Here is a 72089-nt window from a genome sequence, read left to right as displayed (position 1 = left end):
AGTCCACAATCATCTCCTTTGTCTTGGTCACGTTGAGGGAGAGGTTGTTGTCCTGGCACCACACGGCCAGGTCTCTGACCTCCTCCCTATAGGCTGTCTCATCGTTGTCGGTGATCAGGCCTACCACTGTTGTGTCGTCGGCAAACTTAATGATGGTGTTGGAGTCGTGCCTGGCCATGCAGTCATGGGTGAACAGGGAGTACAGGAGGGGACTGAGCACGCACCCCTGAGGGGCCCCCGTGTTGAGGATCAGTGTGGCAGATGTGTTGTTACCTACCCCTACCACCTGGGGGCGGCCCGTCAGGAAGTCCAGGATCCAGTTGCAGAGGGAGGTGTTTAGTCCCAGGATCCTTAGCTTAGTGATGAGCTTAGAGGGCACTATGGTGTTGAATGCTGAGCTGTATTCAATGAATAGCATTCTCACGTAGGTGTTCCTCTTGTCCAGGTGGGAAAGGGCAGTGTGGAGTGCAATAGAGATTGCATCATCTGTGGATCTGTTGGGGCGGAATGCAAATTGGAGTGGGTCTAGGGTTTCTGGGATTATGCTGTTGATGTGAGCCATGACCAGTCTTTCAAAGCACTTCATGGCTACAGACGTCAGTGCTACGGGTCGGTAGTCATTTAGGCAGGTTATCTTAGAGTCCTTGGGCACGGGGACTATGGTGGTCTGCTTGAAACATGTTGGTTTTACAGACTCAGTCAGGGACATGTTGAAAATGTCAGTGAAGACACTTGCCAGTTGGTCAGCACATGCTCGAAGTACACGTCCTAGTAATCCGTCTGGCCCTGCGGCCTTGTGAATGTTGACCTGCTTAAAAGTCTTACTCACATCGGCTACGGAGAGCGTGATCACATAGTCATCCGGAACAGCTGGTGCTCTCATGCATGCTTCAGTGTTGCTGGCCTCGAAGCGAGCATAGAAGTGGTTTAGCTCGTCTGGTAGGCTTGTGTCACTGGGCAGCTCGCGGCTGTGCTCCCCTTTGTAGTCTGTAATAGTTTTCAAGCCCTGCCACATCCGACGAGCGTCAGAGCCAGTGTAGTACGATTCAATCTTAGTCCTGTATTGACTCTTTGCCTGTTTGATGGTTCGTCGGAGGGCATAGCGGGATTTCTTATAAGCATCCGGGTTAGAGTCCCGCTCCTTGAAAGCGGCAGCTCTACCCTTTAGCTCAGTGCAGATGTTTCCTGTAATCCATGACTTCTGGTTGGGGTATGTACGTACAGTCACTGTGGGGACGACATCATCGATGCACTTATTGATGAAGCCAGTGACTGATGTGGTGTACTCCTCAATGCTATCTGAAGAATCCCGGAACATGTTCCAGTCTGTGCTAGCAAAACAGTCCTGTAGCTTAGCATCTGCGTCATCTGACCACTTTTTTATTAACCGAGTCACTGGTGCTTCCTGCTTTAGTTTTTGGTTATAAGCAGGAATCAGGAGGATAGAGTTATGGTCAGATTTGCCAAATGGAGGGCGAGGGAGAGCTTTGTATGCGTCTCTGTGTGTGGAGTAAAGGTGGTCTAGAGTTTTTTTTCCTCTGGTTGCACATTTAACATGCTGGTAGAAATTAGGTAGAACGGATTTAAGTTTCCTTGCATTAAAGTCCCCGGCCACTAGGAGCGCTGCATCTGGATGAGCGTTTTCCTGTTGATTTATGGCCTTATACAGCTCATTCAGTGCAATCTTAATGCCAGCATTGGTTTGTGGTGGTAAATAGACAGCTATGAAAAATATAGATGAAAACTCTCTTGGTAAATAGTGTGGTCTACAGCTTACCATAAGATACTCTACCTCAGGCGAGCAAAACCTCGAGACTTCCTTAGTATTTGATTTTGTGCACCAGCTGTTGTTTACAAATATACACAGACCGCCACCCCTTGTCTTACCGGAGTCAGCCGTTCTATCCTGCCGATGTAGCGTATAGCCCGCTAGCTGTATGTTATCTATGTCGTCGTTCAGCCACGACTCGGTGAAACATAAGATATTACCGTTTTTAATGTCCCGTTGGTAGGATAACCGTAATCTTAGGTCATCCAATTTGTTCTCCAATGATTGAAGATTGGCTAATAGGATTGATGGGAGCGGCAGTTTACTCGCTCGCCGTCGGATCCTTACAAGGCACCCCGACCTACGTCCACGATATCTCCGTCTCTTCCTCATGCGAATGACGGGGATTTGGGCCTTGTCGGGTGTCTGTATGATATCCTTCGCGGCCGCCTCGTTGAATACATTTTTTTCGTCCAATACGAGGTGAGTAATCGCTGTCCTGATATCCAGAAGCTCTTTTTGGTTATAAGAGACGATGGCAGAAACATTATGTACAAAATAAATTACAAATAACGCGGAAAAACACACATAATAGTACAATTGGTTAGAGGGCTGTAAAACGGCAGCCATCTTCTCCGGCGCTGTTCTATGGACAACAATATACAAAAATATATTTTGGGGATTGGAAATTATGCTCAAAATTACACTGACAGAAGCCACAATCTATCTGCAGTATTAAATCTAACCTCAAAAAAATGTCTTACAAAAATAAAAATAAATAATGTATTGGCTAATGTTTTTGACAGTCTTAAATGTCACAGTGACTTCATATAACCCTGATGGTGTAGGCCTGCTGGTAGAATACTACTACATGATGACTCAAGATAAACACCTTTGCTAAGAGTATTATTATATTATTGATCGATTGACTATGACTGTTCATATCACCCAGCAGTGCTATTTGCAGAGTTAGTTCCAAGTAAATGTTGCAATTTTTCAGCCATTCCTGAACCTGCGACCAAAAACAAGCTCCATATGGGCAGTTCCAAAACCCTGTATATAGCTTACTTCTCTTATTTATATTTCTCGTGTTTTTGTTCTACCTTATGTTATTTTTAGTACTCCATTCATATTGATTACTGCATTGTTGGGTTTAGAGCTTGCAAGAAAGGCATTTCACTGTACTTGTGCACATGACATTAAAACTTGAAACTTAAAACTAAGGCGTGCAAACGCTCACTTTTGACAAATAATGTCAAGTTTTTTTCCTCTTCTCAAGTACACAACCCAGTCATCCACCTCCACCAAGAGAATAATTGGAGGAGAAGACTAGATATTGCATTTTTAATTGCAGTGTCCCAAACGTCGAGTTACAGTGCATGTTTAAGTGTGCCATTCAGACTCATTTCAGCCCCTATTTGGAAATATGCTGTTGACTCGTTAGAAGTTGATTAATTGCTCAATAACCCATTAGTCAGTCAGCAGAGGAGTGCAGAGGGCAAGACGAGAGTATCGAGATTCGTGAATGTTGCAAACATATGGAAATAATGGAGTTTCGATGTTGCACAATGTAGACAAAGTCGCTGACAATATGTCTGACAAATACTTGTAACAAGGAATGGCAAGGGTGTGGCGCAAAAGCCTACATCCAGGAGGAGGGTAGACCACCCCTGTGTTATGGAAAGAAGGATACCATTGAATGCTATTCCCCATTTCCACAAATGTTACAGGTTGCATGCATACCAAACGTACAACACATGTGGTGTAGTACTATCTGACAAACCTCTCAGAGCACCAGTGAGAAGACCCTACCACTCACAAACATGTTGCCTCTCATTTTCCCTCTCACACAATTAAAACATAAAAAAAAATTTGTTTATCTTCCCTGCCTCTTAATACAAATCTCCTGCCACCTTTTGAAGTAGGTACTTACATTTAGAAGGCCCGGTCGCTCTTTCTCCAACTTAATGAATGGATCACCTTGTAAAATATGGGAGGCACACTATTGATGAAATGGCAATGGGAATGCTGACCCAGCAAGCATCACTCAACTCCAAGATTAATTACCAATGTGAGCCCCCATGTCCCCCTTATCAGTCTTTCCTTGACAATAACTCAAAGGAATAATGAATGTTCATGAAAGGACTTTTTATTTGACTCTTAATCACACAGAATTATCACTGACAACAGTTTGTTCTTTCTCACCAGTGAAGAGTATTGGAGATGTGGTTGTGGGTGGAAAATAACTGAATCTTCACAACAATGTGCTGCGAAGTACATGGTGAAATTCTTTACAACTTTTAATGGACTGAGTTATAACACCATGCATCTAAACTATGAAATACCTTCAAAAGATCAATATATTTATAGGATGAATATATTTATCAAGACATCACGCAGCAGTGGGATATTTTATATTATAGATAAAAAGTATAGATACAGTGCCTTCAGAAAGTATTCACACAGCTTGACTTTGTCCACATTTTGTTGTGTTACAAAGTGGGATTCAAATTTAATTAACTGTCATTTTTTTTCAACGATCTACACAAAATACTCTAATGTCAAAGTGGAAGAAAAATGCTAACATTTATAAAAAAGAAAACACTAATATGTCTTGATTAGATAAGCATTGTCAGGTCTCCTCCCGTTGCTCCCCTCCGGTGCTCTGATTCGCCGGTCTACTGCGCCACCGGTCTGAGCGCACCACCTCGGTAACACCGGAATGGAAACCCAATGCACCCTAATCACCTCCAGTGCACCTGCACCTCATCATCTCATCACCACCCCTATTTAGCCATGGACTGTTCTGGATGATGTTGTGTGTGATTGTTTAGCTTCGTGTCATTTACTTTATCTTTGTTATTTCTCTTTGTCATTGTTAAGTGCACAATGTTTTGGGGGGAATTACCGCTTTTACCTTTCTCTGCCATTATTATTATTTTTTAGATTGGCCTTGGCATTGCAAGCATATGATCTTTAATAACATTTTAAAATGTATTGATTTTACAATAAAATGATAGTGGAACATTTAATGCATGTATGACCTCAAAGCAAATTAGATCACGTGCCCCCCCTGTGAACTCTGGCGCGGACCCCAGGTTGGAAACCACTGCTTTAGGTTATTGTCCTGCTGAAATGTGAATTAATCTCCCAGAGTCTGGGGAAAAGCAGACTGAACCAGTTTTTCCTCTAGGATTTTGCCTGTGCTTTGCTCCATTCCATTTATTTTTTATCCTGAAAAACTCCCCAGTCCTTAACGATTAAAAGCATACCCATAACATGATGCAGCCACCACTATGCTTGACAATATGGAGAGTGTTACTCAGTAATGTGTTGTATTGGATTTGCCTGAAACATACAACTTTGTATTCAGGACAAAAAGAGAATTGCTTTAACACATTTTTTACAGTATTACTTTAGTGCCTTGTTGCAAACAGGATTCATGTTTTGGATTTTTTTTTTCTGTACAGGCTTCCTTCTTTTCACTCTGTCAATTAGGTTAGTATTGTGGAGTAACTACAATGCTGTTGATCCATCATCAAGTGGCGCAGTGGTCTAAGGCACTGCATCGCAGTGCTAGCTGTGCCACTAGAGATCCTGGTTTGAATCCAGGCTCTGTCGTAGCCGGCCGCGACCGGGAGACCCATGGGGCGGCGCACAATTTGTCCAGGGTAGGGGAGGGAATGGCCGGCAGGGATGTAGCTCAGTAGAGCATGGCGTTTGCAATGCCAGGGTTGTGGGTTTGATTCCCACGGGGGGCCAGTATAAAAAATAATGTATGCACTCACTAACTTTAAGTCGCTCTGGATAAGAGCGTCCGCTAAATGACTTAAATGTAAAAAAATATGTTTTGTTTTTTTATGTTAATCAGTTTTCTCCTACCATAGCCATTATACTCTGTAACTATTTCAAAGTCACAGTTGGCCTCATGGATGTCTGTATCTTTATAGTGACTAGGTGTATTGATAGACCATCCAAAGTGTAATTAATAACTTCACCATGCTCAAAAGGATATTCAATGTGTGCTTTTTATTTTTCCCCATCTACCAATAGGTGCCCTTCTTTGCGAGGCTTTTGAAAACATCCCCGGTCTTTGTGGTTGAATCTGTGTTTGAAATTCACTGCTCGACTGAGGGACCTTACATACTGTATAATTCTATATGTGGAGTATAGAGATGAGGTAGTCATTAAAAAATAATTTTAAACACTAGTATTGCATGCAACTTTTTATGACTTGTTAAGCAAAGTTTTACACCTGAACTTGCCATAACAAATTTGTTGACTCAAGACATTTCAGCTTTTCATTTGTAATTAATATGTAAAAAGAAAAAATCTATTTTTATTTAATCAATTGTATATTCAGGCTGTAACACAAGGGGTCTGTCGTAGCCGGCCGTGACTGGGAGACCCATGGGGCGGCGCACAATTAGCCCAGCGTCGTCCAGGGTAGGGGAGGGAATGGCTGGCAGGGATGTAGCTCAGTTGGTAGAGCATGGCATTTGCAACGCCAGGGTTGTGGGTTCGATTCCAGTATAGAAATGTATGCACTCACTAACTGTAAGTCGCTCTGGATAAGAGCGTCTGCTAAATGACGTAAATGTAATGTAATGGGTCTGAATACTTTCTGATGGTACTTTACATATCTGAATACATTGGTTTAGTAATTCACAAAATATGATGTTAATAACTCAATAGTACAAACATTTTGTCACGATCGTTTATAGACGGGACGGACCAAGGCGCAGCGTGGTATGCATACATGTTTATTTATATTGAATAAACACCACGACAAAACAACAAATGAAACGAAACGTGAAGTCCAAGGTAGACAAACAACATACCTCACACGGAACAAGATCCCACAACCCACTAGTGCCAATAGGCTGCCTAAGTATGGTCCCCAATCAGAGACAACGAGCGACAGCTGCCTCTGATTGGGAACCACACCGGCCAACATAGATCTAGAACATACTAGATCCAAACATAGAAAATGCAACATAGAAAATCACACAGAAAATATACAACCTGACTCAACAAATACGAGTCCCCAGAGTCAGGGCGTGACACATTTGTTTGATAGTAGTTCAATAAAATCAATAGTGACTTCACAAAATTGACAGAGGTCAGTCAATAAACTCTCAAATGTCCACAAATATGCCCAACTGTATGAATCCGCAAGTTACTGTGTTACTTTCACGAGGCTATTGACAGAAATACTTGACAGGTGATAACGATGGCACATAAAAGTAGAAGGAAAAAAACAGTAGGTCTCTGCGGAGTTATTATTCATACACAGATGACAAGCAGAAGCAAATGAGCTGTGAACGAGGGCAGCTGTCCCTGCTGTTGCATGGAGAACTCTGGACTTGGAGGATACAAGAGGCAGTATTAGTACACTTTAGACTAATGCTAAACTATTAAATACTTCTCACTGGAGGATTGTGTGTCGAGGTACAGGAGGGTGAAGTGGCGGTGAGAGGGACTCATTATTTTTTCTCTGATTTGACAGATGCCGTCCTGGAAATAGCTCCACTTGTTTAGCTAAGGCGTATCCATTCCAGAGATTCTGATTGAGCCTGACAATGGTTGAGGAGTGAAGATAGATTTGTTTTGTTCTTATAGATATTCATATGATTGTGAACAGTGGAGTGCCCTATAATACTGTAGCAGCTAAACAAACAGAACACGCTTTCATTTGATCTTATATCATGAATGTAGTTCTGAGCCAGGCGGTCGGTAATTCAGGCTATTCATGTTCAGGCACTTTCACAGAAACTCTGAAAATTTAACTGTGAGACTGTGGCCAATTAAATATTGAGCTCTTTTCCTATCCTTCTTTAAAATATGTAATGAATTCCCTGATGTCTGACATTATGCACTGCCAGTTTGAATCTGGTGAATGTAGCGGCCCACTTCGGCCTTTTATACCAGAACCGATGATGCTCCTTGGTTCTGTCAAAAAGCTCTTAAAATGTCCACTCACAGCTATACACAAAGGGAGTGCTCTTAGACTGTTTTTAGGTAACAGGGATGACTAGATAACAGGAATGACTTTAAGTAGCAAAGTAACCGAAAGACCCCTTTCACATAGTTGACCAGAATTTTGGGGGGTATTAGAGAGCTGTCAGCTCAGCAAGGCCATACTCAATGGAACTGTTTAATAAGTACTGTAAATATCCCAAACCCCAGTGTCTGAGTGAACACTTAGTTCAATTAGGCTTCAACTCAGCCACTTCATCCATTCAAGAAATTGACCATTTACATTACTCATGAATACCTCTGCATTTAAGCAGCATTGACTTTAATTCCAGTTGTCGCCATTCCGAGGTGAAATATACATTAACAAAACCAACCTTGAGACTTCTGAAAGAGTATAATCATCACTGACTCACACCATTCGTCTGTCCAATATAGTAGTATTTTATCCAATGATCTCCAAGTGCCCCTAAGTGGCCAGAGTTTTATAGTCAGTTTCTGGTCAATCAATCCCAGAAACAGTTCCATCTGTGAACCCTTTTTTGTAATTAATTCAGCTGCCTCAGTAAGCTCCCATGAGACACCGTTTTGTGCCGAGCCAGAGAGGAAATCAAAGTGAATTGACCTTTAAACTGATATTTGAACCTTGCGGGGTAAGCTTTTAAGCTGTCCTAGCCTCGTCCTGTTGTTTTGTGTCAATTTACTTAAAGACAGAAATAATCAGGGGAAGAACGTTGAAAACACTGTCCACCCTCTCAACACACACATTCATGTACGTGCTCACACACCGTTACCAGGGGCGCAACTTTCACTGGGGACGGGGGGGACATGTCGTGTCCCGTCCCCCCCCACATTCTGAAATTGTATTTCTGTCCCCTCCCAGTTTTATCATTGGAATGTGATACAAAACAAGGCAAATGTGTGCTTTAGGACCATGTCGGGTAGGCTGTTTGGTGTGTTTATCCGCCTGGATTAAAAAAATAACAATAATAATAATTATGTCCCCCCCACTTCTAAAACCAAAGTTGCGCCCCTGACCGTTACACACAGCTATACCTGCATTAAAGACCCCCTGTGTGCTGGTGTCTGTCATTGCTGTGATGAAACAAATGCCACCACATCTCCCCACTTGACACATGCTCTGTGAAATGCAAAGTGTGTCTTAAACGCTCAGTTTCCAATGTGCAGGGTCTAGTTTAACCTATAGCCCAGCGAGCTTCCATTTTAGTCAATCTCATCCCCTACTTCAAACATTTAATAAACGTTTCAGAGAAACTCATAGAAAATTATGAGTTTTCCAACCCCTTACCCCCTATTGGTAACCCTCCCACGGCATTCACCTTGGTTTTTGGGGGGTTTTTTTACAAGGCGCTAAGCATCAAGGACAAAAATCCATTCCACTAGGGAGGGAGGGAGGGAGGGAGGGAGGGAGGGAGGGAGGGAGGGAGGGAGGGAGGGAGGGAGGGAGGGAGGAGGGAATACACCAGGTTGTCTTCTTATTTGATGATTCCAGATGCTTCATTAGGACTTGATGTCTTTCATCATTATACTTTCATGTTATTCTGTAGCGCAATAACAGTGAGATCATATTCCTCTTTTCCCATCCATTGTTGATGGAAAAGTAATAAGTATAAAATCATGTTTTTTCATAGAGATCAGAGCCACATGAAGATGACAACATCTTGAGACCATGTGGCGTTCAGTTGAGAGACTCTACTCAGCCCCCCAAGTACACAGGTGTGTTTGACAGATGACTTCAGGAAGTGAGACCTGAAAAAGCCACACTCATTGCTATGCCAACTGACCCCATTCAACACATTCTGACATACAAAGCATCTTGAATGTGTAGCTAACCATGTGCAAAGCACAACCCTGCTGGGAATATTATATCAAAACAGGGACATGTTGAAAATGTCAGTGAAGACACTTGCCAGTTGGTCAGCGCATTCTCGGAGTACACGTCCTGGTAATCCGTGTGGCCCTGCCGCCTTGTGAATGTTGACCTACTTAAAAGTCTTACTCACATTGGCTACGGAGAGCGTAATCGCATAGTATCCGCAACAGCTGATGCTCTTATGCATGCTTCAGTGTTGCTTGCCTCGAAGCGAGCATAGAAGTGATTTAGCTCGTCTGGTAGGCTTGTGTCAATGGGCAGCTCGCAGCTGTGCTTCCCTTTGTAGTCTGTAATAGTTTTCAAGCCTTGCCACATCCAACGAGTGTCGGAGCCGGTGTAGTACGATTCAATCGTAGTCCTGTATTGACTCTTTGCCTGTTTGATGGTTTGTCGGAGGGCATAGCGGGATTTTTTTATAGGCGTTAGAGTCCAGCTCCTTGAAAGCGGCAGCTCTACCCTTTAGCTCAGTGCGGATGTTGCCTGTAATCCATGGCTTCTGGTTGGGGTATGTACGTACGGTCACTGTGGGGACGACATCATCGATGCACTTATTGATGATGCCAGTGACTGATGTGGTGTACTCCTCAATGCTATCGGAAGAATCTCGGAACATATTCCAGTCTGTGCAAGCAAAACTGTCCTGTCGCTTAGCATCTGCGTCATCTGACCACTTCCTTATTAACAGAGTCACTGGTGCTTCCTGCTTTAGTTTTTGCTTATAAGCAGGAATCAGGAGGATAGAGTTATGGTCAGATTTGCCAAATGGAGGGCGAGGGAGAGCTTTGTACGCGTCTCTGTGTGTGGAGTAAAGGTTTTTTTCTTCTGGTTGCACATTTCACATGCTGGTAGAAATGAGGTAGAATGGATTTAAGTTTCCCTGCATTAAAGTCCCCGGCCACTAGGAGCGCTGTCTCTGGATGAGCGTTTTCCTGTTTACTTATGGCCTTATAAAGCTCATTGAGTGCAATCTTAGTGCCAGCATCGGTTTGTGGTGGTAAATAGACAGCTACGAAAAATATAGATGAAAACTCTCTTGGTAAATAGTGTGGTCTACAGCTTATCATGAGATACTATAAATCAGGCGAGCAAAACCTAGAGACTTCCTTATTATTAGATTTTATGCACCAGCTGTTGTTTACAAATATACACAGACTGCCTCCCCTTGTCTTACCGGAGTCAGCTGTTCTATCCTGCTGATGTAGTGTATATCCCCCCAGCTGTATGTTATCCATGTCGTCGTTCAGCCACGACTTGGTGAAACATTAGATATTACAGTTTTTAATGCCCCGTTGGTAGGATAACCTTAATCTTAGGTTGTCCAATTTATTTTCAAATGATTGAACATTGGCTAATGGGATTGATGGAAGAGGCAGTTTACTCGCTCGCCGTCGGATCCTTACAAGGCACCCCGACCTTCGTCCACGAAATCTCTGTCTCTTTCTCATGCGAATGACGTGGATTTGGGCCTTGTTAGGTGTCTGTAGAATATCCTTTGCGTCCATTTCGTTGAAGAAAAAATCTTTGTCCAATACGAGGTGAGTAATCGCTGTCCTGATATCCAGAAGCTCTTTTTGGTCATAAGAGACGGTGGCAGAAACATTATGTACAAAATAAATTACAAATAACGCAAAAAAACACACATAATAGTACAATTGGTTAGAGGGCTGTAAAACGGCAGCCATCTTCTCCGGCGCCATTACAGTGGATGGGTCTGGCACAGACCTGTTATAGACCCATCCACTGTTATAGACCCATCCACTCTTATAGAACCATCCACTGTTATATACAGTGGATAATCCTAGAGTCACCTCTGCAATGTCATTATACATCTCAAACCTGAATCTCAAATCTTCATCACGATTTCCATAAGAACAGGAGGTATAGCTTTTCATTTGGTTGAAGCAAAAGCTCATGTGATATTAATTTGTATTTTCGTCTGGCATTACTTGGGTTTTGTCTAGACTAAGTGGCGTTCAGTTGAGAGACTATTCAGCCCCCCAAGTACACAGGTGAGCTACGACTTTGTTGGTAAATATACTTTAAGGCAAGTCATTGGGCTGGATTCAATCTGTATCGCCGAAGTATTGTGGAAGATTTGCGTAAAAACGTTAAGGAAATTACCGATTCAGCATACATAAGCAGCGTTTAGGCCTAACGTGAATTCAGTCTGAGCGATTGCGGGAACATCGCCTTTAACTGTCAATCGTGCTATAAAGATTGTCTTCAGCACTACGGATCGAATAGAGACCTTTGAGTGTATATCTTCAATGGCACAGGTGGATGGGTTTATAATGTATTTAACATACAGGTAATTTCCAAAATAATGGATAAAAAGTACAGTATATTGAAAGCAGGTACTTCCACACAGGTGTGGATCCTGACTTAATTAAGCAATCATGCTTAGGGTCAAGTATAAAAATGCTGGGCAGGCCATTATTTTGACCATTATTTTGGCAACCATGGCTATGCCCCCATAGGATGACATTTCCCACATCCACAGGACACGAGTGGTCACTGAGTGGTTTGAGAAGCACGAAAACAATGTAAACCTTATGCCATGGCCGTCTCAGTCACCAGATTTCAACCCAATTGAACACCTATGGTAAAATTCTGGAGAGGCGCCTGAGATAGCGTTTTCTACTACCAACAAAACACCAAATGATGGAATTTCTCGTGGAAGAATGGTGTCGTATCCCTCCAACAGAGTTCCAGACGCTTTGTAGAATCTATGCAAATGTGCATTGAAGCTGTTCTGGCTCATTGTGACCCAACACCCTAATAATACACTTTATGTTGGTGTTTCTTTTATTTTGTCAGTTACCTGTATATTCCTCCACTAAAATTGCCTCCACTCCTGAGACTGACAGTTACAAAGCAAAAACAAAAGCTCAAGTGATATTCATTTGTATTTATGAGCTTCGCTGAATTGGGTTGTGTCTGGCACACTGAGAAGGTGCCATGCTAAAACTCAGAGGTGAAACCTTGCAGCATTGTGTAAGGAGCTCGATGATCTGAATACACAATAGCCTCAGACACAATAGCTTTAGACACATTCCGTATGGTCCTTTGATGGCGGCGAAATTGAAAATGAAAGCACAGATGCTGTCTTAATATGTTTGGGGATCACACTTCATCAAAGAGTTTTTAAAAGTGTCATGAAATACCAATACCATTGAGTGTATGTTTCTCAGTGCAGGCGCGGGCTGACAACCCCCTTTACATAAGGTATCAGTTACGTTTTCTCTAAGGTGAGTCGAATCATATCATTGAGGGAAAGCAGTAGAAAACAGGGTATATTATCTTGTCTCCACAGACCAATGTTAGACAGTGATTTGTTCTTGAACTAGCGCTGAACCAACTATCTAGCTCAATAATGAAAAGTCGCTATTCCATATACTGTTAAAGCACCATGTTCTCTCTGGCTGAATCCTAAATCACCTCCTTCCCCTCGACCTTCAGCCCTCCATTTGCACATTTACGCGCCCCTCTGCCATTTGCGCAAGTGTCCCAAAGCTCAGTGAGAGAGGGTGTACGGGCTAATTAGACCCTCAGCTAGCCACTTTGACCGAGCCAGCAATGCTGCAGGCTTCAGAGCAAAGTTTAATCCCGACACGCACTGCGATATGTTTGGAGTTTGCACAATGTCATACATAATAATGGAGAGGTGTGCCTAATTATATGTCACGTGCATTTGTTTATGTCTGATTTCGAGACTTGAGAGGTTATATCTTGTAAAAAGACAGGGGGCTTTGTCAATTAGAATTTCATGCTTGTTTTATTATTTAAAAGTGGAACATGATTTGCATAATTCAAGTCAGGAGTGTGTCCCGATTTTGATGGGTTTATATATCCCGTCGCCACTCTCTGGAAGTCACCCTCGAAGTTTTGTCAGCAACACGTGACAATGTAGGGCCCTCCGAGTGAGTTGGTAGGGGCGAGGGGGTGGTTCTCTCTCTCTCTCGCTCTCTCTCTCTCTCTCTTTCTCTCTCTCTCTCTCTCTCTCTACCTATCTGTCTCTCTACCTATCTGTCTCTCACTCTCAAAGACACATATAAACTCCATAAATAACAGAATAATACAAATTTAACAAGTTTCCCTCCTTTTCCTTATTCTTAAATTATCAAATTAAGTATATGCCTCGATATACTTACGTACATACGCTTATCTTTTAATGGGTGTTGCTAATCCAAATATCTACATTACGATCAATATTATCATATTGACAATAAGCTCAATATCTCCCTAACGGAGCCTCCATATCTCCCTTATTTATCTATTTATCTAAATCTCTGCAATGATACTGGACCTTCTGTTCACCCATGCTCCTCTATGACCCTGTTATCATGAGGTCATAGAGTTGATATCAGGCTTAGCCAATTATATTACCTTCATAAATTGAAGTTAGATAGTGTTTTTCCTTTTTGCTTTAGATGGAGCCCATGTCCAAATGTGTTAGTGCAGATAATTTTTCATACCATCATAACATGATTCAGTCCAAGTATTGACAGATTTGTTTTGTTTTGGCCAATTTTAATTGCTGTTACAACACAGGAGAAGTCATGCTTTAGATAGTACCAAGAAGAAACATGCCGGAATGATGAGTAGAGTTATTGTGATATATAGTGGTTTCCCAAACGTATCCCCTTGGGTGACAAAACGCCTCACCAGTACGGACGATGACAGATTTTTTCCCTAACGTTTACCTAAATATGGGTACAATGAAACATATTCAGCCTTTGAATTACAACAAATAGCCTCCGGTGTTATCTGACAATTCCATTTTGACAAGAGGTAGAGAATGCATATTTATAATATAATCTGCTCAGCGTGTGAAATCATCAATAAATAAATTAGTTATTCGCTTGTTTTTAAAAGAGGGACAATAGTCATGTTTCATAACTCATCTTATGTGATTTTGTGAATTTATTTATGCTAAACTGGGAGAGATATTGTTCAAATATTGTGGACAGCATTACATCTCCTCAGATACTTCAGTCTGTAGTAGGACCCTAGAAGGAATACTAAATATATTGTTGTTATAGCCTAGCACTCACTTCACTTTTTAATTTTTTATGTATAAGATTACTCCCACTTGCAGAGTCAAAAAGTTTCAGAGCTCATTTAAGGGGATTTGATTTCAAACAGATTATCTTATGTTGGTCCACAGAGGTTGCTGTCCGTCCCCTCTCTTCAGGATAAGTGTTTGCCGAACTCTTGAGTCAGTGGAAGGGCTTTTCATCGAGCTAAGTACCTTTGTTTATGTAATAGGCTTCTTTGGGAAAGTGATTTTGTGGTATATTTAATAAAATGATTATTATTATTACAATATGCATAAGCCACCCCGGTAATGGCTTCCTGTCCTCTTCCGGTCCCTGTGGGATGTAAGACAATGGAAAGCTGTCCTCTAGTCTGCCTGCTGTTAGCAGAGGAAAATAACTCCAAGTCAGAGGCAATTACAGATGCTTATGGAGGTTGTTTTCCTCAAAAATCAATTTTTACCATGTCTATGTTATGCTCAATGGGAGACACAAGATGATGACTTTGCAGTTTTCAAGCAAGACCACATCATTGCACATCACATGATCTCACTGTTTGTGCAATACCACAGTGGGCCTATAGTAATACGTATTTTGATGAAGTCAATGTTTGAGTGAAAACACTGAAACTCAAGTAATTTTTACGTGGGAGATGTGGAGTAATCATAAAATCATTTACTACAGAACACTAGCTGTTAAAATTTTCACTATGTTTACTCACAATCAACTACCCTAACACCATAAACATAGTCTCAGGCCCTGGGCGGTCTTGACAAAATGTACATCCTTATGGTCAAACCACCTCTTTACAGGAGTGCCATCCTAACCAATATCAGTGTTATCCTACGTGTGGGAGCTCTGCTTATGTGTGGGAGCCCAGCTCACATTGAAACAATGTGTAAATACACGCCTAGCTCCAAGTTTCTATTACCCAACCCATAGGTCAATCAGCAACCCAAGGGTTGGAGTATGTGTTTGTGGTTCTAAGGCTGTGTTTACACAGGCAGCCCAATTCTGATATTTTTTCCCACTAATTGGTCTTTTGACCAATCACATCAGATCTTTTCACATCAGATCTCTTTTTAGAGCTGTTCTGATTGGTCAAAAGAACAATTAGTGGGGGAAATATCAGAATTGGGCTGCCTGTGTAAACGCAGCCTAAGAGACCTTTAATACATTGTGATGGGGTCCTAAGGTGAAAGGGAGAGACAGGCCACAATATTAATCTAACCCTAGGTATAATGAGGCTGCTCCAAAGGCTTTCCCCTGGCGAATCAAGACAAATGGCCCTTGTTTATGCCAGGCTTTGCCGTCCATCGGTATCCAAATCGGCCCATCTGCCAACTACGCCATAAAACTGTGAAAGTGAAATAAACTGTAATCGAAGGAGAGCCTTTATTCGCCATTAAGTGACAGAGTACTTTTATAGTCTGGTGAAAGCCCAATCCCTTGAGGGGATGGTGAGTTCGCAGATGACAATGCTGCCATCTTTCATGACGAGTATTTTATCAAGCGCATATATTCTGCCTCCAATCAATTCTTCACTACTTCGTCCGCTCTTACCGGCAACAGGCGTCTCAAGGATAAAAAAAAACACAAAAAAACATGGCCACTTAGATGCCGCTCATTGTTGATGTTCGAGTGGTAGTGGGTGTCACACGGTGCGGACGTCAAATTAGAGACATTTTACCTGTCAGTGTCCAAAGAATGGTGAGGGACAGATCAGAAGGGGCGGTGGCATCCCATAATACAGTGATGTCATGCTGTTGCCATGGTGATAATTAAACCAGTGCCTCATAGGAATACCTCTCACCTGTTTGGGTTCAGAAAGGAGACACGCAGCGACTTCACTACCAGACATGAAGTGTCGAATATATTCTAAAGAAATATAACATCTCTACAATAGCAAGATACAGTATAGTATCCACAATAACAGGATACAGTATAGTATCTACAATAACAAGAGACATTATAGTATCTACAATAACATCATACAGTATAGTGTCTACAATAACAAGATACAGTATAGTATCTACAATAACAAGATACAGTATAGTATCTACAATAACAGCGTACAGTATAGTATCTACAATAACAAGAGACATTATAGTATCTACAATAACAGCATACAGTATAGTGTCTACAATAACAAGATACAGAATAGTATCTACAATAACAGCATACAGTATAGTATCTACAATAACAAGATACAGTATTGTATCTACAATAACAAGATACAGTATAGTATCTACAATAACAGCATACAGTATAGTATCTACAATAACAAGAGACATTATAGTATCTACAATAACAGCATACAGTATAGTATCTACAATAACAGCATACAGTATAGTATCTACAGTAACAAGATACAGTAGCTCTAACAGGAACTTACCGTATAACATGACTGCATTATCGGAAGATTAACCTGTAATACACAAAACTGACTTTATCATTTGTGAACAAGTATAGGTGACAGCAATTCACAAACTATCACATTAATCACATTGACAATATTCATGCCCAACCTTTGTATTGCAGCCTTTGCATTTACCATAAGTATTTTACAACCACTGTTGTAGCTGCACACACACACACACGTATCCCCCTAATAACTTTAGATCATGCATTCTCCACACAGTAACATCGTGACAGACAGGAATATAGCAGTACATTGTTTTTCCACGTCCCACAGCAGTGCACTGTCTAGATGCCAGCAGCAGTGTAAGTAAGTGAAGGCTGATTCTGATTTGCAGTGTTGGTGCTAGGGAGAGCATTGTGTAGACTTTCGCTCCTGGCTGTAGCTTGCAGAGCTGGCTTGAGCAGTTGTAATGTATCAAGGTTTGTTTAGTCACGACAAGCTATCAGACGGTCCATCGTGACGTGGTTTGCTGGCTCCTTATCGACTTCAGTGGTGATGAATTAGGAGAAACTGGAGTTAGACTTTGAGTAAAGGTATGTGCTGAAGTTGGGCTTTTTAAACACTTTTTCCCCAACACTGTTGACACAGTTTTTTTTCAACACTGGTTTTCCCAAAACTGTATTTTTCTCTACAGTTTTAACACTGTAACAATTGGACAACTGTAATGAAGAAGGAATGACCTGCATAACATCATTTTAACACGCATCAATCAATCAATCACATTTATTTTATAAAGCCCATTAAACACCAGCAGTTGTCACAATCTGCTAATACAGATAGCCAGCCTAAAACCCCCAAAGAGCAAACAATGCAGATGTGGAAGGACAGTGGCTAGGAAAAACTCCCTAGAAAGGCAGGAACCTAGGAAGGAACCTAGAGAGGAACAAGGCTCTGAGGGGTGGCTCCTCTTCTGACTGTGCCGGTTGGAGATCATAAGAGTACATGGCCATTAAGGCTAGATCATTCGTCAAGATGTTCAAACATTCATAGATGACCAGCAGGGTCAAATAATATTCACAGTGGTTATAGACGTTGCAACCGGTCAGCGCTTTAGGATTAAATGTCAGTTGGCTTTTCATAGCCGAGCGTTGAGAGAGAGAGAGAGAGAGAGAGAGAGAGAGAGGGAGAGAGAGAGAGAGAGAGAGGACCTTAACACACATGCAGACACACACACACTAACACACACAGTAATATGGGATATAGCAATAAGAATGTCAGTTTAATATGCAGTGCAGATCACCTCCTATTACCCTTCTCAGAGTTTGAATAATTCCATTACACAGAGAGAAATGCTTTGATGTAGAAAAATACATTTATTTGAAACAATATCAAAATGACAGTTTCTTTACAGTAGAAATATTGAAATAAAGATGAAAAAGAACCGTACTGATGACGCATGCATTTTTAGGATTTGTGCAATGAAGAGTATTACAATGGTCTGCCCTTAGAATTAGAATAAATGTGTTAAAGAGGTCAATGAAACACAGACTTTGGGGATTGGCGCACATTCAACAAATCTGATCTAACAAAGTAGGTAGATGTCAAATCCATCACGATTTATGTATTGTAACAGGCCCACAAAGTGGTTACTAAAGTGTGATTTGCATATATTTAGCTGTTTTCGCTGCATAACATTTAGAAGTTGTCCCTTTTCAGGTTTAAAGAGGTGACTGCTAAATGCTAACTCCTGTTCGTATAAGCTGGTAGCATAGCTAGCATACAGAAATCAATGGTGGTAGTCAAAGTCGTTTTTAACTGTAATGCAGCTGATGGGTCACGATGACATCCATACAAGCAATATACTCCGATTTTTTTTCCTCAACGTAGTGTGAAATACACATATAAACAATTGCATACATATAGGCACATTTTGCTGGGGGGCAATGAGGAGATTCAGGAAGTTTCCTCCATGGCATCTTTCCCCCACGTGTTTCCAAGTCATTTTCATTGTTTTGGTCGAGTTCCATTGACCTCTTTACCGCATCTTAGTAAGCTAAGATTTCCAATTTTACAACCTTGATTCCCTTTCAGATTTCATATATAGTATTATAATAGGTGTTCAACATTTGTACGAAAAAGTAATCAAACCAGCTCAATAGAATTTGATGTAAAGCAATGAACACAAGAGAAAACTATTCAAACAAACATTGCGGAGCAAAATATCTACACCATTAAATAAGCACACAAACTGTAACAAATATAACAAAACCAAATACTTTCCCTACAAACCTGCAGCTGTACAAGAAAATGTATTTTCAGAGTCAGTGTTGCCTCTGAAGGATGTCTGAAGATCTTATCACTTTTGAATGATCGACGACCAAGGCTAAAATGCCAACGCATGTTTCCTGCTCATAAGGCGAAAGGAGCTTCGAGGCTCATGGGATGAATGGTTGTACTCCACCGATATAATGGTCTTACATGCCGAAGGAATGTCTTTCCGAAGAAATTCAGGAGAAATAAAAGGAATTATACATGTGGATGAACTCTCAGTGACCTAGGTCAGCTAGTTCAGCTTTGTCTACCAGTGGAGGCAGTGGAGGCAGTGGAGGAGTCGCCTTAGGAACTGGTGGTGGCAGAGATGACACAAAGAAGAAACACTTCCATGTTCCCGTTATCTGTAACTCTGTTAATCTTTCTTTTTAATAAGTATTTGAACAAAGCAGGGGTGACATTGAGAACATCAAAATGAGTTGTCAACAACAAACCAAATAGTGAGGATGATGCAATTATCGTTCAACAAAACAAAGTGTTGCTTTGCTAGGTCGTGTCATTGAAGAATGGAACCGGAGCGGAAAAAACTGCCTCTGTGGATGGAGTTTCATGCATCATAACAACGTTAGATGTCGCTACAGCAACGGCTTGCAATGACAACTGCTATAACACTCTTATTAGAATGTAACACCACTCTTGTTACAATGTAACAAGGGAATACAGATACAGAAGCTCCACCTCTTTCCTTTACTACTGAACACACACTTATGTACACTATCATGGGAAACACTTTCCTGTCATACACTTGTGCAACATTCTCTAAACATCCCTGTCCTTCTGTCCTCTCACTCTCCTGTGTGTCATTACGTGCCGACTCCAGGAACGGCATTCTGGGATAGCTCGGCATGGTGCATTCAGTGCTTAACCATCCACCCATCTCTGTTTACAGCCAGACTGGCTACACCTGCTGCCAGGGGAAATGTGCGTGCCTTCAAGCTGCTGACTGGCTGACTGGTGCTCCTGCTTCTACTCCTGCTGATGACAGCTTTCGGAGGACTGCATTGCACAGCAGTGTAGTGGAGGAAACTAGCTACTAGCTAGCATGCACACTGTTGTGTGTACAGTATTTCACTACGTTAGGGAATTCAAGTGGTGGAACTTGACTTAACAGTTGGTTTCTAACTTCTAAATGAAGCTGATGAAATGTGTTGAATTGACATGTACAACAATATGTGATCATCTTGATGAATCAGACACAAATTATATCCACAGATCATAAATGGCTGATTCCATTTCTCGTTACATTCAAAGGGCAAACAATAGAAATAATCCCATGATGCTTATGGAAAGTGTCGTCTGTTACAAAGAGTTTAACCAATGATGCATGTAGAAATTACCACCAATTCTGTGTTTTATTTCATTTCAAGCAGGGGTGGCGTTGTGTAAACCTGGTTTAATATTTAAAAATGATTCCCATCTTAACAGTTAAACCCTTTGTACAAGACAGATGTATTGTATAGCCATAAATTAACAAAATGATGGATATGCAAGTCTGTATATATACTGTATGTAAAAATTAGTGAGCTCTTCTGATGAATAGAAAATAACTATTTACAACACTTGCTTATCTACAACATATACATAGTGTCCTTAATAATACCATGCATGAGTCAAGGACCTCATTAAAAACAAATGAAGTTGGACTCTTTCTATAAATAACATCTTGCTTTTTTAACACATTTTCAAGAACTGATAACACGCCATGACTAGATCTCCTGTGTTCGGCATTGTACTTTTACTACAAGCATGTGGAAAGTAAATATACAAATAGTTTATACAGAGCGATAACAGATATCTAAAGATAATATGGTACATTTTCAATAATATTCCCTGTTAGATCGGAGACCTAGACATGTTGGCCCATACAGACAAAACTCTTATACCTCATGAAAAGTAAAACCTTAACAAATGTACATACCTCTCTTCGTAGGTTTTGATAAAGGCTTTGATAAATGTCCATTAAATAAGACAATTATGGACTGAAAATTAACACTTTTTTTGTAATCCAAATTGTGTAACAGTAGGCCTAAGTATCTCATACTTGTAATTAAAACTTGTCTAATTGAGTGGATTTCAAATTTGCCGCATAGATGCTATCAAACAAGACACCCATGCACATCAGAATAAATGAGGTCCTTAGAAAACTGTTAACATTGGGGTTGTGTTTGAGAAATTACAAAATAAACCAAAAAAGAGAAAACCCTCAAAATGGCAATACTTTAAGTCTGTATACATTTGTTGCATTCCTTCCTCGGCTTTACACGCTAGTACAGTTAGGAATCTCCCTTGTGCTCTCGCAGGCATTTCCAATTCGCCCTGGGGAAGAGAGAAAAAAAACACAACATAAGAACAATGTGGGTTAGTCCACTGTTAGTAGAGGCTTTGATGCCTGTGAAACAAATAACTACTTGGACATTGATACAGCCTGTTAATTACTGGGGTTTGATTACATTGTCTTATCAAAAGCTCTTAAGCTGTTGTTTCATGAGTGGGACATTAGTGGCTGACCCATTCGTTAGTTTGTTTCCTTGTTTTCTTCTGAAGATACAGTACTCCTCCTTTTTCCTACCAGTTAATTCCATGTAAAGAAACAATGTAGACTTTCTAAACACTATGTAGTGTATACACTGCAGCTCAAAAGTCAACATTGTTATACACGGAGATATGACCCATATGTGTTCTAGTCCAATATAATTAGTTTGGACAATGTATGTGTAAAATTGGTGGATCTTTCTCAACAAGGAAGTTCAAAGTCACCAAATCAGTAACTTGCTAATAACAGAGTAAACAACGATTTGTCAGACTATGTATCTTACGTTTAACCCTGGCGTCCATCTCCTTCTCACTGAGGGTGATTTAGGCGTGCTGTCATTCTGGCTGACCGAACCGATCATCTCCTGCTCTTTCTCCTGGTTCACCTCTGCGTACAGTGAGCTAAAAAAGTATTTGATCCCCTGCTGATTTTGTACGTTTGCCCACTGACAAAGACATGATCAGTCTATAATTTTAATGGTAGGTTTATTTGAACAGTGAGAGACAGATTAACAACAACAACAAAAATCCAGAAAAAAGCATGTCAACAATTATATTAATTGATTTGCATTTTAATGAGTGAAATAAGTATTTGATAAGTATTTGACCCCTCTGCAAAACAATCACAGAGGTCAGACGTTTCTTGTAGTTGGCCACCAGGTTTGCACACATCTCAGGAAGGATTTTGTTCCACTCCTCTTTGCAGATCTTCTCCAAGTTATTAAGGTTTCGAGGCTGACGTTTGGCAACTCGAACCTTCAGCTCCCTCCACAGATTGTCTATGGAATTAAGGTCTGGAGACTGGCTAGGCCACTCCAGGACCTTAATGGGCTTCTTCTTGAGCCACTCCTTTGTTGCCTTGGCCGTGTGTTTTGGGTCATTGTCATGCTGGAATACCCATCCACGACCCATTTTCAATGCCCTGGCTGAGGGAAGGAGGTTCTGTCATGAACCCTGCATCCTGAGTCGGTTCATGCTTGTGTTGCCATTTTTCTGTTCGGAATCTCCAGTTTCCTGAGGGTTCGTGAACGCTCCCGGCCTGGTTGCCGGGCGACGTTGCTAGGCGGGAGTTCTCCCGATTAACCGCACCTGCATCTCATCAGCGGTCTGCACACCTGGTCCTGATCATCACCCTTCTTAAGCCCTGACCTGACATCCATTCCCTGCCGGATCGTTAGCCATGAACAGTATGTTTGTCAGTGTATCAGCCTTGGAGTTTCTAGCGTTAGTTTTGTTGTTTTGCACCTTGTTGGCTTGCCGTGTACTTAACTCCGTTTTGTTTCAATCTGCAGTCAATCTCCCGGAACCTTCACCCAACCCCTGCCTGGTTGTCGGCGGCTGCCGAGACATTCTTGGATCTACCACTGCACCTCCACCAACTCATCTCCGCCGTCCGCTTTGTCCCCTGGATTATTCTACATCGTTTTTTGAATCTGTTAAATAAATACTCACCTTCGTTTCAACTCACCTTGTCCTGGTCTGCTTCTGGGTTCTGGCTTAGTAAACCGTGACAGAACGATCCGGCCAGAAATGAACCCAGCGGACCTGGACTGTGTTCGCCATGCCATTACCCATCAGGAGAAGATGTTGGGACAACATAGCACGGCGCTACAGGAGATAGCTTTGTCCGTTCGGAACTTTTCTACCAGTCTGACGAAGATCCAGGCTCAGCTCAGTTTGCCGGTGGAGAATCCACGACCGGTTTCACCCATCTCGCCTGCCACTTCTGGAGCTGTGCCCTACCGTGAGCCCAAGGTTCCGACGCCTGATAAATATGAGGGGGAGTTGGGAAGATGCCGTTCTTTCCTTATGCAGTGTGGATTAGTGTTCGATCTACAGCCCCACTCTTATGCCACAGACAAGGCTAGGATAGCCTTTGTCATTGAGTTGCTGCGTGGTCGAGCTCTGGAGTGGGCTTCAGCCGTTTGGGAACAACAGGACACCTGCATGGCCTCATACCAGGAGTTCACGGCCGAGATGAGGAAGCTATTTGACCATCCCGTCCGAGGTATGGACGCAGCTAGGCGCCTGTTTTCGCCGCCAAGGAACTCGCAGCGTTGCCGACTTCGTGATCGAGTTCAGGACTTTGGCTGTGGAGAGTGGGTGGAATGAGGAGTCTCTGCAAGCGGCCTTTTACCAGGGGCTGTCGGAGCAGCTCAAGGATGAGTTGATCTCCTATCCGGAGCCTAGTGACCTGGACAGCTTGGTAGCCTTGTCTATTCGGGTGGAAAACCGAGTTCGAGAGAGAAGGAGGGAGAAGCAATGGGGACCGTCCACTTGTTCCCGGCGGTCGTCAAACTGCTCGGCTCGCTAAAGTTGGGAGGACTTTTAGCGAGCCAGTTTCAACCTCTCAATACCTCTGTCAGACCCCGTTTCCCGGCGACCCTCATGAACAGGAATCAGAGTCTAGCGATTAACGCTTTCGTCGATTCAGGTGCCGATGGAAGCTTTATTGATGCCGAAGTGGTGGAACAGCTGGGGCTTTCCAAGGAGCGATTACCGGAAGCCATTGAAGCTACCACTCTGAACGGCAGTAGTCTGGCACGTATCACGATGAGGACTGAACCGGTTAAGATGCTGTTGTCAGGGAATCATTCTGAGGTGATCTCATTCTTCATTCTGCCTTCTTCCCATGTTCCTCTGGTCCTTGGATACCCCTGGCTGAAAGAACACAATCCCACGTTCGATTGGGTGACTGGCAAGGTAACTAGTTGGAGCCTTGAGTGTCATGCTAACTGCCTCAAGACTGCCTGTTCCCATTCTGTTCCCAGTCAGGTGATTGAGGCTAGACCCCCAGATTTGTCCCTGGTTCCCGAGACATATCACGATTTGGGGAAGTGTTCAGTAAGCAGAGGGCTCTGTCACTCCCTCCCCCACCGACCATATGACTGTGCCATAAACCTGTTCCCTGGAGCTGTCTATCCCAAGGGACGGTTATACAGCATCTCCCGACCTGAACGTGAGGCTTTGGAGACCTACATCAAGGAGTCCCTAGCGGCTGGTCTCATTCGTCCCTCATCATCACCCCTGGGGGCAGGTTTCTTCTTTGTGGGTAAGAAGGATGGCTCTCTTCGACCGTGTATTGATTATCGGGGGTTGAATGATATCACGGTCAAGAACAAGTATCCCCTGCCCTTGATGAGCTCTGCCTTCGACTCCTTACAGGGTGCTACTGTGTTCACCAAGCTAGACCTACGCAATGCGTATCACCTGGTCCGGATCAGAGAGGGGGACGAGTGGTTGACGGGTTTCAATACACCGATGGGTCACTTCGGTATCAGGTGATGCCGTTTGGACTGACCAATGCTCCAGCAGTGTTCCAGAGTATGGTGAATGACGTCCCTGAGAGATATGATCGGTCTCTTTGTGTTTGTTTACCTGGATGACATTCTTATCTTCTCGAAGGAACCTTCCAGCCACGTCCAGCATGTCAGGCAGGTTCTGCAGCGATTGTTGGAGAATCGCCTGTTCGTGAAGGCCGAGAAGTGCGAATTTCACGCCCACACTACATCCTTCCTCGGGTACATCATCTCCAGGGGAGAGATCAGGATGGACCAGGAGAAGGTTAGGGCGGTTCTGGAATGGGCCCAGCCCGGTACGAGATTGCAGCTCCAGAGGTTTCTGGGGTTTGCGAATTTCTATCGCAGATTCATCCGGGATTACAGCCGTGTGGCCGCTCCTTTAAGTGCCCTGACTTCCAGTACCAGGACCTTCAGTTGGAACCCTGAGGCGGACCGAGCGTTCCTGGATTTGAAGAGGCGATTCACCAACGCACCGATTCTCTCTCAACCTGACACGGCCCGTCAGTTCGTCGTGGAAGTGGATGCGTCTGATGTGGGGGTTGGCGCCATCCTGTCCCAGCGATGCTCCACTGATGGGAAACTCCATCCCTGCGCCTACTACTCTCGTCGTCTTTCGTCTGCGGAGAGGAACTACGATGTGGGTAACCGGGAGCTTCTCGCGGTGAAGCTTGCCTTGGAGGAGTGGCGCCACTGGTTGGAGGGGGCGGAGCAACCGTTTATTGTCTGGACCGACCACAAGAATCTTGCTTACGTGCAATCGGCTAGACGTCTCAACTCCCGTCAGGCCAGGTGGGCTTTGTTTTTCGGACGCTTTAATTTTTCCCTGACGTTCCGACCTGGGTCTAAGAACGGCAAGGCGGACGCCTTGTCCCGGATGTTCTCCAAGACGGAGGAGAGTGGGGCCAAGACCGAGACGATTCTTCCCCGGAACTGTGTCGTGGGAGCAGTTATGTGGAGGATTGAGGAGGAGGTTATGGCGGCCCTTCGGACGCAGCCCGGTCCCGTAACGGTCCACCCGGTCGTTTGTTTGTGCCTGAGTCGGTTCGTTCTGCTGTCCTCCAATGGTCCCACGCCAGCAAGATGGCTTGTCACCCTGGCGTGGCCCGGACGATGGCGTTACTTCGCAGACGATTTTGGTGGCCGGCCATGGGAGAAGATACTCGGAGGTTTGTTGCTGCCTGTCCAGTGTGTGCGCAGAATAAGAGTGCCAACCGGCCCAGCTCTGGACTACTTCACTCCCTCCCTATTCCCCGGCGACCATGGTCGCATCTGGCCCTGGACTTTGTCACTGGGTTGCCCTCTTCTGAGGGGAACACGGTCATTCTGACTATCGTGGACAGATTCAGCAAGTTCGCCCACTTTGTGCCCATTTCCAAGCTTCCCTCGGCCTCTGAGACGTCCGAGATCCTGGTTAGGGAGGTTTTCAGGGTCCACGGGTTGCCCAGTGACATATTTTCCGACCGTGGCCCTCAGTTTACCCCTGCTGTCTGGAAGTCTTTCTGTTTGGCCATTGGAGCTACAGTCAGTCTCACATCTGGTTTTCACCCCCCAATCTAATGGTCAGGCGGAGAGAGCCAACCAGAAGATGGAATCCACGCTACGCTGCCTTGTCTCCTCCAACCCCACCTCCTGGGTCTCTCAGTTGCCTTGGGTTGAGTATGCCCACAATACTCTCCCTACATCTGCCACTGGGATGTCTCCCTTCCAGTGCCTGTATGGCTACCAACCTCCCTTGTTTCCTTCTCAGGAGAAGGATCTCTCAGTGCCCTCTGTTCAGGCCCACATTCGTCGTTGCCACCGGACCTGGCATCGGGCCAGAAAGGCCCTCCTTAGAGTTTCTGACCGGTATCAGCTCCAGGCGAATCGTCGCCGGATTCCCGCCCCACCTATACCATCGGAGATAGGGTCTGGTTGGCCACACGGGATCTTCCTCTGCGGACTGAGTCTAAGAAACTGTCACCGAAGTTCATTGGTCCGTTTGTGGTGGAGAAGGTGATCAATCCTGTGGCGGTTCGACTCAAGTTACCTAGAACGCTCAGAGTCCATCCCACCTTTCATGTCTCCTGCCTCAAGCCTGTTCTCCTCAGTCCTCTGTTCCCCCTCCGCCTCCTCCTCCTCCCCCTCGGATGATCGGAGGTGGTCCTGCCTACACGTTGCGCCGCATTATGGATTCCAGACGGCGAGGCCGGGGTTTCCAGTATCTCGTGGACTGGGAGGATTATGTTCCTGAAGAGAGGAGTTGGATTCCTCGGTGCCAGATCCTGGATGCTGACCTCCTTCGTGACTTCTACCGCCTCCATCCTGGCGCTCCGGGTAGTCCGCCCGGTGGCGTTCGTCGGAGGGGGGGTACTGTCATGAACCCTGCATCCTGAGTCGGTTCCTGCCTGTGTTGCCATTTTTCTGCTCGGAATCTCCAGTTTCCTGAGGGTTCGTGAACGCTCCCAGCCTGGTTGCCGGGCGACGTTGCTAGGCGGGAGATCTCCCGATTAACCGCACCTGCATCTCATCAGCGGTCTGCACACCTGGTCCTGATCATCACCCTTCTTAAGCCCTGACCTGACATCCATTCCCTGCCGGATCGTTAGCCATGAACAGTATGTTTGTCAGTGTATCAGCCTTGGAGTTTCTAGCGTTAGTTTTGTTGTTTTGCACCTTGTTGGCTTGCCGTGTACTTACCTCCGTTTTGTTTCTATCTGCAGTCAATCTCCCGGAACCTTCACCCAACCCCTGCCTGGTTGTCGGCGGCTGCTGAGCCATTCTTGGATCTACCACTGCACCTCCACCAACTCATCTCCGCCGTCCGCTCTGTCCCCTGGATTATTCTACATCGTTTTTTGAATCTGTTAAATAAATACTCACCTTCGTTTCAACTCACCTTGTCCTGGTCTGCTTCTGGGTTCTGGGTTAGTAAACCGTGACAGGTTCTCACCCAAGATTTGACGGTACATGGCCCCGTCCATCGTCCCTTTGATGCGGTGAAGTTGTCCTGTCCCCTTAGCAGAAAAACACCCCCAAAGCATAATGTTTCCATGTTTGCCGGTGGGGATGGTGTTCTTGGGGTCATAGACAGCATTCCTCCTCCTCCAAACACGGCGAGTTGAGTTGATGCCAAAGAGCTCGATTTTGGTCTCATCTGACCACAACACTTTCACCCAGTTCTCCTCTGAATCATTCAGATGTTCATTGGCAAACTTCAGACGGGCCTGTACATGTGCTTTCTTGAGCAGGGGGACCTTGCGGGCGCTGCAGGATTTCAGTCCTTCACGGCGTAGTTTGTTACCAATTGTCTTCTTGGTGACTATGGTCCCAGCTGCCTTGAGATCATTGACAAGATCCTCCCATGTAGTTCTGGGCTGATACCTCACCGTTGTCATGATCATTGCAACTCCACGAGGTGAGATCTTGCATGGAGCCCCAGGCCGAGGGAGATTGACAGTTATTTTGTGTTTCTTCCATTTGCGAATAATCGCACCAACTGTTGTCACCTTCTCACCAAGCTGCTTGGCGATGGTCTTGTAGCCCATTCCAGCCTTGTGTAGGTCTACAATCTTGTCCCTGACATCCTTGGAGAGCTCTTTGGTCTTGGCCATGGTGGAGAGTTTGGAATCTGATTGATTGATTGATTCTGTGGACAGGTGTCTTTTATACAGGTAACAAGCTGAGATTAGGAGCACTTCCTTTAAGAGTGTGCTCCTAATCTCAGCTCGTTACCTGTATAAAAGACATCTGGGAGCCAGAAATCTTTCTGATTGAGAGGGGGTACTTATATCCTTCATTAAAATGCAAATCAATTTATAACGTTTTTGACATGGGTTTTTCTGGATTTTGTTGTTGTTATTCTGTCTCTCACTGTTCAAATAAACCTACCTTTAAAATTATAGACTGATCATTTCTTTGTCAGTGGGCAAACGTACAAAATCAGCAGGGGATCAAATACTTTTTTTCATTTGTATATGTAAATCCAGGGGATTTATTCTGTAGATTGGTAAATGTAGACAGACAACAGCCATGTTACAATAGAGAATGACTATTCAATGATGGTCCGTCCCATTGGCAACATTTCTCAAAGATGTATATTACAGTTTTCGTTCAGAGTTGGTATGATGACAAGACTAAATTAACCCCTGCACATGTTATTATCATGAAGCCACTATGAAAATCTTCATCTATCCATCATTAAATTCCCATTTGACATCAATGTCTAGGAGTGATTTAAAAATGTAATCCTAATGCATATACATTTTGCATAATCTCTGAAAAATCTTTCCCCATTGATATTTATGATTAGAAATGTGTTTAATCAACAAGTAATTTTGTTATTTAATTGTTTTGCTTTGTCATGTGTGACATTTCAATAAATCTGTTTCCTCTTTAGATTAATGTGGGAAATTCCATATCCATAATTGATGCGTTTTCCGCAGACTTTTCCATCATTTCATAATTCAGCTACTAACAGCCAAAGTACGGCAACAGCATATTAAGCAATTTAATGATAGTTTTCTTAACATATCATCACTGATTCACACATGTGCCTCATGCATCCAAATCACTCTAAATCTGTTTACTACATCTACAGAATAATTTGAAAAGTTATTTCAAAGGAACGTCATTAGTTCATCGTTCATTTATGCAGGCCCTATCAATCTAGCATATTATTATAATATGCATTATTAATGATGATGTCAGGTGATTACAGCAGTGCTGCGATACAGTGTACAAAGATATAATCATACAGTACTGTACATACCTCTTGAATTTGTAGATGAGAAACACTGCTAAACCCAGGAATACTACTGATAGGAGCATCAGCATGACTGAACTGCTGTGTCTCGGGCTGGAATCCACCAAGGGTGCTGTAACAGAGGGTAGAGGAAGACCAACGTTAAACATAACAAGAACATAGCAACACAATAAAGGCTAATCTGGGATTGCCTTGGAGATGTTCTTCCTTCATTGCCACAATTGATCCTATACTGTATTGTATCACCAATAACAACCATGGGGTACAGTTGAGATATATTTTTTGCATCGCAATAGTCTGGTACAGTAGGCTATATACATTCAATGCATATGCTTTACTTGAATCAATTTGTTTAAAACAAAATTGTATTATACAGGACCACAGTGTACAATAAAGTTTTGTTTTGGAGCCACAACATTGTCAAAAAACGATTCCCTTCCAGTGGCCCGTATACAGCAACAAATGTCATTTATTTTGTCTGATATGTGTGATGATGTAGTCTAGGCCCAAAACAACAGAGCTGGGACAAGGGACGACTTCGCCACCAGGTTTATGCATTTACATTACCATTACATTTTAGTCATTTAGCAGACGCTCTTATCCAGAGCGACTTACAGTTAGTGCATACATTACTTTTTTTTTATACCCCCCGTGGGAAACGAACCCACAACCCTGGCGTTGCAAACGCCATGCTCTACAAACTGAGCTACATCCCCTGCCGGCCATTACCTCCCCTACCCTAGACGACGCTGGGCCAATTGTGCGCCGCCCCATGGGTCTCCCGGTCGCGGCCGGCTACGACAGAGCCTGGATTCGAACCAGGATCTCTAGTGGCACAGCTAGCACTGCGATGCAGTGCCTTAGACCACTGCGCCACTCGGGAGTATTATGCAACAGTAAATAAATCCGGCTATGGATTATGGGTAGATCCACGGCAATGATAGTGCATTATGAGAACCTGCCCTGTTTATAATTTCACAAATTCAAAAGATGGCGGTAGTGTGAAACAGCTATTTCTAAATGGTTTCCTTTCCTCCAACTAAAAGCCATCTGCTTAAAACAAGCATAGCAACATTCATATTCTGAGGTAAATGCTAAATTATGGTAAAAACTAGCCTTTTACAACACTTACTGTGGAATAAACTGGAAGTGTGTGATGCTGATTATCCTATTCAACACCTCCACCTCACCCTCTCTCTGGGGTATTACATTGACTTTGAAATGAATATTAATATATTTCATCAAAGGTAGAGCACAGTATATTTTCTACTTTGTATATTTTCCAGCCCCAGCTCTGTGATGTCGATGACCTTTCTGAAGCAGCTTGAAGGTTCTTCCCACCTTTTCTGAGGTGACACACCCACACACACAAATATTTTCCATTGTGAAGCAGGTTTTGTGTTGTTTCTGGGTGGACACTGGCAAATCATTTTAATTGCAGCCAAGAGTAGTTATTTATTTGTCTCATTTCAAGCCAACACTCAAACTGGTGTAATGTTGATGATTCTTTTTATGCGATTCTGATTTTTGCATGCATTTATAACCAAACTTCTCAAGGACTAAATAATCAACATAATTATACTCAGCGCAACACTCATTTTGTGGTTGGATGGCTGTAAAAGACAGTGAACAGATGTTGGGCGTATTGATATAAAAGATCCGTTGTCTCAAGGATTTCCACTTAAAATCAAATCCATCCTCCCTTTCCTCCCATGTCCTCCTCCAATCTTCATACACCCAGGATGGTGACAAACAAACATATTATGCTCTCCAAATATGGCTTATGAAGACATTATCTCCAGTAAATGACATTGCATTTATGACATCACAAAAAGAAACAAAAACAGTTAAAAAACAGGAGAATATGTAGAGAACATTTTGATTTCTCATGCAAGTACATACAGTTAATTTATGTAATTATCTTGATACTAACTTTTTTCCTTACCCAAAGTTAGCTGTGTGATGTAAACGATTACTCTTGCTCCTGGTTTTAGCTCAAACTCCACCAGATTCTGGTTGAGAGCGCTGGCAAGTATCTCAGAGATCTCTTGAAGGAGATGAAAGAAGCATAATTTTGTTAAACAATTGTCACCATTTACAGCTCTTTCAATTAACACGCTGCACATTTAAATAATATTTGCCATCTTGTCATGACACCCACCACATTGGTTCAGTTATCTCAATTGTCAGACTCGGGCGCGTAGAATTAATGTGTGTCATTTTAGCCATGACAATGTAATTATCCTATTGGGTGAATTGGTGTGAAAGATTGGAAACAATTAGTCATATATGCCATGACAGAATTACAATGACACTCAAAATGTCAGCGTCCAATCTAACTGTCCCATACCTGCTCTAGCTCCGCCTCACTCTTTTTCCTGCCCTCTGATTGGTTCTTGTGTGGTAACAGGAAGAGCTCAGCGGCCGTTGGCACACCTGGAAACACTGCAAACAATAGCTGATCCTTTGGAAAGTCTGACACCTGTTGACAATGGACAGTACTGTTACAATATGTTCATACTGGTATAGTATTCTTTGTCTACAGTCAAACACAATGCTTTTAGAGTATATACATATTTAACATGTTTGAAATCAAAGGAGAGGGAGGTGACAACAAAATAGTTTTGGGCTTGACCAACATGTGTTGATAACCCAGTACAACCTACAGGTAAACAATGATACAATATGTCATCAAACCAATAGATTATAATCCAACAACAAAAGGACTTTCTTATCTCAACCGCCATTTTTTTCACGAAAGTGTATTTCTTTCTTGATGGGAAAAGTAGGTCTTGCCAACCAACTGTTTTTCCAGGTCTTCAAAATAGCTACTATTAAATGTTTTTTCTTTATAATGGCCTTTTTCCACTTCAGACCACCTATGAGGCAGGGGGTTCCAACCGGTAATCAGTGCCCATTTTAAAAGCCATTCATGTTTTAATGGGTTCTCTATGGGGCTATCGGCAGACAATGGAGTTGCGTAGTCGGCGAGTCACATACACTTGAAGCACATTAATTATCAAGCATAAAAATAGTATTTGAGTAGCAAAATAGTGGACAAATAGAGAGCAAAGGAATGACTCACAATGAGAGTAAAGAGGCATAGAAGGAAAGGAGAGGGATAGGGAAGGGGATGGGATGCAATAGCCCCTGTAAAAATCAATACACTCAGGCCGGTTTGTTCTCTTTGCGATCACTCATTAGTCTAAAAAGCCTTCTGGCTCTGTGTGCTTGGGTAGCACTGGCATTTTATGTCCCCCAAACTCATTGGCTGGAGTGAAACATCTGATCTGGGGTAAGGGAGGGGAGTAGGTGAGTCAGACTGAGTCAGATGAGTGAGCTTTTAGGAGGGAATTTTGGCCAAGCTCAAATGTGGCTGAAAAAACACGTCTGCCAGGCTTCATCTTGACGCTTTAATATTTGAACAGCAAAGGCTTTTGGAGCGGCTTCCTCACAATCTTACTGTATGCAAAGCTAAATAAACAGTGGTCAATTACTAATTACTATTGTAAACACACCATGATGTGGATTCAGTTTTTCATTCATCATGAACTTGACCGTAACGATGAACTATGATGATACTATGATCTTCATAACTCCTTCCATAGTGCATTATTTCCAACATTGTTGTGATAAATAGGTTATGATGATTCACCTATAACTATAATTTTATTCTCTGATGTAAAGTACCGTCGTTACCCAGGAAAGGAAAGGGGGGGTCAAGAGAGAAAAGTAGATGCCCAGAAGCAGTGCACTCTCTTGGGGAAAAAAGATGACATGTTAACCTCTTGCACCACACTGAGAGGTGCATTAACAGGTGGCGGTGAAACCAGCGGGGTCTTCCGCGAAACATACAAAATTATATGAATTTACAGACAGTCACTGTCTAGTTTTTCCTAGCCACCGTACTTCTAGATCTGCATTGCTTGCTGTTTCGGGTTTTAGGCTGGGTTTCTGTATACATCTGCTGATGTAAGTAGGGCTTTATAAATACAATTTGATTGATTGATTGATTGGAACCTGAGAGGGAGTCTTCTGCCATCTTCCATGTACCGCAAGTGGAGTAAAGAAGAAGCCGTAGAAACCGAAGATGGAATGACTTCTGAAAATAACTTCAAATAGCCTCTATTACTGAGCTCCCCATTCAAACCTCTATTAGGTGGTGGGTTGGAATCAGCTGAGGAGCAAAAGTGCAGCCCTGCCTGGCTCTCACTATTGTCAGCCATAGAGCTGTACTGTAGCACAGCAACACTGCAGTTTAATGGAACCTTACTTTAACTGCGATGTTGATGCCCCTTTTCCTTCTAATCGTCTTCACTTTATTGAGGGGAGATGTTTACCTTGACACATGATGAACTGAATGCGAACCGCAGAAAGATAAAAATAAATGAAGAAAAAAATGTAATAACACTTTGTATGGCGGTTGTTGCACAATATCTAGGCTATGAACCAACTCTAGCAGTACATGGATGAATAAGTCTTACTATGATTTCCTTTCAGAGAAAGGGTGAAAGAATGAAAGGAGGGATGGTTTGATAGCATTAAACTGCATATGTAAATGTTAACTAGTGTTCATAAACTCAATAGAGACCTGAGACCCATATACCGTTTAATGTATTTACTTTAGGTAATAAAAGGTTGTATAACAAAACTTTCTGTATGAAAATACTTGCTATAACACTCTATTGAGCCTAGCAATTAATAACTCAAGCTAGAGCTATGGCTTTCTATAACTGAGTGTGCCCCTCAGTTCAACACAATTCAATTGGCTGGTGCTAAAAACATCCCCACGGCATGATGCTGCCACCACCATGCTTCACCGTAGGGATGGTGCCAGGTTTTCTCCAGACGTGACGCTTGGCATTCAGGCCAAAGAGTTCAATCTTGGTTTCATCAGACCAGATAATCTTGTTTCCCATTGTCTGAGAGCCCTTTAGGTGCCTTTTGTCAAACTCCAAGCGGGCTGTCATGTGCCTTTTACTGAGGAGTGGGTTCCGTCTGGCCACTCTACCATAAAGGCCTGATTGGTGGAGTGCTGCAGAGATGGTTGTCCTTCTGGAAGGTTCTCCTATCTCCATAGAGGAACTCTGGAGCTCTGTCAGAGTGACCATCGGGTTCTTGGTCACCTCCCTGACCAAGGCATTTCTCCGCCGATTGCTCAGTTTGGCCGGGCGGCCAGATCTAGGAAGAGTCTTGGTGGTTCCAAACTTCTTCCGTTTAAGAATGATGGAGGGCACTGTGTTGTTGGGGACCTTCATTTCTGCAGACATGTTTTGGTACCCTTCCCCAGATCTGTGCCTCAACACAATTCTGTATCGGAGCTCTACGGACAATTCCTTTGACCTCATGGCTTGTTCTTTTTGCTCTGACATGCACTGTCAACTGTGGGACCTTATATAGACAGGTGTGTGCCTTTCTAAATCATGTCCAATCAATTGAATTTACCACAGGTGGACTCCAATCAAGTTGTAGAAACAGCTCAAGGATGATCAATGGAAACAGGATGCACCTGAGCTATTTTTCGAGTCTCATATCAAAGGGTCTGGATACTTATGTAAATGTGATATTTCTGTTTTTAATGTATTTTTAATACATTTGCAAAAAGTTCTAAAAACCTATTTTTGCTTCATCATTTTGGGGTATTGTGTGTAGATTGATGAGGACAAAAATAGATTTAATCCATTTTAGAAAAGGCTGTAACGAAACAAAATGTGGAAATGTCAAGGGGCCTGAATACTTTCCGAATACAGCGTATGTTGCTCCCAGGTGACAAAGTGCAATTTATCCATCACAAAGCTCACCCTGACCTCTATCACAGTAGCTCCCTCCACTGGCTCTCAGCCTAGCTCGCCTGAGTCGCCTCTCATGTCAAATCCACTGTGTAGTTGGTGAAGACACAGAGACCACAAGTCGCACGACATAGGCCTAAACCTCCACTCGAAGTGGAAGAATAACACACTTAACTATGTCATATTAGCGTTAGCTCTCCTCCGCAGATACTACACACATCCAGTGCCCCGGTAATGGCTAAGATCGCCTTCATTCCAAGCTTATTCCGAAGAACGCATTTCATCGCTCCAACTTCTGAAAATAAGTTATTAGTGCTCATCAAGCTGCATCGAGGGAGGAAGAAGAAGCCGAGCCTCACACACCTGTGTGATAAAGAATCACAGGACAGCCCGAGGGCCAACGCCGAAGCGCCTGAGTGGATAGAAAGATACGAGAGAGAGGGAGAAAAAGAGAGAAGGAAGGAATTCACACTTACTTGGAGCAGAGCCTTCTTAATGACTCTCCCCACATCCTGTCTCCACTCGGGGACGTCAGGGTTGAACACGTCCAGATTAGGGGAGAAAGATAAAAGCAGAGATTTGAAGAACTCTGTCAGAGAGAGAGAACCAGGGGAGAAAAAGAAACAGACCGTTAATTCAGCTCCTGATCTAGGTGCATTATTCTGAAGGTATCCTCCTCATTCCCCACTGTCATTCGTTCTGGTTGTGTCCCTCCTCTAACTGTCTTCTGATGAGTGGGAAAGATGACAGAGATGTTGGTGTGTGTGAGGTGTGTGTGTGTCTTCATGGTTTGACAAGGGGAGATGATTGCTCGTACAAGTGCTTTCTTAGATAATTGGGGAAATGTCCTTTTCACATTTATCCTGACATATTCAAATGTAAAGTACCCTCAAACGTTGCATACCAAGTGAGATGGCTGCTAGATGTGCAAATTAGCATTACATCAAGTATAATGATTTGATTAGGGAGATCCGAGAGAGAGAGAGAGAGAAAGAGGGAGAGAGAGAGAGAGAGAGAGAGAGAGAGAGAGAGAGAGAGAGAGAGAGAGAGAGAGAGAGAGAGAGAGAGAGATAATACTGATCCTTACCTTGGACTGCTATCTTCTTGGTGTCTTGCAGAATGGTGTTGGCTGAAGACACTTGGACCGTAACAGTGTTCATTCCCTCGCTGGTGAAGGTGTATGAGATGCTCCCGTCTAAGCTGATCACCGGCTGGAGGAAGCGGGAACATGGACAAAATGGACGATCACACTTTGATCCGGTTATAATCCCTTCACCTAAAACCTTTACCTAAAACCCCGGAACATGAAAGAAACCCATTTCAGATTATAACAACTTCTCCTTGAACTTCTCACTTAGAGTAGTCAGAACTTTTGACTTGAGTAGTTAGAGTGGTCGAAATTCTGACTTGAGTAAAAGCCTACAAAAATCATCCTCCCCATAAGACCTAGAAACAATGCAGCTAAGGTAATAACTTATGACATACTAACAAGACGTCTGAACAAAATACAAGATCAGAAACTGCTCCGCCTCTATCATAGCCACCTTTGATCATAGAAGAGGTCAATGTACCTAATACCATAGACATCATGTATACCTCATATAACATCAGTGGAGTCTACTGAAGGGAGGATGGCTCAGGGAAAAAAGTATTTGATCCCCTGCTGATTTTGTACGTTTGCCCACTGACAAAGACATGATCAGTCTATAATTTTAATGGTAGGTTTATTTGAACAGTAAGAGACAGAATAACAACAAAACAATCCAGAAAAACGCATGTCAAAAATGTTATAAATTGATTTGCATTTTAATGAGGGAAATAAGTATTTGACCCCTCTGCAAAACATGACTTAGTACTTGGTGTCAAAACCCTTGTTGGCAATCACAGAGGTCAGACGTTTCTTGTAGTTGGCCACCAGGTTTGCACACATCTCAGGAGGGATTTTGTCCCACTCCTCTTTGCAGATCTTCTCCAAGTCATTAAGGTTTCGAGGCTACATTTGGCAACTCGAACCTTCAGCTCCCTCCACAGATTGTCACAGGACCTTAATGTGCTTCTTCTTGAGCCACTCCTTTGTTGCCTTGGCCGTGTGTTTTGGGTCATTGTCATGCTGGAATACCCATCCACGACCCATTTTCAATGCCCTGGCTGAGGGAAGGAGGTTCTCACCCAAGATTTGACGGTTCATCGTCCCTTTGATGTGGTGAAGTTGTCCTGTCCCCTTAGCAGAAAAACACCCCCAAAGCACAATGTTTCCACCTCATGTTTGACGGTGGGGATGGTGTTCTTGGGGTCATAGGCAGCATTCCTCCTCCTCCAAACACGGCGAGTTGAGTTGATGCGAAAGAGCTCCATTTTGGTCTCATCTGACCACAACACTTTCACCCAGTTCTCCTCTGAATCATTCAGATGTTCATTGGCAAACTTCAGATGGGCCTGTATATGTCCTTTCTTGAGCAGGGGGACCTTGCGGGCGCTGCAGGATTTCAGTCCTTCACGGCGTAGTTTGTTACCAATTGTTTTCTTGGTGACTATGGTCCCAGCTGCCTTGAGGTCATTGACAAGATCCTCCCGTGTAGTTCTGGGCTGATTCCTCACCGTTGTCATGATCATTGCAACTCCACGAGGTGAGATCTTGCATGGAGCCCCAGGCCGAGGGAGATTGACAGTTATTTTGTGTTTCTTCAATTTGAATAATCGCACCAACGGTTGTCACCTTCTCACCAAGCTGCTTGGCGATGGTCTTGTAGCCCATTCCAGCCTTGTGTAGGTCTACAATCTTGTCCCTGACATCATTGGAGAGCTCTTTGGTCTTGGCCATGGTGGAGAGTTTGGAATCTGATTGATTGATTGCTTCTGTGGACAGGTGTCTTTTATACAGGTAACAAACTGAGATTAGGAGCACTCCCTTTAAGAGTGTGCTCCTAATCTCAGCTCGTTACCTGTATAAAAGACACCTGGGAGCCAGACATCTTTCTGATTGAGAGGGGGTCAAATACTTATTTCCCTCATTAAAATGCAAATCAATTCATAACATTTTTGACATGTGTTTTTCTGGATGTTTTTGTTGTTATTCTATCTCTCACGTTCAAATAAACCTACCATTAAAATTATAGACTGATCATTTCTTTGTCAGTGGGCAAACTTACAAAATCAGCAGGGGATCAAATACTTTTTTCCCTCACTGTAGTAATGGCTGAAGTGGAATAGAACTGGAATGGAAACCATGTCTTTGATGTGTTAAATGCTGTTCCATTTATTCCGTTCCAGCCATTACAATAATCCCGTCCTCCGATTTAGTTAAAATGACACCAGCCACCACTGCAGTACATGTACAGTATATGGCATTATAGGGTAAGACCCATTTTGAATAGTGTCAGTTTACCTCTACTAATGTTGTACAGTATATTGTATACTATACACAACATCAGAAGAGGATCTGTGTCTGCTCAATGTGGTCTCACTACTGGAGTCCCACAGGGCTCGGTTCTAGGCCCTCTTCTCTGTACACCAAGTGTTTTAAGTCCAGTTTACCTCAGTGCTGTTCCCAAGCCACCAGAAGTAGCTGAGAGTCCTGGAGTGTATTGGCCAGACCACTGCTGTTAGGTGTACTTCCTTGTTCTTGATGGCCACAAATTGAGCCAGCAGCTGGACATGTTCCACAGCACCTGATACAAACACAGAGGATGATTCAGACTCAGCTTTGGATGATTTAGACTCAGTATTGGATGATTCAGACTCAGTATTGGATGATTCAGACTCAGTATTGGATGATTCAGACTCAGTATTGGATGATTCAGACTCAGTATTGGATGATTCAGACTCCGTATTGGATGATTCAGACTCCATATGGGATGATTCAGACTCAGTATTGGATGATTCAGACCCAGTACTGGATGATTCAGACTCAGTATTGAATGATTCAGACTCAGTATATGATTGTAATTACATGGATATTGTTTCAGGCTACCTACTTTATAATATGAAAAGCACTCGCACATCGAAATATTAGTTTTACAGGGGCATGGGAAAAAAGAAATAGAAACCTTCTTAAACTAAGAATTAGAGACAAGAAGATCCCTCACACTGCGCTTGCCAGTATGTTTTTGTCGTGATACCTTGTGAGTAATACTGTGGTCTGCCATGCTGAGACCGTAATGGAAGCTGACGTGGGGAACGTGGCATTACCGTCATCTAAGCGGTGAAGTTTCCTATAGCGGAGAGATATAACACAGTATTTTAACAGTAAAACTCTGTTTTGACTCTGCGCTCTAGCGTGTACGTCTCCGCCTGGGCTTCTGTTAACTCTTATCCTCTTAAAACTGAGACTAATCTTTATCCTTATCCTAGCTTTCAAACGCATGCAGTGTATGTGTGTCTGTGTGTGTGTGGGTGTGTGTGAATGTGTGTGTGTGTTTGTGTGTGTGTGATGTGTGTGACAGAGAGAGAAAGCCTGTGTATCTGTGTGTGTCCCTTTTATGCCTGTGTCTATGTGGATGTGTATGTGCGTGTGTGTTGAGTGTGTGTGTGCGGGCGCGTGAGTCATTTGGACAGTCTCCCTAAACTGTGTTTGGTGTTAAAAATATTCCAGTTGGAAATCTGTGGCAGCTTCGTGCTTGGCACATCGCTAAAAGCATCGCATGCACGCTCTCTCCCCTGTAAATTACCTAAAAATGTACCAAACCATGGAGAAAAAAACACCAGCAGAATCAATGCCATCAAAAATATCAAAGTACACTGATTGAAAGTATCGTGGCGACCAGAGACAACATTTTAATGGCACCTTGTCACGGTTTCGGCTGAGGCTGCTCCTTCTCCTTGTTCGGGCAGGCTTCGGCGGTCGTCGTCCCCGGAGTACTAGCTGCCACCGTTCGTTGTGTCTGTGTGTGTTTGGTTTGGTCTGATTTGTTACACCTGTTGCTCATTTCGTCTTGATTATGTGTCCTTTAAGTTCTCGTTGTTTCTGTCTTGTGGTTGTGTGTAGTTGTTCTATGTCAGCAGGTGTTGCCAGTCAGTTTGTGCTCTATGTTCTTAGAGAGTCCGCACGTTGTGCGTTTGTTGTACTTTTACGCTGAGTGCGTTTATTTTTCCCTTGTTCAACCGGCTCTGTTTATAGCCGTTGTTTCTGTGGACTTTATTATAGTGTTTTTGGACTTGCATCTGCATCCTGCAATTGATTCCACACCACACCTACGCCCGGCCTTGACACACCTTCACGTCTCTTGTTCAAACCCCCTCGTCTCTTGATCAAATCAAGAGATGAGGGGGCAATTCAAACACTGCACTGCAAAGAGCTGGATAATTCTTGATGCCTTTTAGACATAAGCATGTTATATTTGTCACTATTATTTACTTGAAATTTGGCTTGTTCATTACAAGATGAAAAGAGCAAGACAGCATCAATGTGCTGTACTATGTGCAAAGCATTCTGGTACTTTGCCTATAACTGGCTCCATTGTACACTGCGGTATACTTAGTAAGGTGGTTATTTACAGAGAAATATGAGGCAGAGATATTCAATTATGATCCTTGAGAACCACATCACTGTTGTTTTCCATCCTTTCCCTCCAATCAGGGACTGATTCAGACCTGGGTCACCAGGTGAGCGCCTACTCTGGCCAATCAATGGCCGACGTCACAGTAACTGACCAATTCTCTAACAGGTGCAGTACAAACGAAAACCAGAAGTACTTAAGTCCTCGATGGTTGGAATTGAATAGCCCTGACACAATAGCTGAATGTATAGAGGTGACGTACATGTAGCATGGAGGTACAAGGTGGTGGTATAAAATCCCAGGGTGTTCTCCTCCAAGGCCGAGACACGGAATATCCCAGCCGTCTTGTAAACGTGTCTGATCCCCTCTTCGATCCAGCTCAGGTTGGAGTAGGAGACTGCCATCCCATCTCCGAAATCCAGTTGGATGTTGGTTCTCATTGAGTCACCCTGGAAAGCAAGTAAAGTCTCAAGTAAGGACTACAGATGAAGAAAGAAAGAAAGACAGAAAGAAAGAAAGAGTCCCAAACATCATTATTATTTAAAAACACACAATTCTATTGTATTTGAGAGCCCAGCCAGATGATTGTACTTGTGTTTATTCTAGACTTAAATACATATTTTTGTTGAAATGGGGTTCAATACAATGCCCCAAAACCACAGTACCACTCAGTAATCAGCACTCAGCATGCATGGACACAGGCAGGGCATCATTCTTTTGTTTTTGTCAAAAGTCCAAGAGCTGGTGTTGTGACACATCTACATTAGCGTGCATCCTGAGTCTGACATGTTATATAACACCACTGGGAGTGTCTGGCTCCTGTGGCGTGAGTGTGTGTGTGTTTATGTGCACGTACGTGTTGTGTGTGCGTGTGTATATGTGTGTGATGGAGAGAGAGAACCACAGGGAGGTGGAGGCAGTGTAGTAATCAAGAGACAGTAGGGTGGCAGGTACACTAGTCAACAGACTGCTGGGTTACATTCACACACAGACAAAAGCAGTCAGAACCAGCCGAAGCATTTGGGATGCATCATATTCTGCACCACCGTGAGAGCAGCGTGTTTGCCTGTTACTGCTAATGAGGTGTGTGTGTCTCTCTCTCTCTCTGTGTGTGTTTGTGTATGAGTGCTCTGCCACTACAGTATCTGCAGCAGGTCTACTCAGGGGGGTTACATCTGGCACTTCCCTAGGATCAACAGCCAACACACACACACACATACAAACACCACACGTGTTGTTGGTGGCTCCAGCTGCCGCTGCGACCAAACCCTCCCACTTATCCCGCCCGTACCCTGAGAGCAAGCACAACTAACTCCCAGCCTCCCCGCAGCACATTGTAACGCAATGCAATTGGGATCTTTATTTGTAACACTGCATTAGCACGAGGGGGCTCCGGTCCATTAACAAACACAACAATAGCAAAATGGAAAACCCATTATTCTCTCTCTCTGTTAAGTGTTAAAGTGCAGCGGTAGGACGGAGTCAGGCGCAGGACACAGAACTGAGTAAAACGACGTACTTTACTTGAAAAATAAACAACACTAATCTCCACGCAGGGAAAACACACCAGCTCACATAAGTCTTAGACACAAAACAAAGAACAAACACACACAAAACCATGTGGGAACCAGAGGGTTAAATAGGGAAATAATATAATGTAATGGGAACCAGGTGTGTACAATCAAGACAAAACAAATGGAAAAACAAACGCCAGCCAAACAAGGAGAGGCACCAACCCCTCTCTCTCTCTCTCTCTCTCTCTCTCTCTCTCTCTCTCTCCCTTTTTCAAGTGCAGCAGAGTGTGAAAACACGGGAGGGTTTGCTGTGTGTGGGGGAAGGCTCTGGGGGTATATTTCACGCCATTGTACCCAGAAAATGATAAACTATGAATAAGCAGAATAAAGAAAGGTAGATTAGAATGGAAGAAAATGGATAACAGTGGCGGCTTTTGTGTGGAACTGTAATGGCCCACAATCCTTTGCCAAAATGGCACTCGGAATGGCACTTAGGTCTACGGTGGCGTAGATGTCATTCCGGCTTTTGTTGGTGTCCGTTGTTGACACTCTCTGGACATTTCTAGTTCTCTATCGAGGTGTCCTGGGATCACTAGCTAATCTGCATTAAACTGATGCTGACATGCTGGCTAAATGTCAAGCTTTGTATCGATGGGTCCGTGTGTGACTCAGAGGGCCACCAAATCCGAAACGCATAATAGGGTCTGGACAGCAGTGCTGGTTGACAATAAGGTGTTTTGTTAGTTCAGATCCAGGCACAGTAGGACTGTGTAATGTATTCATGTTCAGGTGAATGTCAACACACTAAGGATGTTGTAAACGGTGTGATGTCAGTGCTGTCATGCTGACGGTGTGTCATACCTGGGTTCAAATAATTTTTGCTTTCTTTCAAATGCTTTGAGCGTTTGATTGAGCCTGCCTGGAGAGCTAGATGGACGGATTTGCATTTTTCAGAACTTCCATTGGTTCTGGTTGGTGTACACATGACATGCTATAAGGTAGCTAATGTACAGTAAATCTGGTTGGTGTACACGTTACATGCTATAAGATAGCTAATGTACAGTAAATCTGGTTGGTGTACACATGACATGCTGTAAGGAGCTAATATACAGTAAATCTGGTTGGTGTACACATGATATGCTATAAGGTAGCTAATGTACAGTACATCTGGTTGGTGTACACATTACATGCTATAAGGTAGCTAATGTACAGTAAATCTGGTTGGTGTACACATGACATGCTATAAGGTCACTTTGTGATAATGAAATGTTGACGTGTGACAGTACAGATCCTATCCCTCTGTCAAAACATCAAACTTTCTTCCACCTCTCTCTCTCCTTTTTTTTTGATTTTCTGAGCTGTCAAAGGCATCAGTGAATTGCGGTGGGCGAAGTCAAACGCAGGACACAGAGCTTATCCGAAACGTACTTTACTTGAAAGTAAACTGAGCATATACAATCTCCACAAAGGGAGGAAATAACCGATCACGAATACAATCACACACAACACACAGTGTACGACAGAGGGTTAAATAGGGAAGACAATACAACATAATGGGAAACAGGTGTACATAATCAAGACATAACAAGTCTAACACAGAAACATGGATCGGTAGCAGCTAGTACTCCGGTGACGACGAACGCCGAAGCCTGCCCGAGCAAGGAGGAGGAGCAGCCTCGGCTGAATCCGTGACATGAACACATTAAATATTTAGGCCCATTTGCTCTCCCCAAGAAATACTGCCATCTTGGGCTTCATGAATATAAATTAAAGTCTGAATTCAACGGGAGCGAAGGATTTTCCAAATGCATAAGACCCAACGCCATGAGGATTCTTCACCTCCATTAGTCTCCTCAACTCATCACACTGTAATATGACAGCTTGTCCCGGGAGAGACCTCGTGGAAGAGACACTTACTTCTCAGCAGCAGTGCAGGTGGAAAGCACAACCGTACAGAGCAGAGCGCTACCACACTTATTCCACCTGAATGTAATGTGATGTGGTTTAAAAGTGTCTACGGAGTAAGGGGAGCAAGGTAAGGCCCTGGCCCTGGAAGGAGGCTACTCTGCGTCTATCACTCTATAACAGGGTCTCCAGGGTGCATCACTCTCCAAGGTCTTTAGCTCTTACTCTGTCTCCGGGCTTGGGGCTCAGTGCCTGTAGCTGTGTGTGGGTGATGTTATGTTACAAGTTACTACTAAACTTTCAGCAGTTGGTGTATATGGGATGACATAACAGGGAAATAATTTCAGGCGTATGCCTGGAGAAACATCCATGTTGAACATATGGGAAACACATCAATATTTCACTCAGTAACATAGGTCTACATTGAGTGAGTTGTGCACCACATGCTAGTACTACTTTTACAACCATGCATAACAATACAAAACACATTGATTTTTCATTCCATGGCTTAAGGTAAAAATCAATGCAACTCATAACAGTAATGTATACAACGGCGTCCATTTGGGCTCCAAGGCCCAGAACAATGATATACAAAAAGGAGGCCATTTTGGCTTTTGGCCAAGCCCTACCTCATCTAGATGCACCAGGAATGTGACATTGGTGTACAGGTCGGCGGTAAGCTTGCCCTCTCTGGTGGAGAGAGAAAGGCCTTTTGGAGCCCTGTTGGGACACATCTGCTTCCTGGGTGTGTACATGTCCTTGACTCCCTTGATGCAGTTGTTGGACACCACTTTTCGGTACCTTAGGAAGATTCCATATGAATGAGTTAGGACATGTTTAGTGTGGTTTACTGAGGTTATGGCTTCATGACGCTACTTGTTAACAAGGCTAAGGTATTGGTCACGTTCATCAATGAAGCTGACAAGAAATCGTATATTTTTAATTTTTTACCTCAAAGTGATTGTGGAAGTGACAGAGCTAGTGAACAAGACTTGCTATTCTTTGACTAAATTAAAAAATGCTTAGTAACTACTAAACAAAACATTACGTTTAACACTGAAAGTTAATGTTTGACACAAGACGTACAGTAGTTGTCGGTCACATTGACAAAACTCCAAAATGCTTACTAACTCCTAGACAAAACTTGACTTTTAACCTTGGGGAAGCGAATGCATAAATGAAGGATGTACCGTTCTCCTCAGACCTCAGCCATCCTGAGGCATCCTAATCTGTGTCCTAGGACTCCTGACAGTGCTTTGTAGCTCTCAGCAGTACACTATGTCACTCAGTATAGATCTACTGTCTGGTGAATGACTCAGGCCTAAATATCCAATATCACTATTCACACTAGGAGCCGTGCCAGTGGGTGTGACACCCTGACAGTGTTTCATTACAGTGGGAAGATGGGAAGATGATGAAGCATTGGCCAACCTATACAGAGAGATACTGTAGCTACTGTAAGCTTTAATGTGTTTTTGTAGTTCTCTTTTGAAATGTGTTATACCTATTCAGGCTTTTTATCATATTATGACCAACATAATGCTTTACAAAATGAAATGGAAAACATTCTAAAAACACAGAAAAATATTTGACTTTTCATTGAGCAGAAATATACAAAAGGGTTGCCTTCACTTAGAATAGACAACATAGAAACGCTACAAAATAGTGTCCCTATGTGCAACTCACCGTGTGCTGTTGAGGTAGTTCTGTCCTTGGCTGCAGCTCCTTGATACAACAGCTGGGTTGAACCAGAACGCTGGTAGACAGTTCTCTTCTCTACGCCGTTCAAAGCCATAATCACTATAACAAATCACATACAGAATGTGATCAATATCAACACTTTGCCTCTACCTACTGTATTTGCACATATCAACTTCAATTACCTCATATCCTGCACATATCTCTTCCATCCTATCATCTCTTCCCTCTGCTCAATCCTTCTCCCTCCAATCTCCTGATTCTGCCTCCTCAACCCTCCTCTCCTCCCTTTCTGCATCCTTTGACTCTCTATGTCCCCTATCCTCCCGGCCGGCCCGGTCCTCCCCTCCAGCTCCGTGGCTTGATGACTCATTGCGAGCTCACAGAACAGAGCTCCGGGCAGCTGAGCGGAAATGGAAGAAAACTAGACTCCCTGCAGACCTGGCATCTTTTCACTCCCTCCTCTCTACATTTTCTTCATCTGTTTCTGCTGCTAAGGCCACTTTCTACCACTCTAAATTCCAAGCATCCGCCTCTAACCCTAGGAAGCTCTTTGCCACATGATGCTCCCTGCTGAATCCCCCCTCCCTCTCTGTGGATGACTTCGTCAAGCATTTTGAAAAGAAGGTTGACGACATCCGATCCTCGTTTGTTAAGTCAAATGACACTGCTGGTCCTGCTCACACTGCCCTACCCTATGCTTTGACTTATTTCTCCCCTCTCTCTCCAGATAAAATCTTGCGACTTGTGACGGCAGGCCGCCCAACAACCTGCCCGTTTGACCCTATCCCCTCCTCTCTTCTCCAGACCATCTCCGGTGACCTTCTCCCTTACCTCACCTCGCTGATCAACTCATCCTTGACCGCTGGCTATGTCCCTTCCGTCTTCAAGAGAGCGAGAGTTGCACCCCTTCTCAAAAAACCAACACTCGATCCCTCTGATGTCAACAACTACAGACCAGTATCCCTTCTTTCTTTTCTCTCCAAAACTATTGAGCGTGCCGTCTTTAGCCAACTCTCTTGCTATCTCTCTCAGAATGACCTTCTTTATCCAAACCAGTCAGGTTTCAAGACTGGTCATTCAACTGAGACTGCTCTTCTCTGTGTCACAGAGGCTCTCCGCACTGCTAAAGCTAACTATCTCTCCTCTGCTCTTGTCCTTCTAGACCTGTCTGCTGCCTTTGATACTGTGAACCATCAGATCCTCCTCTCCACCCTCTCCGAGCTGGGCATCTCCGGCGCGGCTCACTCTTGGATTGCGTCCTACCTGACCGGTCGCTCCTACCAAGTGGCGTGGCGAGAAGCTGTCTCCGCACCACGTGCTCTCACCACTGGTGTCCCCAGGGCTCAGTTCTAGGCCCTCTCCTATTCTCGCTATACACCAAGTCACTTGGCTCTGTCATATCCTCACATGGCCTCTCCTATCATTGCTACGCTGACGACACACAACTAATCTTCTCCTTTCCCCCTTCTGATAACCAGGTGGCGAATCGCATCTCTGCATGTCTGGCAGACATATCAGTATGGATGACGGATCACCACCTCAAGCTGAACCTCGGCAAGACGGAGCTGCTCTTCCTCCCGGGGAAGGACTGCCCGTTCCATGATCTCGCCATCACGGTTGACAACTCTGTTGTGTCCTCCTCCCAGAGTGCGAAGAGCCTTGGCGTGACCCTGGACAACACCCTGTCGTTCTCCGCTAACATCAAGGCGGTGACCCGATCCTGTAGGTTCATGCTCTACAACATTCGGAGAGTACGACCCTGCCTTACACAGGAAGCGGCACAGGTCCTAATCCAGGCACTTCTCATCTCCCGTCTGGATTACTGCAACTCGCTGTTGGCTGGGCTCCCTGCCTGTGCCATTAAACCCGTACAACTCATCCAGAATGCCGCAGCCCGTCTGGTGTTCAACCTTCCCAAGTTCTTTCACGTCACCCCGCTCCTCCGCACACTCCACTGGCTTCCAGTTGAAGCTCGCATCTGCTACAAGACCATGGTGCTTGCCTACGGAGCTGTGAGGTGAACGGCACCTCCGTACCTTCAGGCTCTGATCAGTCCCTACACCCAAACGAGGGCACTGCGTTCATCCACCTCTGGCCTGCTGGCTCCCCTACCTCTGCGGAAGCATAGTTCCCGCTCAGCCCAGTCAAAACTGTTCGCTGCTCTGGCACCCCAATGGTGGAACAAGCTCCCTTACGACGCCAGGACAGCGGAGTCACTCACCACCTTCCGGAGACATTTGAAACCCCACCTCTTTAAGGAATACCTGGGATAGGATAAAGTAATCCTTCTACCCCCCCCTTTACTCCAACCCCCCCACAAAAAAAAAAAAAACATTGTAAAGTGGTTATCCCACTGGCTATAAGGTGAATGCACCTATTTGTAAGTCGCTCTGGATAAGAGCGTCTGCTAAATGATGTAAATGTTAATGTAAATGTAAATGTACTGGTACCCATTGTAAATAGCCATTGTAAGTTATCATTACTCATTGTATTTATTATTATTTTTCTAAATTTTTGTCTCTGCATTGTTGGAAAGGGCCCGTAAGTAATCATTTCACTGTTAGTCTACATCTGCTGTTAACGAAGCATGTGATTAATACAATTTGATATGATTTTGATCCAAAGGACATACAGTATTACTGTGTTATATGTTACAGCTTCTCTCTCCTATCCCCTCAGCACAATACATATAATAGCTATTGTTTTGCATTGCAACGCATCATTATTATATATTGATTGGGCTGCAGTTGACAAATGCTCCAGATCAGCAGAGCTAGGAAGACTGAGCCCTGGGGGACTCCATGTCAACACAGGCAATACAGGCTGACTTCCACCGGCTGATGTTAGCTACCTTCCAATCACAAAGGGATTTACATCGGGCAAAGCAGGTTAGGCAAGTGCCCATTCTAATAATGACGCTGTCATTGATTAATCAATTAATTACCTAGCCAGAACTAACAAAGAAGCAACGAAGCCTGAGGTCCCTCTAGGACTCCCTATGGCCGGGTCTGGCTTCAGTGTGATTAGGAACCTCCCCCAATTTATTGACAGGCTGTCAAGTGAAGTTATGATGTTATGGTTGGTCTGGATAATAGTTATAAGGGACCAAGTGAGTCCAATGAGGGTACAGTTTCCAGTTAAGGACATTACAGCACCACAGAATCACAGCTTTGGTAATGCAAGTCAAACAAAAACATGGTGTCCAGTTTAGTACATTATAGTCGTGCAGACTCCTATGATGTTCTGGTTACACATTAATACTAATCTCTCCTCACTTATTATTCGATTTTAGATTTTAGATTTTAGTCATTTAGCAGACGCTCTTATCCAGAGCGACTTACAGTTTTAGTGAGTGCATACATTTTTTCATACTGGCCCCCCGTGGGAATTATTATTAATATAATATATCAAGTGTTATATCAATGTATATACACTGAACAAAAATATAAACACAACATGTAAAGTGTTGGTCCCATGTTTCATGAGCTGAAAAGATCCCAAAATGTTCCATATGCACAAAAAGCTTATTTCTCTCAAATGTTGTGCACAAATTTGTTTACATCCCTGTTAGTGAGCATTTCTCCTTTGTCAACATAATCCATCCACCTGACAGGTGTGGCATATCAAGAAGCTGATTAAACAGAATGATAATTACACATGTTCACCTTGTGATGTGGACAATAAAAGGCCACTAAAATGTGCAGTTTTGTCACACAACCAGAGCATGTGAGCGGAGTGGAGCGGGAGCGAGCGGGGAGCGCGAGCGGACGGATTTTGGACAGAGCGCAGAGCGGCATTTTTAAAAGGACAGAGCGTCGCCCTATGTCCCGCTCCAATTTCGCACTGCTCACACCACGAGTCTGAAGCATGCTCAAGCCTGACCCAGAATCGATCTGTGTCTTGCACAGTCATCAACAGTAGACTATTTTCAGTCAAAACTCGGCTCAATAATGGAGTTCACCAAGTACTTCAAAAAGGAAAATGAGAAGTCATACAGGTGTACTATTAATATAAAACTAACTAACAATGATAATGTGGTTCAAGAAAAAGAATGTGGTGACATCGTTTCAGTCAGTAAAGATTCATTTTGGAATCTAAAAAGACACATCTCTCGAAAACACGAAAGTGTGCTACGTGAACACGCTGGGAAGAAAGCAAAAGGTTAGCAAGTTGAATAGGGTAACTTGTAACAAAAGTGTAAAGTAAATATAGCCTAATATTCAAACACATTTTTTTTGTCATTCAAAGTAGGCCTAATATATGGTTTGTTTAATTTAATTTGTGTCGTCCATGAATTTGTATTTTATAGAGCAAGAGGAGCAGCAGCAGCAACAAGAGAAAAGGGTTGAGGAATTCAAAAGTTTCTTCACTGCACGCAAAGGCCCAACCATAACAAGGGAGAGAAAAAGAGAGCTGGATGTAGCATTTTTTAAAATGATTTACATGGACTATGAACCGCTGAGTAAAGGAGAACGCGAAGTATGCAACACTTCGCCAGCGCAGCTCAACCGGGCTACACCCCCCCATGCTACAACACCGTACGGGACACCCTCATGCCACATGCCCTGGAAGAGATGGAAGCCAAACTGCAAGACCTACTGCAAAATGGTGATGGGCTCGTTCTGTCTGCGGACATTTGGACCAGTAGAAGAGGGCACAGCTTCCTTGGCATCGTGGCCAGTTTCATTGATGGGACGTTCCGGGGCACACGGTTTTGTTGGGCTGTGAGCACATACAGGGGCACCATACCGCAGATCGTATTTACCAAAAGTATGAAAGTGTACTGAAATATTGGAACGTGCAACGACGTGTGATTCGGGTCGTCACTGACAGTGCCAGCAACATGATCAAGGCATTTAACCTCCTCCCTGGCACTGAAGAGGAGGCGGAGGGTGAAGTGACCGCGGATGCCAGCAGCAGTGCAGAACATGAAGAGGAGGATGAGGGACCACCTGCGCCCTCGCAAGTCCATGTGGAAGTGATAACCTCTAATGTAGAAACTATGATAAATCAGTACTTTACTGTGTCAAATTTACATCTGAGATGCCCCATTCACATGCTTCAGCTGGCGATCAAAGACGCCATTAACGAGCACGACAACATTAATAGGCTGTTAGTGAAAGTCGGGCACCTGGTGAAAAGTGTACGCAAGAGCACCCTGAACACAGAGGAAACCGACCAATTAGGTGTCCGCCCCACAAATGCCTGCGCCACTCGATGGAGCAGCCAGCTGCGGATGATTCAGTCGTTAATCCGGTTGTTCCAAAAAGACCCGTTATGGCAAAACAAACTCAAGTCTAATGTTGCTAACATCACCCTGAATCAAGTACAGCAGCTGACGCACCTTGTCAGTGTGCTGACACCACTAGCAGACCTCACAGACAAAATGCAGAAGGAGCTGGGGAACCTGGGGATGATCCTCCCTGCTGTCACAGAAATCAAATCCCTGCTCACCGATTACACTCACGCTGCACTTCCAATGGGCATCGCTGCTTTTGCAGAAACATTGGCAAACAACGTGTCAATTCGCTATGGAATATACTATACTGATAAACATCTCATTTTAGCATCAGTGTTAGATCCCCGTTTCAAGACAGAATGGATAATCCGAGATGAGTCTGTATGCAACAAACTCGGGGAGATCCGCGACCTCCTCATAAAAGAAGTTGAGGAAATGAATGCTCCCAGCGGGACACACGAGACAGACACCCCACCCGCCGCTGACCTGAATCCCGAGCCTGAACCAAAAAGAGCTCGCCTGTTCGGGTCATACTTCAGCGAGCAGCTACGCATAACCGGAGACGCCAAAGGTGAAGTCGAAAATTACCTCTCATCCCCGAGACAGAACCCAGACGCAGATGTTATTCGATTTTGGAAAGAAAACTCCACGTCTTTTCCCCGGCTGGCTAAAGTAGCTCGCATTGTGTTCAGCATCCCAAGCGGGTCTGCGAGCGCAGAGAGGGTTTTCTCCGCTGCTGGCCTGCTGTCAAGAAACCACCGCATGAGTCTGAAGCCTCAGACATTGGCCAAACTTGTGTTCTTGAAGGTGAACTCAAAAGAACTGTAGATAAGGAAAGCAATTCATTTTTTAAAATTTTATTTTAAAGTTTGACAATGGATATAAGACTATTTTAATTTTAATCCACGTGCAAGCTGCGCAAAAGTTCAGTTATCAGAATTTTGGCCTAATAGTTAATTTACTTTTAAAACTTTGATGTATAGCCTGTATATTTTTATTTATATAATTAGGCCCATTGATTCGTTTAATTTTACAGGACTTTTTGTGTATATTCCTTCTTACATAGGCTAGGCCTAATTTGTAATTTGAAATAAAACATTTATATTTGGAAAATGTTGTCGTTGCTCTTTAGTTCTTTGGGAGGTAAGGCTGTGGTTTAAGCTAAAAGTGAAATACATGCAGATTTTTTTCCTTTTTTGGAGCGAGCGAGCGGGCGATTTGAGTGGAGCGCGATGCAAACTTCGTTGAGCGCTGAGCGATAATGAGCGGACTGGCCTGATGTGGCTTTGAGCGGGGGGGAGCGGAGGGGTGAACAGCTCCGTGAGCGAGGAGCTGAGATTCTCACCCCTCCACTCCGCTCATATGCTCTGCACACAACACAATGCCACAGATGTCTCAAGTTTTGAGGGAGCGTGCAATTGGCATGCTGACTTCAGGAATGTCCACCGGAGCTGTTGCCAAATAATTGAATGTTAATTTCTCAACCATAAGCCACCTTCAACGTCGTTTTAGAGAATTTGGCAGTACGTCCAACCGGCCTCACAACCGCAGACCACGCGTATAGCATCGTGTGGGCAAGCGGTTTGCTGATGTCAACATTGTGAACAGAGCGCCCCATGGTGGCTGTGGGGTTATGGTATGGGCAGGCATAAGCTACGGACAAGGAACACAATTGCATTTTATGCACAGACAAGATCCTGAGGCCCATTGTGAAATCAATTTTTTTTAAGGTATCTGTGACCAACAGATTGCATATCTGTATTCCCAGTCATGTGAAATACATAGAATAGGGCCTAATTAATTTATTTCAATTGACTTATTTCCTCATATGAACTGTAACTCAGTAAAATCGTTGAAATTGTTTCATGTCACGTTTATATTTTTGTTCAGTATGTAACCTCTGATTTCAGTCTAGTCACTGTCCCACTTTGGAATCAACGTCTGGACCTTATTTTCACAGCACAACAGAACAAAAGGCCGGTGCATTGTCAACCTCTTACGAAATACGCAATCAGTAAACATTTCAGCCCTTGACGTTTGTGTACACTTCAAAGTCAATTAAAAGTGTTATTGTTATTCACTCTGAACGTTGAAGTTTCTCAAAGAGATTGATTTTTAAATATTTGCTTTTCACTGTCTCTATCACCAGCTGCTGAGCTAGAGAGCAAGAGTGAGAGAGAGAGCGAGAGAGAGAGAGAGAGAGAGAGAGAGAGAGAGAGAGAGAGAGAGAGAGAGAGAGAGAGAGAGAGAGAGAGAGAGAGAGAGAGAGCAAGAGAGAGAGAGAGAGAGAGAGAGAGAGAGAGAGAGAGAGAGAGAGAGAGAGAGAGAGAGAGAGAGAGAGAGAGAGAGCAAGAGAGAGAGAGAGAGAGAGAGAGAGAGAGAGAGAGAGAGAGAGAGAGAGAGAGAGAGAGAGAGAGCAAGAGAGAGAGAGAGAGAGAGAGAGAGAGAGAGAGAGAGAGAGAGAGAGAGAGAGAGAGAGAGAGAGAGAGAGAGAGAGAGAGAGATATGACATGTGGTCAGGAAGTTTGTGAAATGTACCATATAATAATTAAATAAAAACAACTATCACAGGAGACTAATGGATTCTAATTAAAACTCATACAGTCTGACTTGACACCGCTGGCATTTATATAAAAATGTATCATTGCTTTTCTCTTCCCTGCCTTTAGAAGATAAAAAAACAACAACAACCTAGCAGTCCTATCAACACCCCTTATCTTATCTTCTCTATGTTATTATAAACATAGCAAAATGAGCTAAGCAGAGAGACAGATGAATGAATGCTGAACTTCTGTTTATCTAGTCATGTTTAGAATAGAAGAAAAAAATAAAAGATAAAAGATGTGCTAGAACATGTGTTCATGTGTTCTATTATAATGCAATTGTGAGTTATTATACTAATATACTATAATTACCATTCAAAGTCGTGGGCCCGACAGATACACGACTCAGCAGAGAGGACTTTGGCATGGTCTTTTCCCAGCATGCAATAGTTTCCTGGTCTGCGTTTCATATAGATCTGTTTCTGGCCCATCACACACGGCTCTCCCTGTGAAACACATACAGGATATTAATTCATATAGTACACACACATGGGATGTCATTTTCAAATGTCAAATTTAACATAGAACAGCTCAAACCACTCTTATGTTAACCTATTGAGCTTATTGTAACTACCCAAACACTGTAAGTACACTGTATCTACCATGTTAAATCATTGTTACCCAGAGCAAAATAGGGGAGGGTCATGCTTTTTCATTTTCAGTCAGGGGGAGGGATTAGTATTGTTTTATTTAGTCCAGGGGAGGGTCAGGTAATTTGTAATCGATTAAATGTCATATTGCTCAGGGTTTGAGAATTAGTTGCTTATTATAGTATCTCGATGTGTGCCCGATGACGCCCCTCATCCCTGATTCTCTGCTGTGCAATATCAAGTGCGCCTAGTGTGGTCTCAATAAAATGATCCATAGCCTAAACTATACAGTGGGGAGAACAAGTATTTGATACACTGCCGATTTTGCAGGTTTTCCTACTTACAAAGCATGTAGAGGTCTGTAATTTTTATCCTAGGTACACTTCAACTGTGAGAGACGGAATCTAAAACAAAAATCCAGAAAATCACATTGTATGATTTTTAAGTAATTAATATGCATTTTATTGCATGACATAAGTATTTGATACATCAGAAAAGCAGAACTTAATATTTGGTACAGAAACCTTTGTTTGCAATTACAGAGATCATACAGTGGGGAAAAAAAGTATTTAGTCAGCCACCAATTTTTTTTCAGAAAATCACATTGTAGGATTTTTTATGAATTTATTTGCAAATTATGGTGGAAAATAAGTATTTGGTCACCTACAAACAAGCAAGATTTCTGGCTCTCACAGACCTGTAACTTCTTCTTTAAGAGGCTCCTCTGTCGTCCACTCGTTACCTGTATTAATGGCACCTGTTTGAACATGTTATCAGTATAAAAGACACCTGTCCACAACCTCAAACAGTCACACTCCAAACTCCACTATGGCCAAGACCAAAGAGCTGTCAAAGGACACCAGAAACAAAATTGGAGACCTGCACCAGGCTGGGAAGACTGAATCTGCAATAGGTAAGCAGCTTGGTTTGAAGAAATCAACTATGGGAGCAATTATTAGGAAATGGAAGACATACAAGACCACTGATAATGTCCCTCGATCTGGGGCTCCACGCAAGATCTCACCCTAGTGAATGACCTGCAGAGAGCTGGGACCAAAGTAACAAAGCCTACCATCAGTAACACACTACGCCGCCAGGGACTCAAATCCTGCAGTGCCAGATGTGTCCCCCTGCTTAAGCCAGTACATGTCCAGGCCTGTCTGAAGTTTGCTAGAGTGCATTTGGATGATCCAGAAGAGGATTGGGAGAATGTCATATGGTCAGATGAAACCAAAATAGAACTTTTTGGTAAAAACTCAACTCGTCGTGTTTGGAGGACAAAGAATGCTGAGTTGCATCCAAAGAACACCATACCTACTGTGAAGCATGGGGGTGGAAACATCATGCTTTGGGGCTGTTTTTCTGCAAAGGGACCAGGACGACTGATCCGTGTAAAGGAAAGAATGAATGGGGCCATGTATTTACAGATTTTTTGTGAAAACCTCCTTCCATCAGCAAGGGCATTGAAGATGAAACGTGGCTGGGTCTTTCAGTATGACAATGATCCCAAACACACCGCCCGGGCAACGAAGGAGTGGCTTCGTAAGAAGCATTTCAAGTTCCTGGAGTGGCCTAGGCAGTCTCCAGATCTCAACTCCATAGAAAATATTTTGAGGGAGTTGAAAGTCCATGTTGCCCAGTGACAGCCCCAAAACATCACTGCTCTAGAGGAGATCTGCATGGAGGAATGGGCCAAAATACCAGCAACAGTGTGTGAAAACCTTGTGAAGACTTACAGAAAACGTTTGACCAACAAAGGGTATATAACAAAGTATTGACAAACTTTTGTCATTGACCAAATACTTATTTTCCACCATAATTTGCAAATAAATTCATAAAAAATCCTACAATGTGATTTTCTGGATTTTTTTTCTCATTTTGTCTGTCATAGTTGACGTGTACCTATGATGAAAATTACAGGCCTCTCTCATCTTTTTAAGTGCACAATTGGTGGCTGACTAAATACTTTCTTTCCCCACTGTATGTTTCCTGTAGGTCTTGACCAGGTTTGCACACACTACAGCAGGGATTTTGGCCCACTCCTCCATACAGACCTTCTAAAGATCCTTCAGGTTTCGGGGCTGTCGCTGGGCAATACGGACTTTCAGCTCCTTCCAAATATTTTCTATTGGGTTCAGGTCTGGAGACTGGCTAGGCCACTCCAGGACCTTGAGATGATTCTTACGGAGCCACTCCTTAGTTGCCCTGGCTGTGTGTTTCGGGTCATTGTCATACTGGAAGACCCAGCCACAACCCATCTTCAATGCTCTTACTGAGGGTAGGAGGTTGTTGGCCAAGATCTCGCGATACATGGCCCCATCCATCCTCCCCTCAATACGGTGCAGTCGTCCTGTCCCCTTTGCAGAAAAGCATCCCCAAAGAATGATGTTTCCACCTCCATGCTTCACGGTTGGAATGGTGTTCTTGGGGTTGCACTCATCCTTCTTCTTCCTCCAAACACGGCGAGTGGAGTTTAGACCAAACAGCTCTATTTTTGTCTCATCAGACCACATGACCTTCTCCCATTCCTCCTCTGGATCATCCAGATGGTCATTGGCAAACTTCAGACGGGCCTGGAAATGCGCTGGCTTGAGCAGGGGGACCTTGCGTGCGCTGCAGGATTTTAATCCATGACGGCGTAGTGTGTTACTAATGGTTTTCTTTGAGACTGTGGTCCCAGCTCTCTTCAGGTCATTGACCAGGTCCTGCCGTGTAGTTCTGGGCTGATCCCTCACCTTCCTCATGATCGTTGACGCCCCACGAGGTGAGATCTTGCATGGAGCCCCAGACCGAGGGTGATTGACCGTCATCTTGAACGTCTTCCATTTTCTAATAATTGCGCCAACAGTTGTTGCCTTCTCACCAAGCTGCTTGCCTATTGTCCTGTAGCCCATCCCAGCCTTGTGCAGGTCTACTATTTTATCCCTGATGTCCTTACACAGCTCTCTGGTCTTGGCCATTGTGGAGAGGTTGGAGTCTGTTTGATTGAGTGTGTGGACAGGTGTCTTTTATATAGGTAACGAGTTCAAACAGGTGCAGTTAATACAGGTAATGAGTGGAGAACAGGAGGGCTTCTTAAATAAAACCTAACAGGTCTGTGAGAGCCGGAATTCTTACTGGTTGGTAGGTGATCAAATACTTATGTCATGCAATAAAATGCACATTAATTACTTAAAAATCATACAATGTGATTTTCTGGATTTTTGTTTTAGATTCCGTCTCTCACAGTTGAAGTGTACCTAGGATAAAAATTACAGACCTCTACATGCTTTGTAAGTAGGAAAACCTGCAAAATCGGCAGTGTATCAAATACTTGTTCTCCCCACTGTATGTTATAGGACTAGGCTACATTAAGAGCATGCTAGGAGAAGCATATGGCAAAGTTATATTTCTAAGAAAATGTACTTCCTTCCTGAGTTTTGAAATGGAAGACTAGGCCTACTGATGTCCTGTTTAGTTTGAGAGGGAGAGAGCAAAGATGAAAAGGAGGACTGGAGGTGAGCTACTGATATAATTGAAGCTATTTATCAGAGTTATTGACCTCACTAGAAGCCATATTCAAGTAATTTACATACCTTACATTACCATGAAGCAGCAGCAGTTTAATTTGACTTTACTAACAACAATAGGGCTTTGTGTTGAAGCCTATTTCTTCCTATTCAAGAAATAAGAGGCAGGCCTACCTGTTTGACAGATGGAATGATAGTCAACTATCCATAGACTTTGTCAGCCAATTCCTTCTATCACCATACACTCCTTAAATATCACAGTGTCAGTGAAGAGCTTGGTGTATTAAGTTAAATCCAGGGCTCGAATACAGGGGGTATGTGAGGGTATTGTGGCTTTTGTTAAAGAAAATGGCTAAAAGTGTAGGCCTACCCCCTTGTTAACTTGTTGTTTTAGGGGAAATATATACGGACCTGATTATATAAAGTGATCTATAACGATGCGTTAGTCCGCAACGCTTTATGTTAGAAACAAGCTGTAAAATTCCGGGTAAAGACGTGACTCCGATGCATGTGAGATATCTTTGGTTCGTCTCTATGACATTCAGAGGCTGTGCTACAACCTTCTATAGCCGAGGAGACAATAAATGTACTTGGGAAGTACTGTGTGATTCTGTCACTATCAAATGACGTTCAACCTTTCAACAGGCTATTAAACAACATACTAACTCTAAAATCAGTCAGGAGCAAGCCAGTTAGCCTAAGAAGGAACAGAAATGTATTATTATATTATTATTATTTCCAACCTATAGCCCGCCATTTAAGAAATCAATTGTGAAACATATGTGACATGCAACAGGCTGGCAGGAGCGCTCAGCATTTCAACAACACATCAACAACAGTACTTCAACAACATGCTGATACATTTTGCATTTTGGCTGTATAATATATATATATACAGTTGAAGTCGGAAGTTTACATACACTTAGGTTGGATTCATTAAAACTTGTTTTTCAACCACTCCACAAATTTCTTGTTAACAAACTATACTTTTGGCAAGTCGGTCAGGACATCTACTCTGTGCATGACACAAGTAATCTTTCCAACAATTGTTTACAGACAGATTATTTCACTTATAATTCACTGTATAACAATTCCAGTGAGTCAGAAGTTTACATATACTAAGTTGACTGTGCCTTTAAACAGCTTGGAAAATTCCAGAAAATGATGTCATGGCTTTAGAAGCTTCTGATAGGCTAATTGACATAATTTGAGTCAATTGAACGTGTACCTGTGGATGTATTTCAAGGCCTACCTTCAAACTCAGTGCCTCTTTGCTTGACATCATGGGAAAATCAAAAGAAATCAGCCAAGACCTCCGAAAAAAAATGGTAGACCTCCACAAGTCTGGTTCGTCCTTGGGAGCAATTTCCAAATGCCTGAAGGTACCACGTTCATCTGTACAAACAATAGTACGCAAGTATAAACACCATGGGACCACGCAGCCATCATACCGCTCAGGAAGGAGACGAGTTCTGTCTCATAGAGATGGACGTACTTTGGTGCGAAAAGTGCAAATAAATCACCGAACAACAGATAAGGACCCTGTGAAGATGCTAGAGGAAACAGGTACAAAAGTATCTATATCCACAGTAAAACGAGTCCTATATCGACATAACCTGAAAGGCCGCTCAGCAAGGAAGAAGCCACTGCTCCAAAACCGCCATAAAAAAGCCTGACTATGGTTTGCAACTTCACATGGGGACAAAGATTGTACTTTTTGGAGAAATGTCCTCTGGTCTGATGAAACAAAAATAGAACTGTTTGGCCATAATGACCATTGTTATGTTTGGAGGAAAAAGGGTGAGCTTGCAAGCCAAAGCACACCATCCCAACCGTGAAGCACGGGGGTGGCAGCATCATGCTGTGGGGGTGCTTTGCTGCAGGAGGGACTGGTTCACTTCACAAAATAGATGGCATCATGAGGAAGGAAAATGATGTAGATATATTGAAGCAACATCTCAAGACATCAGTCAGGAAGATAAAGCTTGGGGACAATGACCCCAAGCATACTTCCAAAGTTGTGGCAAAATGCCTTAAGGACAACAAAGTCAAGGTATTGGAGTGGCCATCGCAAAGCCCTGACCTCAATCCTATAGAACATTTGAGTTGAGGGCAGACCTGAAAAGGCGTGTGCAAGCAAGGAGGCCTACAAACCTGACTCAGTTACACCAGCTGTGTCAGGAGGAATGGGCCAAAATTCACCCAACTTATTGTGGGAAGCTTGTGGAAGGCTACCCGAAACGTTTGACCCAAGTTAAACAATTTAAAGGCAATGCTACCAAATACTAATTGAGTGTATGTAAACTTCTGACCCACTGGGAATGCGATGAAAGAAATAAAAGTTGAAATAAATCATTCTCTCTACTATTATTCTGACATTTCACATTCTTAAAATAAAGTGGTGATCCTAACTGACAAAGACAGGGAATTTTTACTAGGATTAAATGTCAGGAATTGTGAAAAACTGAGTTTAAATGTATTTGGCTAAGGTGTATGTAAACTTCAGAGTTCAAATGATGTCAATTAGCCTATCAGAAGCTTCTAAAGCCATGACATCATTTTCTGGAATTTTCCAAGCTGTTTAAAGGCACAGTCAACTTAATGTTTATGTTTATTTGTATTATTTTTTTGTTTTATTTTACCTTTATTTAACTAGGCAAGTCAGTTAAGAATAAATTCTTATTTACAATGACGGCCTACACCGGTCAAACCCGGACGACGCTGGGCCAACTGTGCGCCGCCCTATTGGACTCCCAATCACCGTCAGTTGTGATACAGCCTGAAATCGAACCAGGGGGTCTGTAGTGACGCCTCAAGCACTGAGATGCAGTGCCTTAGACCACTTCTGACCCACTGGAATTGTGATACAGTGAATTATAAGTGAAATAATCTGTCTGTAAGTAATTGTTGGAAAAATTACTTGGGTCATGCACAAAGTAGATGTCCTAACCGACTTGCCAAAACTTAGTTTGTTAACAAGAAATTTGTTGAGTGGTTGAAAAACGAGTTTTAATGACTCCAACCTAAGTGTATAAAAATGTCCGGCTTCAACTGTATATACAGTGGGGAAAAAAAGTATTTAGTCAGCCACCAATTGTGCAAGTTCTCCCACTTAAAAAGATGAGAGAGGCCTGTAATTTTCATCATAGGTACACGTCAACAATGACTGACAAATTGAGAAAAAAAATCCAGAAAAGTACATTGTAGGATTTTTAATGAATTTATTTGCAAATGATGGTGGAAAATAAGTATTTGGTCACCTACAAACAAGCAAGATTTCTGGCTCTCACAGACCTGTAACTTCTTCTTTAAGAGGCTCCTCTGTCCTCCACTCGTTACCTGTATTAATGGCACCTGTTTGAACTTGTTATCAGTATAAAAGACACCTGTCCACAACCTCAAACAGTCACACTCCAAACTCCACTATGGCCAAGACCAAAGAGCTGTCAAAGGACACCAGAAACAAAATGGTAGACCTGCACCAGGCTGGGAAGATTGAATCTGCAATAGGTAAGCAGCTTGGTTTGAAGAAATGAACTGTGGGAGCAATTATTAGGAAATGGAAGACATACAAGACCACTGATAATCTCCCTCGATCTGGGGCTCCATGCAAGATCTCACCCCGTGGGGTCAAAATGATCACAAGAACGGTGAGCAAAAATCCCAGAACCACACGGGGGGACCTAGTGAATGACCTGCAGAGAGCTGGGACCAAAGTAACAAAGCCTACCATCAGTAACACACTACGCCGCCAGGGACTTAAATCCTGCAGTGCCAGACGTGTCCCCCTGCTTAAGCCAGTACATGTCCAAGCCCGTCTGGAGTTTGCTTTTGGATGATCCAGAAGAGGATTGGGAGAATGTCATATGGTCAGATGAAACCAAAATATTACTTTTTGGTAAAAACTCAACTCGTCGTGTTTGGAGGACAAAGAATGCTGAGTTGCATCCAAAGAACACCATACCTACTGTGAAGCATGGGGGTGGAAACATCATGCTTTGGGGCTGTTTTTCTGCAAAGGGACCAGGACGACTGATCCGTGTAAAGGAAAGAATGAATGGGGCCATGTATCGTGAGATTTTGAGTGAAAACCTCCTTCCATCAGCAAGGGCATTGAAGATGAAACGTGGCTGGGTCTTTCAGCATGACAATGATCCCAAACACACCGCCCGGGCAACGAAGGAGTGGCTTCGTAAGAAGCATTTCAAGGTCCTGGAGTGGCCTAGCCAGTCTCCAGATCTCAACCCCATAGAAAATCTTTGGAGGGAGTTGAAAGTCCGTGTTGCCCAGCGACAGCCCCAAAACATCACTGCTCTAGAGGAGATCTACGTGGAGGAATGGGCCAAAATACCAGCAACAGTGTGTGAAAACCTTGTGAAGGCTTACAGAAAACGTTTGACCTGTGTCATTGCCAACAAAGGGTATATAACAAAGAATTGAGAAACTTTTGTTATTGACCAAATACTTATTTTCCACCATAATTTGCAAATAAATTCATAAAAAATCCTACAATGTGATTTTCTGGATTTTCTTTTCTCATTTGTCTGTCATAGTTGACGTATACCTATGATGAAAATTACAGGCCTCTCTCATCTTTTTAAGTGGGAGAACTTGCACAATTGGTGGCTGACTAAATACTTTTTTCCCCACTGTATATATATATATATATATATATATATATATATATATATATATATATATATATATATATATATATATATATATTATTATTATTATTATTTAAATTATTTTTTATTAAATGGAAACACGAGTTTGGCCACGTGACACCCACTCACAAAGTGAGAGAGAAACAGAAAGAGAGAGAAAGAGATAGCGAGAAAGAGAGAGAAAGAGAGCAGTCATGGCTCCTTTCCTCCTTAGTCAAACTGTTTTCCTACGATAACCCGTCCAGGATGGAAGTGTGATGGGGGTAAACCTGACAACTGTGCTTTAAATAAGACCTATTCTGCAGCAGACATTGAGGGCCTACTGTCGTATCACACTTCCCGAGGGGCCTCAGGGGCCCTTTCAGTATAAGTGGCACTAATAGGCGCCATGTTTGACATCGTCATGGAAACAAGACGGAGCGGGATGGACACGGCTAATGAGGCCAGAGGGGGCCCCTCCTTCCCCTGACCAGACGTGTCAATCACAGAGGTAATTATATATCATCCCCCACACCCATCCCTCTATCCCCTCTTCCAACCACGATCCCTCCTTCCCTGCTGTAGTGAAGGACAGGGACACTGAGATCTCCACTCTGGAATGACAACTTTTATCATAATCAGAGGTGTAATATCAGGGAGTGTGGGCTAGTACTACAGTATTGATGGAGATGCTACATTTTACATTTACATTTTAGTCATTTAGCAGACGCTCTTATCCAGAGCGACTTACAGTTAGTGAATACATATTTTTTTTTATACTGGCCCCCCGTGGGAATCGAACCCACAACCCTGACGTTGCAAACGCCATGCTCTATCAACTGAGCTACATCCCTGCCTGCCATTCCCTCCCCTACCCTGGACGACGCTGGGCCAATTGTGCGCCGCCCATGAGTCTCCCGGTCGCAGCCGGCACACTCAAGGTATTTCACAGTGGGAGAACAGGCTAGGTAGAGTACAAGGTCAAAAAACACGGCCGGCAACAGCTACAGTACACTTCCTGCAAGCTAATATTTTAACTATGTACTAAATCAAAACTTTTACAGTACTAATAATGATAGCCATAAGTACATTACTATGATGATTGTTGGCATCAATGTCTCATTGACTATAAGAGTGACATCTAGTTATATGTGTAGACCTATGTGTGGCTGTCATCTGGTAATATTACATATGGAAATACAGGTAACTGCCAAAATACAGGAAACACTTAAGTAAATGAGGGTTCTGGTGGCTCTGTTATGGTGTGGGGTGTTTTTCATGGCTTGGTTTATGTCCACTCAACCCCTTAGAGGGCAAGGTAAATGCCAATAAATACACAGCCATTCTGAGTGATAAACTTCAACCTACGGTGAAGCATTTATATCCTGATGGGAGTGGTCTCTTCCAGAATGACAATACTCCCATACACAGGGCACGAGTGGTCACTGAATGGTTTGATGAGCGTGAAAATGATGTAAACCATATTTCATGGCCGTCTCAGTCACCAGATCTCAACCCAATTGAACACTTATGGGAGATTCTGGAGCGGTGCCTGAGACAGCGTTTTCCACCACCAACAAAACACTAAATTATGGAATTTCTTGTGGAAGAATGGTGTCGCATTCCTCCAATAGAGTTCCAGACACTTGTAGAATCTATGCCAAGGCGCATTGAAGCTGTTCTGGTGGCTCAGCGCCCTATTAAGACACTTTATGTTGGCGTTTCCTTTATTTTGGCAGTTAATTTTTTTATTTACCTAGGCAAGTCAGTTAAGAACAGATTCTTATTTACAATGACGGCCTACACCAGAAACACGCTGGGCCAATTGTGCGCCGCCCTATGGGACTCCCAATCACAGACGGATTGTGATACAGCCTGGAATCGAACCAGGGTCTGTTGTGAAGCCTCTAGTACTGAGATGCAGTGCCTTAGACCGCTGCACCACTCGGGAGCCAGTTACCTGTATGTGTGCATGTGGAAACGTACGCAAAACAACACAATGTCCAGCACTCTAGTAATATTAAATATAGACTGATGTATGCATGTGGATCCATCTTCATAGACAAAACAAACAACACAACAACTTTCAACAGAGTAGCACTAGTATGATAAACGACCACTGAGAAACCAGACTTCCCTCAGTACATGCACTCGGTCTCCCCGCAGTCAGCCTTTTACAAACTTTCAATACGCATTAATGAAGTTTCTGCAATCTATTAGAAATATGGATCCACTGCTGAATCAGAGAATCAGAGGCTCTGAATAGGGTGGGAATTGGGGGAGTTAAGTGTTGGCAGAGTGCTAATACATACACACACAGACACACACACACACACACACACACACACACACACACACACACACACACACACACACACACACACACACACCCGCTAGGCTAACAGAAAGGAGCAGCATCATCATGACCATTACATTACCTAAATCATCTAGCTAACACTCCCTCCCTCCATCCCTCCATCTCTTCCTCCCTCCCTCCTACCACTTACTCCTTCAAAAGCTATTTATAGCTCTGAGTAAGTAGGGAATCAGATAGTTCATCATTGGGCTGTTTTTGATTTGTAGGCCTACCACTCAGAGTATTAATTGTGTTAGGCAAGTAAGGATGTTCTATAATATTCAGTGTTGAAGTGCATGCCTCTGGGAGATGGACTAAATCAAAAACCTAACACTAAATGGCTAAGTTTAACTCGATGTTGATTGAAGGAAAGATTGTCCAGATTGAATCTAACTGACTGAACTGAAATTACTCCCATTAGGCTAAAGTGGGAAACAATTGTTTTTATTCTGGTGAATAATATCCTTTCTTTGAGAGAGAGAAAGATAAAGTGAGAGAATACTGATGAAGGGCAATTAATTATTTGACGAGACCAAGGAGAAGAGTAAAAGACTGTTGCTTTCACTCAGTCTCTCTGTTCCCTGTTGAGCTCAAAGTACTTAGTGAATGATTTCTCTTTCAGAGTCTTTGAGGCCTCTGGGCTTCTGAAGCCCAACACTCCAGGGTATGTGACAATAATACTTAGGACTCTTACAAAGTACTTTGGTCAGAATTATATCTAAAATCTTTTTCAGAGGAATAGTCTGTCTCTTCCCCAAAATTTTTATTAAAGTGAAACTTTGAAGCGCTACATACAGCATGACTTCAGTTTAAAGTTGTTTGTGATTAGCACACGCATGCATACTCAGAGGGTTAAGCTAGTTAAAACAACGTAATGGAAAACTGGATTGGTGTCATTTTAACCAGTTTTACTCACTGGGTATGACCATCAATTTCAATACTAAGCCCATTTTGTAAACAGTTATCACACATGTTAGGAGCAGCAGTAGTAGTAACATTGGTAATCACTACTGACTCTGAAGATCAGACCCATATCTCACTCCTCTACCTCCCTCCATCACACCTGCCAGTGTCTGGGCAATAAACTGGGGATTCATCCTGAGAAAGAAGGGAAGGAAGGAGGGGGGACGATCCACAATGAATGTTAATGTAATGACAATTGAATGTTAATGTAATGACATAGGGACACACTATTAGGCTATTACCAGTCCAGTGGTGTCAGTGATAGGTGTCATCCCACATGCACACACACACACACACACACACACACACAGACACATGTGAGCACACAAACACATACACACACACACACACACACACACACAATGTGAACACTTACCTCGTACAGGTCCAGCATCTGGTTGCCCCCCAGGCCCCGGGTGGTCTTGATGTTCTCCATGGCCAGGGTGAAGAGGATGCCCCGGGTGTCGGAGAGGTACAGGTTGTAGGTGTCGTTCTGGTTCCACTCCTGCACCGCCGCGAAGACCTGGTGCTCGTCTGTGCTGACGATGTGGAGATCCTGGTGGCAGAGGATGGTGGGTTGGAGAGTTTAGAGGATTTATCAAGAGATGATGGATCACATGGGTGGGGGTTGTAACAAGCTGCCGAGTACGTGTTGGGTGTCACAAGATCAGGTCTGATGTGCACATTGAACGTTTAACACTATGGCTGCCAATGTACTCTACACACCATAGTGTCTTTTAACAGCTGCAGTAGAAGAGTTAAGACTACATGAGTGAAACTACACACTATGAGACTACACACCATTGTGTAGTAATGCTACAGAGACAGTGGCTTGCGAAAGTATTCACCCCACTTTGCATTTTTCCTATTTTGTTGCCTTAAAACTTGGAATTAAATTTGATTTTTGGGGGGGTTTGTATCATTTGATTTACACAACATGCCTACCACTTTGAAGATGCAAAATATTTTTTCTTGTGAAACATACAAGAAATAAGACAAAAAAACAGAGAACTTGAGCGTGCATAGCTATTCACCCCCACCCCCCCCAAAGTCAATACTTTGTAGAGCCACCTTTTGCAGCAATTACAGCTGCAAGTCTCTTGGGGTATGTCTCAATGAGCTTGGCATATCTAGCCACTGGGATTTTTGCCCATTCTTCAAGGCAAAACTGCTCCAGCTCCTTCAAGTTGGATGGGTTCCACTGGTGTACAACAATCTTTAAGTCATACCACAGATTCTCAATTGGATTGAGGTCTGGGCTTTGACTAGGCCATTCCAAGACATTTAAATGTTTCCCCTTAAACCACTCGAGTGTTGCTTTAACAGTATGCTTAGGGTCATTGTCCTACTGGAAGGTGAACCTCCGTCCCAGTCTCAAATCTCTGGAAGACTGAAACAGGTTTCCCTCAAGAATTTCCCTGTATTTAGCGCCATCCATCATTCCTTCAATTCTGACCAGTTTCCCAGTACCTGCCGATGTAAAACATCGCCACAGCATGACGCTGCCACCACCATGCTTAATTGTGGGGATGGTGTTCTCGGGGGTGATGAGAGGTGTTGGGTTTGCGCCAGACATAGCGTTTTCCTTGATGGCCAAAAAGCACAATTTTAGTCTCATCTGACCAGAATACCTTCTTCCATATGTTTGGGGAGTCTCCCACATGCCTTTTGGCGAACACCAAACGTGTTTGCTTATTTTTTTATTTTAGCAATGGCTTTTTTTCTGGCCACTCTTCCGTAAAGCCCAGCTCTGTGGAGTGTACGGCTTAAAGTGGTCCTATGGACAAATACTCCAATCCCCCCGCTGTGGAGCTTTGCAGCTCCTTCAGGGTTATCTTTGGTGTCTTTGTTGCCTCTCTGATTAATGCCCTCCTTGCCTGGTCCGTGAATTTTGGTGGGCGGCCCTCTTTTGGCAGGTTTGTTGTGGTGCCATATTCTTTCCATTTTTTAATAATGGATTTAATGGTGCTCCGTGGGATGTTCAAAGTTTCAGATATTTTTTTATAACCCAAACCTGATCTGTACTTCTCCACAACTTTGTCTTTGACCTGTTTGGAGAGCTCCTTGGTCTTCATGGTGCCGCTTGCTTGGTGGTGCCCCTTGCTTAGGGGTGTTGCAGACTATGGGGCCTTTCAGAACAGGTGTATATACAGTGGGGAAAAAAAGTATTTAGTCAGCCACCAATTGTGCAAGTTCTCCCACTTAAAAAGATGAGAGAGGCCTGTAATTTTCATCATAGGTACACGTCAACTATGACAGACAAAATGATTTTAAAAAAATCCAGAAAATCACATTGTAGGATTTTTTATGAATTTATTGGCATATGATGGTGGAAAATAAGTATTTGGTCAATAACAAAAGTTTCTCAATACTTTGTTATATACCCTTTGTTGGCAATGACACAGGTCAAACGTTTTCTGTAAGTCTTCACAAGGTTTTCACACACTGTTGCTGGTATTTTGGCCCATTCCTCCATGCAGATCTCCTCTAGAGCAGTGATGTTTTGGGGCTGTCGCTGGGCAACACAGACTTTCAACTCCCTCCAAAGATTTTCTATGGGGTTGAGATCTGGAGACTGGCTAGACCACTCCAGGACCTTGAAATGCTTCTACTGAAGCCACTCCTTCGTTGCCCGGGCGGTGTGTTTGGGATCATTGTCATGCTGAAAGACCCAGCCACGTTTCATCTTCAATGCCCTTGCTGATGGAAGGAGGATTTCACTCAAAATCTCACGATACATGGCCCCATTCATTCTTTCCTTTACACGGATTAGTCGTCCTGGTCCCTTTGCAGAAAAACAGCCCCAAAGCATGATGTTTCCAACCCCATGCTTCACAGTAGGTATGGTGTTCTTTGGATGCAACTCAGCATTCTTTGTCCTCCAAACTTGACGAGTTGAGTTTTTACCAAAAAGTTATATTTTGGTTTCATCTGAACGTATGACATTCTCCCAATCCTCTTCTGGATCATCCAAATGCACTTCAGACGGGCCTGGACATGTACTGGCTTAAGCAGGGGGACACGTCTCGCACTGCAGGATTTGAGTCCCTGGCGGCGTAGTGTGTTACTGATGGTAGGCTTTGTTACTTTGGTCACAGCTCTCTGCAGGTCATTCACTAGGTCCCCCCGTGTGGTTCTGGGATTTTTGCTCACCGTTCTTGTGATCATTTTGACCCCACGGGGTGAGATCTTGCGTGGAGCCCCAGATCGAGGGAGATTATCAGTGGTCTTGTATGTCTTCCATTTCCTAATAATTGCTCCCACAGTTGATTTCTTCAAACCAAGCTGCTTACCTATTGCAGATTCAGTCTTCCCAGCCTGGTGCAGGTCTACAATTTTGTTTCTGGTGTCCTTTGACAGCTCTTTGGTCTTGGCCATTGTGGAGTTTGGAGTGTGACTGTTTGAGGTTGTGGACAGGTGTCTTTTATACTGATAACAAGTTCAAACAGGTGCCATTAATACAGGTAACGAGTGGAGGACAGAGGAGCCTCTTAAAGAAGAAGTTACAGGTCTGTGAGAGCCAGAAATCTTGCTTGTTTGTAGGTGACCAAATACTTATTTTCCACCATAATTTGCAAATAAATTCATTAAAAATCCTACAATGGGATTTTCTGGAATTTTTTTTCTCAATTTGTCTGTCATAGTTGACGTGTACTTATGATGAAAATTACAGGCCTCTCTCATCTTTTTAAGTGGGAGAACTTGCACAATTGGTGGCTGACTAAATACTTTTTTTCCCCACTGTATACTGTGATCATGTGACAGATCATGTGACACTTAGATTGCACACAGGTGGACTTTATTTTACTAATTATGTGACTTCTGAAGGTAATTTGTTGCACCAGATCGTATTTAGGGGTTTCATAGCAAAGGGGGTGAATACATATACACGCACCACTTTTCCGTTATTTATTTTTTAGAAGTTATTTTTTTCACTTCACCAATTCTGACTATGTTGTGTATGTCCATTACATGAAATCCAAATAAAAATCAATTTAAATTACAGGTTGTAATGCAACAAAATAGGAAAAACGGCAACGGGGATGAATACTTTTGCAAGGCACTGTATTTCTACAGCTAAATCCTTTTGTTGCAGGGAGGAAACAAGGGGGGAAATAGTTGGTTACTTCAAATCAAATCAAATGTTATTTGTCACATGCGCCGTATACATCAGTTTTAGACTTTACCGTGAAATGCTTACTTACGAGCCCTTTCACAACAATGCAGAGTTAAATGTAAGAAATATTTGCTAAATTTAAAAAAGTATGCAATCTGAATAATTGATCTACTGTATGTATCTCCGGAGGCATGTGTTTATTACTGTAAAATTGTAAGGACAGATGCTGGGAGACGAGAAGCAAGTACAGGGAGTGAACATTTTATGAAAAAACAGACGGGAACAAAACACTGACAGCGTCTGGACAACGGAAACGAAACAACATTAATGCAGACACGGGGATCAAACTGAGGAACAGACAGATATAGGGGAGGTAACCAAACAGTGATGAAGTTCAGGTGAGTCCAATGAAGCAAAGATGCGCGTAATGATGGTGACAGGTGTGCGTAATGATGGGCAGCCTGGCATAAATGTATTCATCTTGCAACCCTCACCCAAGTAAACATACATAACATTGTTTATGATGTAAAGATGTATACTTCATTGTCAGAGAGGGACATTGACACATAAGGAATTTAAATGGCTATTTCCGGACTTTTCTATTGAGAAAATCTCCTGGCTAGCATACAGAGGAAACTGCTCCTTTCACGTCCTCTCCTGTTGTCAATGCCCTTTGTGGTTTTGGAGGTAGACTTGGGTAAATATCTCATAGGGACAATCAATAGCCTCACTATTCTCTGTCAAGATAAATCTTTAACTCTCCCAAGCAATGCTCAGTGGCCTGTCATTGGAAAGTCATCCTTAATGAAACCAGCGCCTCAGCAAGCAAACACTTGAGCTGTTAGCTGCTGTTAGCTGCTGTTAGCCTATGCAGTACAAACACAGCCAGCAGGGAAGAAAGCATTAGAAACCTGTAATTAGAGCACAGGCTTCGGAGGCTATCAGGATAGGAGAACAATTTTTCGACAACAAAAGTGTGATTGTCCTAGCGTCCTCTTTCATAATTCCATTAATCGAGAATATAACCACAAGACAAGCTGCTGGCTTTCTGGGTAGAAAAAGGGGAGAGGTGAAATAGGCTCATTATTATATGACAGAACCAAATAGGCCTCTTAGTGTGCTAAGGAATGAACAGTGGGCACAGTGAGTTAAGAGGCTCAAAGTCGATGGAGAGTAACCAGGGGCGGTTTTGAACTGAACGTTTTTCATTACCCCCTTTCACAGAATCCGTTCGGCTGTGACACAACACGAAAAAACATTGTAGGTTCCCTGAATTGAAGATGCAGTTGGAGATTCAAGTTGAGTGGGTGTGTGTTTAGGTAGGGAGATGTATGAGTGTGGTAAAAACATGGTTGAGGGATCTGGTAGACCACAGATCTTTATTTTCAGGTCATTATTCTGGCAGAATGAAGCCAATCATGTGTAGGGCCTGGAGTTTTCCTGAAAATGTGACCTAATGAAGAAGTCTTGGCCCTGCGTAGGCTATAACTACATGGCAGAGTTTTTTCAAGACATCAAGTGTAGGACTAGGAGTTCTTCCTGAACTCCTGACATAGGCTACTAGAGCCTAGAGTTTTCCTGGTCAAGCCACTTGCTCCAGGGAAAACTCCTGTCTCTAATTGAAATAGTTAGGACCAGGAATTTTCCCTGACCATGTGACCTGACCTGTAAAAACTCTTGGCCCTAATTCATGTTCTAATAGAAAGACATCGGTAACTCT

General features: G+C 43.2%; 1 protein-coding gene and 1 long non-coding RNA gene across 2 annotated transcripts; both read right to left on the bottom strand.

Moving 5' to 3' along the window:
* Positions 1-18876: 18876 nt before the first annotated feature.
* LOC123484083 lies at positions 18877-31979 on the bottom strand. Its single transcript, XR_006658397.1, has 4 exons — positions 31888-31979; positions 29949-30054; positions 22184-22301; positions 18877-21683 (listed from the first exon to the last, which is right to left on the bottom strand). It is a non-coding gene; the product is annotated as an uncharacterized LOC123484083 (long non-coding RNA).
* A 298-nt stretch (positions 31980-32277) lies between these two features.
* On the bottom strand, positions 32278-46563 carry LOC121532514 (VPS10 domain-containing receptor SorCS3-like). Its single transcript, XM_041838318.2, has 8 exons — positions 46529-46563; positions 46332-46445; positions 45275-45446; positions 41489-41675; positions 39266-39399; positions 36819-36942; positions 36208-36320; positions 32278-32424 (listed from the first exon to the last, which is right to left on the bottom strand). The coding sequence occupies exons 1-8, from the start codon at positions 46561-46563 to the stop codon at positions 32278-32280; spliced, it is 1026 nt and encodes a 341-aa protein (XP_041694252.2).
* Between the last annotated feature and the right edge of the window lie 25526 nt (positions 46564-72089).

The sequence above is a fragment of the Coregonus clupeaformis genome, unplaced genomic scaffold (assembly GCF_020615455.1).
Source record: "Coregonus clupeaformis isolate EN_2021a unplaced genomic scaffold, ASM2061545v1 scaf0186, whole genome shotgun sequence".
NCBI lineage: Eukaryota > Metazoa > Chordata > Actinopteri > Salmoniformes > Salmonidae > Coregonus > Coregonus clupeaformis.
This window is presented reverse-complemented; position numbering and strand designations above follow the sequence as displayed.

Bases quoted from the DNA above. Each gene is read 5' to 3' on its own strand.
- LOC121532514 (XM_041838318.2), bottom strand. From the start codon at position 46,563: ATGATAGGATGGAAGAGATATGTGCAGGATATGAG. The intron at 45,447-46,331 runs GTGAGTTGCACA...AATCTTCCTAAG, and splicing joins AACTACCTCAACAGCACACG to GTACCGAAAAGTGGTGTCCA. The intron at 36,321-36,818 runs GTAAGGATCAGT...TCTCTCTGACAG, and splicing joins CAAGAAGATAGCAGTCCAAG to AGTTCTTCAAATCTCTGCTT.